This window comes from Aedes aegypti, chromosome 1 (assembly GCF_002204515.2).
Source record: "Aedes aegypti strain LVP_AGWG chromosome 1, AaegL5.0 Primary Assembly, whole genome shotgun sequence".
NCBI classification, from domain to species: domain Eukaryota; kingdom Metazoa; phylum Arthropoda; class Insecta; order Diptera; family Culicidae; genus Aedes; species Aedes aegypti.
The window spans coordinates 61,309,105-61,374,078 of record NC_035107.1 but is presented as its reverse complement, the minus strand read 5'-3'; the positions used below and the strand labels follow the sequence as shown (position 1 = coordinate 61,374,078).

General features: G+C 38.7%; 1 protein-coding gene across 1 annotated transcript; it reads right to left on the bottom strand.

The window, feature by feature from the left end:
* Nucleotides 1-6,300: 6,300 nt before the first annotated feature.
* Nucleotides 6,301-53,745, bottom strand: LOC5578652 (putative fatty acyl-CoA reductase CG5065). The gene is made up of 5 exons (XM_001663943.2): nucleotides 53,416-53,745; nucleotides 11,464-12,240; nucleotides 11,090-11,405; nucleotides 7,247-7,379; nucleotides 6,301-7,181 (listed from the first exon to the last, which is right to left on the bottom strand). Exons 2-5 carry the CDS (start codon nucleotides 12,079-12,081, stop codon nucleotides 6,599-6,601), a joined length of 1,650 nt encoding a protein of 549 aa, XP_001663993.2. The 5' UTR covers nucleotides 12,082-12,240; nucleotides 53,416-53,745; the 3' UTR covers nucleotides 6,301-6,598.
* Nucleotides 53,746-64,974: the final 11,229 nt, after the last annotated feature.

Here is a 64,974-nt window from a genome sequence, read left to right as displayed (position 1 = left end):
CTTACCAGAGAGGAATTGGAAACATCCCTTTAAATTTTATCATGCGGATGTCGAGTTCAATATCTGTGTGATGAAAGCTTCTAAAACATCAACGATGGCGTGAGAATCTTCACAGACCTTGTCTCCAGCATACACCCATATCAAATGATAGAATTGGTTCATACCTGGGTGTTATACCTTCATTAGCAAACCTTTAATTACATTCACCTTCAAATCCAAATATGTGCTTACCTTTATAATTACAATACTTTGGATTGAACTGTCATAAGTAAATAGACGAGCGGAGAGTACAAACGTGTTTTAACTCGTCCGAAATAGAAATTCCGCGTTCCACGTTCTTGCTGTTCACCGTCGGAGGCGCCGAGATTGCTGGTTCACTTTCGAAGTCGGAGGTAAATGCTGTTCAACACCGACGAGGTAAGGCTTACGATAAGAAAGTGGGAGGAAAATCTCCGTCAGCTGGCAAATCCACGGGAGAGAAGTACTGCTTTCGGTGCGGGGACAAATCGCACCTTGCTAAAGCATGCAAACACCAGAATACTGTGTGCTCCTACTGAAACATTAAGGGGCACCTCGAGCGGGTGTGTATGCGAAAGTCTTCAGCGAACAAAGGTCATTCTGGAAAATCTGAAGCAAAATCTAGCACGGTAAAAGCCATCGATCAGCGAAGTAGCTTTACGGATGATATTTATGTGGGTGAGGTTATGTACGGCGAGATTTGTGCGTTGAGTAGTTCGAGTGCGGCGAAGCTGTGGTTGACGCTGGTACTAAACGGTGTTGCAGTTCGGTTTGAGATCGACACTGGCAGTCCCGTAAGCATCATCAGCGCACAGTTTTTCCAACGATACTTCAAGGAATGCCACCTCCGGAAGTGTTCACTGAATCTCGTCAGCTACTGTGATACCAACATTCGTGTTTTGGGAGTTCTTGACGTGGTCGTCGACTGCTGTGGAGTACGAGCCAACTTGCCGTTGTACGTGGTGGATTCGTCGAAGCATCCGCTGCTCGGAAGAGAGTGGCTCAAAGTGCTGAACGTCAACTGGAACACAATTTTAAAGAAGCCGGCTGTGGTTAACGTTATCGATCGGACGATCGGTTCTTGCGATACTGCTGAGCACTTGGAGCAGATTTTTGCAAAATATGCGAAGGTTTTCGATGATTCTATGGGGAAAATATCAACTGTGCAAGCGAAGCTGAGCTTAAAGCCGAATACGCAGGCCGTATTCCTGAAAGCCAGAAAAGTTCCGTTCAACTTACGTGCCGCTGTGGACAAGGAACTGGATAAGCTGGAATCCGAAGGAGTACTAACGAAAGTGAGTCACAGTAGCTGGGCGACCCCGATTGTGCCAGTGAAAAAAGCTGATAACCGTGTACGAATTTGTGGGGAATATAAGCAGACAGTGAATCCTCACCTGAAAGTTGATCAGCATCCCTTACCAACGATAGACGAGTTGTTCGCATCACTTGCGGGCGGTCAGAAGTTCACCAAAATTGACCTCGTGCAGGCGTATCTCCAGATGGAAGTTGCTGAAGAGGATCGCGAGATGCTCACGCTAAACACGCATCGTGGGCTGTACCGGCCTACCCGTTTGATGTATGGTGTGTCATCTGCTCCGGCAATTTGGCAACGCCAAATCGAATCGATTTTGCAAGGTATTGAAGGTGTGAGTGTTTTCCTCGATGACATCAAAATAACGGGGCCTACAGACGCAATCCACTTGCACAGACTCGAAGAAGTTATGCGCAGGTTGAATTACTACGGCATACGTGTAAACCGGAAGAAATGCGAGTTCTTCACCGACCAGATTGAGTACTGCGGATATCAAATAGATTGTGAAGGAATACACAAGGTCCAACAGAAAGTTGATGCGATTGTCAGCATGCCACGTCCGAGAAACAAGGAGGAAGTTCGTTCGTTGGTTGGACTCGTCAACTACTACGGCCGTTTCTACGAAAACCTTAGTACTGTGTTGTATGCGTTGAATAACCTTCTGAAGAATGAGGTGCCATTCGTCTGGACCAAAGAATGCGAGAAGTCGTTTAGAACCGCGAAGGAGCGAATGCAGAAGGACAACTGTCTAGTACACTATTCCCCAGATCTGCCCCTTATTTTGGCCACCGATGCGTCTCCCTACGGTGTGGGTGCTGTGTTGAGCCACGTTTTCCCAGATGGAACTGAGCGTCCCATACAGTTTGCTTCACAGACATTGAACCGCACCCAGCAACGGTATATGCAGGTTGATAAGGAGGCTTACGCTGTTGTGTTCGGTGTGAGGAAGTTCTTCCAATTTCTCTATGGTCGGAAATTCGTGCTGATAACCGATAACCAGGCGATTTCGAAGATTTTCAGCGAGAATAAGGGCCTGCCAGTGATGTCTGCACTTCGTATGCAGCATTATGCTACATATCTACAATCCTTCGACTACGAAATACGTTTTCGTAAGTCGGCGGACCATGCTAATGCTGATGCCCTTTCTCGGTTTCCGATGCAAGCTACGGATCCGGAAAACGTGATTGAGGAGTGCGACGTCGTAGAAATCAACCAAATTGATACTTTGCTATTGACCGCTGCTGAACTTTCGGAAGCGACAGCTGCGGATAAGTCTGTGAGCATGTTGATTCAAGGGCTCAAACATGGACAGAACGTTGACGGGAAGCATAGATTTGGAATCGACCAATCTGAGTTCTCGTTTCAAAAAGGATGTCTACTTCGTGGTATTCGTGTCTACATTCCGGCAGTATTTCGCAAGCGGGTGCTAGCGGAGCTGCATTCCACACATTTTGGAACCTCCCGAACCAAATCACTCGCAAGGGGCTACTGTTGGTGGAACGGTATGGATAAGGAGATAGAAGAGTTGATCGCAAACTGTGCGGATTGCCAGTCGGTTCGGCCAATGCCAGCTAAAGTCCAACCACATCATTGGGAACCTGCTACAGAGCCATTTCAACGCGTCCATGCAGACTTTGCTGGACCGTATATGGAATGCTACTTCTTCATCCTAATCGATGCCTATACTAAATGGCCGGAAATCAAGGTTTGTCGTTCTATTACAGCAGAAAATACGGAAGCTATGTGTCGTGAGATATTCAGCACATTCGGTATTCCGTCAGTGTTCGTTAGTGACCAGGGAGTGCAGTTTACGGCAACATCGTTCCAGTCATTTCTAAAACAAAATGGCATCGTACACAAGATGGGAGCTCCGTACCATCCCTCCACAAATGGACAAGCGGAGCGTTATGTTCAAACATTCAAGCAAAAGCTGAAAGCCTTAAAATGTCTGCGGTCGCAGTTGAACCTTGAATTGTCGAGACTCCTTTTGACGTACAGGAAGACCATACATCCAGCGACAGGCCAGTCTCCATCCATCATGATGTTTGGTCGACAAATACGTTCACGTCTGGACCTGATGTTACCCAGAGGGAACGAGGAAGCACCTCCTACTACGACGGTTAGAGAGTTGGAAAACGGTGTCCGTGTTCGCGTAAAAGATTTCCTCACCAATAATAAATGGCAATTCGGAAAGGTAGTTTCTAAACTTGGAAGCCTTCGCTACGCGGTGAAGCTCGACGATGGAAGGATCTGGGAAAGACACATCGATCACATCGTGAAGGTCGGCGTAGGATTGTTGTCGTCAGGAAGCAATGATTCTCCAGCACGCGAGCCTCTTCGGGATGAACCTAATTGTTCAACATCAACGGTGCCGTCCACCATTTCTCCATCTTCGCAAGAACAGGAGACAGCAGTTGCTGATCCGGTGGCCATTGTCCCGCCACCCGATGATCCAGTGAGTAGAGTTCCAGAGATGTCACACAGCAGTGTATCACCAAAAAGTGAAACGAAGCCGCCTCTGCGGCGTTCTACAAGAACGATTAAAGCTCCCCAAAAACTTAATCTTTAATATTTTTTGCACTGTATCCATTTTTGCATTTTTCACAAAGGGGAGAGATGTTATACCTTCATTAGCAAACCTTTAATTACATTCACCTTGAAATCCAAATATGTGCTTACCTTTATAATTACAATACTTTGGATTGAACTGTCATACACGCTAAGATCAGTTTACCCATAAATAGGTAGTCGATTCACCCATTTATGAGTTTTTCATATTAAACCCATAATATGGGTAGAATTTACCAATAAAAAATGGTAAAGTTCACTCATATTATAAGTAAAATCGTTTTACCCAAATATGGGTATTGTCATTTACCCATATTTGGATGAAAAATAGAACATCCACAATCGACGATATCCAGTTGCAGTCTTTGAACAGCTTTTTTCCATGACTGTTTAGCTATTGAAATTAATAGTTTTAAGGTAAGTAGATATGTTTATTTACATTGTCAAAACATAAACATACAAACCAGGATTACTAATCTTGAACTATTCTTTGTTTCAGATTACATTTATGGCGATATATGCTGGATCGTCCAACTTTGGCTACTTTGGCATTCAACTCAACCATCACAGCCGATCATATGAATACTTGGCAGAACCTGCGTTCTCGAAGATTGTTTGTTTATGTGTATGCATAATATATGTAATTTCTCTATTCCGATACTAATGAATATTCAATTAAATCACTACAGTATATATTTGTGAAACTACTTTATTTAATTTTATCAAAATAATTAAAAATCAACAAAGAAAAGAAAAAAAAAGTACTCATATTTGAGTACTTTTCTGATATTTTTGCTCATAATCGTTAACTCATTTATGGGTTTTAAGAGTATACCTATTTATGGGTAAAGCCCTTGAGTGTGTGCACTTTTCGGTGATTATGGGTAAACATTACCCATATTTGGGTAGACTGATCTTAGCGTGTAAGTAAATAGACGAGCGGAGAGTACAAACGTGTTTTAACTCGTCCGGAATAGAAATTCCGCGTTCCACGTTCTTGCTGTTCACCGTCGTCTCGGCCTTAGGATTCCGCCCTGTTACAACACTGGGTCATTGGAGACTTAAACATATTTTCGAAAAAAACGGCTCATTTTGGAGAGCTATGATTGAACCTTCATATAAGTGTGATAATTGGCTCCGTTTTGCTTAAAACCTATGAGCTAGTATTGATATAAGCAGTGTTGGGAATGGTAATAGTAGTAGGCTTGAATTTCAAGAAAGTCACGTGGCTCTCTGACTACAGTAGTTCAAAAACGTTGAATCTCATCTAGTAGCCTATGTTGGGTTCATGAATTTTCTAAATCGTTAGTGTCATTGAAGGCTCTAAATGCGGGAAATGCAGCGGGAAGTAGAACATTTTTCTACAGTAATTTTGGGTTACCCTTAGCAACGGGTATTTTGCAATTTTCAAGGCTTTTTGCCTACAGCAGCGATGGGCGTGAGTTTCACTTGATTCGCTGACTGTGATTGGCTTTGCTTGGCTACTGTAGAGTGAATTTCAGATTTTTTCCCAACCCTGGATATAAGTTGTCTCTAACCGAAAGAACAAATTTCATCCTCATAACTCTGTTATAGGCCTCCGTATTTATTTTTTATTCAACTTAAATAAAAAATAAAGGCATATCAAACCAATAAGATGCAAATGCGCCCTCAAAACAATGACCCTAGCAAAATATTTTATTATGATCATGAAAAACACGTTCTCTAAGAACTCCTCCATCCTCTGATACCAAACAAACTAAAATTTTCAACAATAAAGTGTGATTTTTGAAGGTGGAAAGTTTATCACCAGAGTATACGACAATCAGACTCTGTTTCTAGCTTTGGGCGGACAAAACCTTTGAACTTCTTTGATTTATAACATTATTTAGGACAGTAAGAAAAATATGACAACAATTGTCCTGGATAGCGAAGTTATGTCAGAATATACTACAATAATCAGAATTTACCTTCACTACCAAAACAATGAAAACAACAGCAGCATGTCAAAATTTTGCTCGCGCTGCAAGAGAATCCGACGTTCTCGCACGGAACTTATAAGAAGGCGGGTTTCAAGCAGTTTCCGGGACAGGAATCTTAAACCGCATCAGAAAAAGGGGAGGTGACCGTAATGGTCTAAAAAGTGTAATTTTCATCAATCATGAGATCTACGTCTGGGAGTGCCTCGAAAAGCAGCTGCTACCATTCCTGAAGCAACATAATAGACCTTGGCTGTTCTAGTCATACTTGGCGAGCTGCCGCTATGGGAAAAAGGCAATCGAGTGGTACAATACAAACAACGTGGTTTTGGTACCTAAAGACCACAACCCTCTCAACAGCCCAGATTTGATAATTTACGATGATTTAGAGTGTTTGGCATGTGATATTCGAAGGGGAAAAAGAAGAGTAACAAACCGAATCAAGAATAAATACATAGAAAAATAATTGGTATGAGTTTTTAGGAAAACCTCTAATTTGCTAGGTGCGAATTCAGGAAAAGTGAGTCGCTTCTAACATTTTACATAAGACGTGTATTTGTTTTTTATCGACATATTGCCATTCAAATCATTACATTCAAATAGACACTGTGCGAAATAACCTTATCTTCTAATGATATGTCATGTTTCTCACTGTTAACTATGTAGCTATCAATATTAAAATTGTCCAACAACTAAACTAGTCGCTGTAGATTGTCTCTGGAAACTAGACGGGCCGTTCTGTTCAGGAAAATATCCTCTTCAAGACGAAGTGATACACCAGAAACAGCACTACCATCAGCAGAAACACCCTCGTCCAATACAACTGTCGAATTTTCCTCCGAGCCTTCGCCATGCTATCCAGGTCATCCTTGAGCACGAACTTCCGAATCCCCAGCATATACTGTTCCAGATACGAGTCCCAGCTCATGTTGGTCATGTCGAAGTCGAAGTCCTCCCCGTCCTTGGCTCTCTGCACTTTACGCATCAACCGTTTCAGGTTGTCGCTCTTGAAGTCCCACTGGTGCATGGCGAAGAACTCCCCGGTGTCGGCAGCCTTCTGGAACCGTTTCGCAATCTTCGCCATGATGGGCTTCGATCCTTGAAAACGCATCACAATGTCGAACAGATAGGCCGGCAGGAAGTGCAGAAACAGCTCGACGATCTTGTGGATAATCCGGTTGGTACGGTACTGGAAGCCCGGATACAGCATCACGTACTTGGTGGGGTTCTTGATGGCCCACTTTTGGGTGATCTCGCCGTATTTGTACCACTTGATCGGATTGATCGGACCGGAGGTGCAATTGTACACCCGGATTGGATTGGACCTAAAAATGTTCGAGAATGGTGATAGGTTCTGGGCAATGGTCTTTTACTGAAACGTAAGCCTTACATGGTCATGGCATTTTCCCAAGCTGCCGCAATCAAGGTATTGCAGACGATGTCCACCGGAATGACGTCCATCACGCAGTTCTCGTCGCACATGATGCTGCTGATCGTGCCCCGTCCGATTTCCATCATGATGCCTGAAATTCAAATTTTCATTACAGGGGTTCAAAACTTCCTAACCTTGTGTGTATGTGATTTTTTTTCACAAGTTGTTGCATTTACGCAAGCGAAATGTTTTTTTTTTTCGTATACATATTTGTAAAATAGCTTCAAGAGTAATTTTCTTGTAATAGTACGTTGTTTGGGCCTTGGGGTCATATCGACCCAAATTCAAATCGTGATAACTTTGCGAAATTTGATCGGATTTTCGATTGTTTAACTGTTTTCGAAAACAAATTGTAATGAATAAAATGTAAGAGAATCGAAATGGGAGAAGGTGTGATGGCCCAGACAGCCACAGCGGTAAACGTGCAACTATTCAGCAAGACTAAGCTGAGGCCTTAGGGTCGTCCGTGGGTTCGAATTCCACCGGTCGGGGATCTTTTCGGGGTGGAATTTTTTTCGACTAACAGATGCAAAAATGGTCAAATGACAAATAAAGCTCTCAGGGGAAGTGCTAATAGGAACACTATGCTAAGAAGCAGGTTTAATCTAAGTAGGAACGTATGGCTTGAAAGAAAAAGAAAAAAAGGGGTGTGTAGGGAGGGATTGCTAATGAAACACATCATTTTGAGACTTAGGACGTTTAAATATATCTCTATAACAGTACCGTATAAAACAATAAGTATTGAATTTATTTGGTGATAGCTACACACCAAAATTGGATTCCAGTAGGTATTGGAAGGAGCAACGATCGAGATGCTTTTACCAACAAGGCTGTGCTGTCATATGTGACGCACATCAGGCAACACGCAAAAGCATCACCTACAGGCCTTTTCGTGTGACAGGTCTGTAGCATAAACGAAATAAAACGAGTTTTTGGAATCAAACTTCCATTTTTTTATACCACGGTATTTTTTACAATGGATATGTCGAAAAATTGCGCTTACCACATACAACAAGAAGCTAGTTCTAACAGTAACCAATTGATCGACAGCCGGACAGATAAGCTTTCGGTTATTGCGCGACTCACCAAAGTCAGAATCACCACGCTGATGCTGTATATGACAAGCGAGGTTTTCTCGCTATAGTGTTCTACAGCATAAAATAATGTAACTACTGAAGAAATGTTTGTCTATAACAAGAGTCTTGTACATTGGATTCAGAAGATTTTGCTGCATGTTAAATTGTTTGTTTGTTTTTATTTTTTTTTTATTTTATTATCATCAACAATTCTGGGGGGGGGGGGGTCTGGATGGTTCTGGAGAGGGCCAGGCCCCCCTGCCCCCCCCTGTTCCTTCGCCAATGGTGGCAGGTACGATGATACTCAAGGAAATTTCCGTTACGAAAAGATCCTGGACTGACCGGGATTCGAACCCAGACACCTTCCTCGGCTAAGGAAGGCCCCGCGACACGTATTTTTTGACTGTCCAAGATTCGCGGAAATGCGGATCGAAATGCTTCGAAGCAGAGACTGAGATTGAAACCCCGACAATATCGTGCAGAAAATTTGTCAACACGTAAGTACGTGGCACGCGGTGAACAGAGTAATAAAGCATATCATGTCCTCGCTGCAACAAAAATGGCGATAAGACTATAGGGCGTTGAGCCGCAATCGGAGTTGGCTATATCCACCGTCGGGGACTAGGCCGAGTCACGGTTGACAAAACAAGGTAGGCTATTCCCACGTGTAAACAACGATTTTCCATCAAAACATGTGTCGTCATTCCTATTGTCAAACATGAGGCCTTGAGGATAGTAAAGGAGAGCAGGCCTTGCTTTCTTATGCACTCGTTCGAGTTTGCGATAGGAATAACGTCTTTTTACCGTGAGGCCGAGTAGTTCGCGCATCACATTGTATCGGTGATGGGTAGTCGGGGCACCTGTGAACCGAAAGCCTTCCTCCACCGGAATCGTAGGACTGACCTCGCCAAATTGGAAGTCATCCCTATCCCTGAACCGGAATCGTAAGACCGACCTCGGCATCCAACCGGTTTGTCCGAAGAGCATGACGAGCAGCGATGTGGCACAAGCACAAGAGCATCTATCATAAAAAGTCTCACATGGCCCAAGCATGTAGCCGACCCTTAAATGGAAGTGACGTGGCAGATACAAACCTGTAGATACTGTTAGATAAATTCGTCAGCTACAACTTTGCCGAAGACTGTTTTCAAATCGGACGCCTCGAAAAAAACGGTCAAAATTTGGCCAAACTAAAACTGGATGTGATTGAAAATGCAGGTTGCTTTCCTGTGCTCTCGCATATAAAATCCTTGAATATTTAAATATTGTCGATTGGACTCAAATTGCTATTGATTTTTTAAATTTTATGTTCTTTTTGATAACAAATGTGATGTGAAAATGGTTTTGACCCGGTTCGTGCTCTCCGAACCATTGTGCACAACCCAAACATGAGAAGAAGAAATCAAAGAAGCCAAGAAAACAAGCCAGTTATCAGTGAGCTGTCTCCTCTCTCAGCTCTGCAGGCATCACTGGATATATGCAGTAAAACATAGTAGCTATGATTTGTGTGTGCTAGATGCAGCTGTTCAGAAGATTAACGAGCACTGTTGAAGAATTTCCATTTATAAACTAATTACTGAGTCGTCCGATTTGAAAACGCTCAGCTAAGTTGTAGCTGACGAATTTATCTAACAGTATCAACAGAGCTCCGTCTTAAAAAAGCACATGGACAAAGACTATGACCGATTGAATGAATTGCTTGCTTTTCCCATAGTAATTCCCATACAATCTTTGAATTGATTGTGCTGGCTCAGTTTTCACCCAAATGAGCTCATATATTTGGGAAGGCTGTTTGAAGGCGCTCTACTGTGCGTTGGTTCGTTCAATTTTGGAGTATTGCTCAACTATATGGAGTCCATACTATCAAAATGGAGCTGAAAGGATAGAGTCTGTCCAAAGACGTTTCGTTCGATTCGCTCTTCGCCGGTTGCCGTGGCGCGACCCATTTCACCTCCCGAGCTATGAAAGCCGATGTCGCCTAATTGGCTTAGACACTCTCAGAACACGCAGAGATGTTGCCAAGGCCCTTCTGGTTGCTGACGTTTTGCAGGGCCGAGTCGATTGCTCGGAAATCCTACAGCAGGTTAATTTATACGTACGACCAAGAGCTTTGCGTATCACCTCAATGCTTCGGCCGCAAACTCAACGCACCAATTACGGAGTTAACTGCGCTATAACCGGTCTACAAAGGACGTTCAACAGAGTAGATGCAGAATTCGATTTTAACGTGTCACGTGACGTGCTTCGTGGTAGATTTTTTACTGTTTTCAGATAGTTTTTAAGTGTTGTGACTTTTAAATATTTTTTGTTTGTAGTCTGTGTATTATAACCAATTATTAATAACCATCATTGGGGCTCAATAGCCTGTTGATGAAGAAGAAATAAATAAATAAACTGATATTTGGGAAGGGTTGGGACACTCAGCACTTGTGCATGACCCCTGTGTAGTATCACATCTTTACTGAAGAAAACATAACTTTCTGAGTTAGAAGCGTCCAAAGTATCTAAATTTCGCAATAATTGGACCTTTTTCCACAATGTCCCTTCCTCGCGATCCCGATTTGAATTATCTTATATCTTTTAGTATAACTGAAATCAATTTTATTGTCAAAACTACAGCAAAATAGAACAACCATTTAAATTTAGTGAAGTTATAACGATTTGAAATTTGGCTCAGGCAACGTTAAGTTTTTGTCACAAACCGATGGTAAACAGTAACACTTACCGGTGATCCCATATACATTGTCCACCCAGCCCGGGTACGGTTCCTTCAGCGACCCAGTCACAATCGACGGCCGTACGATGCAGATCGGCAACTGGCTACTGTACTCCGACACCAGCTGTTCGGCAATCGATTTGGTCAGCGTGTATGTGTTTGGGTGAGTTCCTTGCAGCTTTTCGGACAGTGCATTGATCACATCCCCCGGAAGGATGTTAACGCACTGGATGAACGAGTCGGCATTCATCGTCGGTGGATAGACCACTTCGTCGACTTCGCGCCTGCTCGGGTTGCTGTAGGCGGTCGAGACGTGGACTACGCTCTGCAGAAAGTACAATCGCTTTGATCAATGTCCTTGACATGTTTCCACTCCTACCTACCTGCAAATGGAACATCTTAACGCACAGATCCAGTATCCGTTGCGTGCCGATGGCGTTCAGCACGGCAGCCTCCTTCAGTCCTTCGTTGAACCGCACCGTAGCGGCCACGTGGAACACGATGTTCACGTTCTCCACCAGCAGTTGTCGGTCCATTTCGGATAGCCCCAGCTGTGGCATGGTGATGTCCCCTCCAATGCAGATCATCTTCTCCAGCACGTACGGAGCCTTCGCCCGTAGACGATCGAAGGCCGGGTGCTTGACGAACTCTCGATATCGCTGTTCGCTGGTTAGACCTCGCTTCGGTCTGAGCAGGATGTAGATGTGCTTGATCCCATCGCAACTGCGTAGCAGTTTCTCGATCAGCACCTTCCCGAGAAATCCCGTCCCTCCGGTCACGAAGATGTTCTTACCCTCGTAGAACGGACGGATCTCGTACGACTCGCCGATTTCCTCCTCAACGGAGACCTTATCTTCCTCGTTGTTGTTCAGATCGGTTTTGACCATGGCCTTGCCTTTGAGCACGGTGCCATTCGTTGCATCATCACTCCCGACTGACGATTTTAGTGAATGGAAACGATTCGCAATGCTCTCCACCTGAGCTAATATGGGCAGATCCATGCTACGATGGAATCAGAAATCAGCAACGATTAGACTCGTCACGTTTGTTGGGTTGATCTGCGCAGAGCCTATGCAATGACAGTACAATTCTAGTCTGGTGCGTGTTTGGTTCGGTTCAGATGTTACGGTTCGTTAACATTTGGATGGTTGTAATCGAGGCTTGAAAGAAATAATTGATATTAGAAAATTAATGGAATATCTTTTCCCATTTATCTAAACGATAGTGGTATTTACAAATGTAGGCTCTTGTTTTTGCGATGTGAATCATATAAATTATTATATATATTTTGAGAACATTCCTTTGATAATGAATAAAAGTTTGTCAATTGGGTCCTAAAATTTTTAATGAAATCTTGTTTTTATTTAATAACACGAAAAAGCATGTTATTGTAACTACTTAAGCAATTTTTCCCGCTCAAATAATGGCTATAACATGTTTAAACTTTAATTTAAAAATTTGGTTCATAAATGAACCTTGACACTTTTGATCATGTTTGACGTTCGCTTAGTCGACAAAAACACCACAGGGGTTTTAGTTCGACCACTGGGGTTGCTCCTATCTGACATTTCGTAAGGGACACGGAAAACAAAATACACCCAAAATTTGAGTTTAAGCCAAAGGATGTGACCAAATCTAAAAAAATGTTTTTTGGGCTTAAACCAACGGAAAACATTATAAAATTGAGTAAACATGTGTTTTTGGCCTAAACTTAAGCGTTTGGCACTGAAATTGGGAAAGGGCTTTAAGACCCTATTAATAATAAAGTCCGCGACTACCAAGCAAAGCCATGCTAAAGGTGTCTGAGTTCATATGCCGGTCAGTCTAGGTTCTTTTCGTAATGGAAATTTCGTTGACTTTCCTGTGCATAAAGTAAGGGAAGATGATTCAAAATGCCAACTTAAGCTCTATCACAATTTACATCTATATATTGTGTATTTCTTTCACTACTGGACTGCGAAGTGCGGTCTCATAAGTGCGAAAGTGCGAATAAAAGTGCGGGATTGCAATGAATCCTGTTGGTGTCTTTAGAGCACTTATTCTTTGATTTACGAAGAATAAGTCCCCCGAAGACACCTACCTGATTTGACGCAATTGCGCACTTTTATTAGCGTTTCCGCACTTGTAAAAACTTCTGCGATAGTCCAGTGGTGAAAGAAATGCGCAATAAATATATTTTTCTAGATACTAGTATCGCCGAATCAAAAATGTTTCCAGAAAAATATTTTATTTGACGAAAAATATAGATTTTAATGAAACATTTAAAATCAGTACTAGTTCAACATGCTAAATAAATGAAACAGAATGTTGAGATGATATATGTTTAATGCAATCAGACGATTTCCTACTTCGGTGTAAGTGTTAATCCTATGGAATATAAGACAGAGAAATATAAAATTAATAACTAGTCCCCCCTACTGGAATCTGGGATGCCCCCCTGGAAGACACTCCAAACGGTCCTGAAACAAATTTTTGCCCTCTAAAACCCTCTCGCACACCATTAAACTAACAATAATAAAGATGGATGCATGTAAAAGGAATTAGATATCTGATATAGAATTGGAATTGTTCAACATGAGGAACATTCAGATTAAATAGGAAAATGAGAAACCTGCTAGTCCCCCCTACAAGGGTACCGCTTGGAAATCCCTTCCAACAGCCTTGGAACACAATTCTGTCTCCTCAAAATGCTTTCGGACACTGATAAACTTCCCCGGAGCTCCATAGAAGGATTTGGGCATGGCGTACCAATGCACAGTGAGAAAATCGGGCTCCAAGACGCGACTAAATGCAATATCTCAGCTGGGTAACAGTTCCAGGAAATGATTTTGGCCATTCTAGATCGGAAAAAGGCTGCTGAATCGATTGGTGGCCGGAGACTTCGCCCTGGCCACGTAGAGCCCTGGAATCATCCTGAGTTCCTTACAGCAAGTAGAATTAATGGAACTGAAATAAACTGTCATGATTACGTTTTGCTGCGAAGCCGCACACGAAAATATTCTTACATGGGGAGTTTAGTGAAATGAATGATTGACCGTTATGGCCATTTTATGGGGCTCCATCCCATTACCCCGAACGCCATTACCCCGAACGCCACTACCCCGAATGGGTCACTACCCCGAAAGCCATTACCCCGAATGGGTCATTACCCCGAACGCCACTATCCCGAATGAGCCATTACCCCGAATAGTATGAGATACAGTACAGTATCTTGTTTTGCGTGCAAAAATGCGTCTGTAATGAAGGCTGGTAATTAATGGCACGTAAAATTCGTCGGTAAAATGTCCATCATATATTTTCCCTTCAGCTATTCTTTCAAAATATCGTGATGGCAACCATATGCTTCTCATTCTTTCTGAGACAGTGCCTGTTTATCAGCTCAGTGGGCACCTTCGCAATTCAAGGGTTCATTCACAAATTTCATTTCGCCAAAAATTGCCATTTTCAACATCTACCCACCCCTTCGTACTTTTTTTTGTATGGAAATTCTACATATTGTGAATGGACTGTAACATTTTGAGGACAACCACCCACAAACTCTTTTGCTCTCTTCAGCGTTACGAAATTTGTGAATGGGCTTTAATAAAATAAGCCTTTTATTGACTGAAAAGAATTTGAATCCATAACCCTCAATATGGTGTTGCTTGCGTAATCACCGGTATTTGGACTTATTGGTGGTGTTTATATTTCAATTTTGTTTTTGAACAAATATTTTTCTTTCTTATGAATATAGGTTGTGTCATAGCATCACGTTGTTATAGTGATCATTCACGTCATAGCTGCAAACATTTCACCAGAAATTTGCCCTTCTTTTTTAAATAGGCTGTTCTTTCACGTTTTTGTTGGATAAGCTAGTCACTAATATTTCCATTTAGAACAGCTTTTTATAAAGGAATATATCTTGAAGGCATTCACTAAAGTGATTCCTGCTATAATTCTAATCGGAAATTTTCCCTATCTATTATCTTCTTGTATTAAAACAGACAGGTCTCTTATGGATTTACTCACCACTTTTCTGCCATCATCATTTCTTCATTATCTTGAATCATAAAAATATTTTTTTTGTTGGTTATCTCACAAAAATTCAAATTAATGATCCCACAAATCAACAAAAATTCTAACTGTAGCGTCAATCAGAGGCCGCCGATTTTTCTAACATGTACAAGTGTACAAGTGCGATAGCGGAACGGTCGTCTATTAGGTTGGTTTTAGGCGGGTTCCATAGAACAACACTTGCAGCGACTATCTCAGGGTTAACTTCCATTACCATCGTTTACAAAACAAAATCTTTAAGAAGATCTTCGCTTTGGTTTGGTATCCAGTCTCAAGGAATCAAAGGAAAACAGGGATTTTCTATTTTCCGACGTTTCGGCGCAATGTATTTTGCCTTCTTCTTAGGATAACTAAAAATAATGTTCACAAATAGGTATATGTCGTCGGTCTAATTTTGTGTTGTCTACTTACTAGTGTTCTGTTTTTTTGTCATTATTTGTTTAAATCCAACTTTAAATTGTCTAATTATTGTTTTACACATCACTATCCAGATAAAAATATACATATAAGAAGAAAAAAAGTTAAATGAAATGTCAATTACACTGCGGAACACGTTTTTGTCTCCAGCACCAAAATACCGCTATTCACTTAATTAAGGGTTGCTGAATCCATTGCCGTTCTCAGAAATATCATAGCACGTTCAGTTTTTGAGATATTGACTGTTGAAAATGCAAAAAATGACTATTTCAGCCAACTTGCATGCAAGTTTCCCAGCTTGTAAGGTAATATATTGGCTTAATTTGCCACTGAATTCAAACTATATGTGTATAACAATACTTATCATCAAAGTTTGTATTAGTTTCGATACGGAAAAGTTATTTTTTGATGGTTTAGAGAATTGTTGTATTTTGCCATATAGAAGAAACGAAGAATTTTGTATGGAGACTACAAGCATGTTGAAAAAATCGGTTTAATCGAAATTTAATCGCGCAATTTCAATCAAATTATGTCTGAAATGAAAGTTCAAGTTCTATTTTGCATGTTTGGTGGATTAGATTACAAAAAAGTATGATAAATTGTACTTTAAATTTCATGTAAACATTAATAAAAGCAGTGTTTTGTACAACTTTGGCGACCTGTAGCTAAAAATTGTGACGTGCTGGAACATTTCTGAGAACGGCATCAGATTCAGCAGCCCCAAATCTACTAGAGACACATAATTTGGTTCTTGAGACACGCAAACATGTCATTTTTGTTACGCTGTGTTATGATTTAAATATTGAAAAAATACCGTCGCTAAATTTATGTTTCACTACTTCGGCGTACTGTTTCGTGACTGTTATGTGGTTTGATCTTGGTTATGCTGGGAAGGGTGGTTTATGTTTGTATTCCTAGGTCTATAAGTATTTCTAGCCCTTACTGTATTTATTTTATGTATTAGTCCAGATAGTGTTGTGTTTAAGCCGTCTGTGTCTGTGCGTTTGCTTATTGTATTACTGTCGTTGCTGATGTGTATCATTTCCAATACCGGTAGAATATTTTTCTTGTATGTTTGATCAACTATTTTTGTCGTCTCATAGTTGAATCTGTGTTCGTGTTCGATGCAGTGGGCTAGGAGAGCAGTTTTTTTTCCTTCAGTGCTCTCACTGGTTCATCTGTATACGTAGAACCCGAAGCCAATAGACTCTCCAGCTGATTGAGATTGCTACGATGGCCCGATAATCTCTTTTTGAGTAGATTACCGGTCATGCCGATGTAGCATTTCTCACAGTCTCCACATTGTATCCGATAGATCACATTGTGGTGGTGATCCAGAGATATCGGATCCTTGATGCGTGTGTAAAGATCTTTAATCGTATTTACGCTTCGTGGACATATCGTTACAGATGGGTAGTTGCTATGTAGTAGCTGGATGATCTTGGGTGTAAGCGATGGAATGTACGGAAGAGATCTGTAAATTCTCTCCTGAGATGGTGGATCTGTCGTGTGGTCTTCAGTGGGGTCTCTGTTTGTTGATGTCCAGTGTGTATGGTTCAGGAAGCGGTTGATTAGATTTCGCGGATAGTCGTTGCTCTCTAGAATCTGAATAATGGTTTCTCTCTTTCTGCGTTCATCAAAGTTGGTGGACAGCCAATTCACCCTATCGATTACATTCCTGATAGTGTTGATTTTCTGTTTTAGTGGATGCAATGATAGGAAATTCAACAGGCGACCTGACGCTATGGGCTTCATGTACCATTCGGTGCGGATCGTGCCGTCTGTTTGACAGACGAGGGTCATGTCTAGGTATGGGAGTTTTCCACCTGTTTCCATTTCGTATGTGAACTGAATGTTTGGATGGTATGAGTTGAAGACATTGAGAATCTGTTGTATTTTATCAGCCGGTAATAGGAGCATTAGGTCATCCACGTATTTACGTATCACAGAGATGGTACAATCTATTTTGGTTGTCACTGTGTCAAGAAGGGTGTTCATGACTAGATCAGCGAGAGTGGGGGATAGGGGGTTTCCCATAGCAGTTCCTTCAATCTGTTCATAAAATTGGTTCCGGAAAACAAGAAGAAGATTTAAGAAGATTTTAATCTTAATGCCCGACACCTATAAAAATGAGTAAAGGAAGTGGCTACCGAGTTCCAATAAGAGACTTTACTACATCCTAATTTTGTGCATATTATAGCTATCCTTCTCATAATAAATTCACCCTTCTTTTAAAAATAGGCTGTTCTTCAGAGCACTGCAATGTGGCTGCGTGAATCTTCCCAAAATTAGAGGACAAAACTTAGTGTGTAAAAATTATTTGCTGAACTTCTAGCTGCTTTTTTATCTTCTAATATTTGAAAAATACTTTTTTGAGCCAAACTCGTGAAATACTTAAAAGGAATCGTACAATTATCTCCCCACTCTCTAACTAGAATATGTCTCAAAATGTTATCTATTCGGGGTAATGGCGTTCAGGGTAGTGACCCATTCGGGGTAATGGCTTTCGGGGTAATGGCGTTCGGGGTAGTGGCATTCGGGGTAGTGGCGTTCGGGGTAGTGTCATAGAATCATTTTATGGTTCCAGAGCAAACCCGGAACATCCGTAAAATTGGCAATATTATAAAAAAATATTCTGATAGTTCCTTTGTCTCTTGTTTGTTAGAAAGAAGTACTCTTACAATTCGTAATTAGTAATCTGAATGTTTGACCATTACGGCCATTTTATGGTTCCGAAACTAACCCGGAACATCTGTAGTATTTTCCATATTGGAAAAAAAAAGATTATTCATATGTTCCTTGTTGATTAAAATTAAGTATTCTAGCATATTGGATTTAGTGATATGAATGTTTGATCACTTTGACCATCTTATGGTTCCGTAATTAACCCGGAACATCCGTAAAATTTAAAAAAATGTTCTGATAGTTTCTATGATCCACGTTAGTTAAAATTAAGTAATCTTAAATGTCGAATCAAGTTATATGAGTGTTTGACCATTATGGTCATTTTATGATTCCTAAACTAACCCGGAACAACCGTAAATATTCCATATTGGAAAAAAAAATCTGATTGTTCAGGAAGAATGCTAAGAGAAATCTTTGAAAGAACTCCTGGAAGTATTCCTGGAATAATTTCTGAAGAAACTTCAGGAGAATCCCTGAAGGAACTCCTAGAAAAACAACTGGAGAAATCCATAAAGTAAAATCTCTGGAGGAACTTGAAGAAATTCTTTAAGGGATTCAAGGAAGAATTCCTGGAAGAACTCCTAAGGGCTAGAGATCCCTTATGAATCTCTCGTGAAACGCTTGGAGGAATCGCTGGAGAAGCTCCTGGAGGAATTTCTTAAGGGACTCCTGGAGTAATTCCTGAAGGAAAATAACTCTGAAGGAATTCCCGAAGGAACTCCTGGAGGAATATTTGGAGTAATATTCAAAAGAATACTTGGAGGAACTCCTGGAGGAATTTCCGAAGAACCTCCTGGAGGAATTCCTGAACGAACTCCAGGAGGAATTCCTGAAGGAACTCCTACAGAAATTCTTGAAAGAGTTTCTGGAAGTATTACTGAAGGAATTCCTGGACAAAATCATGGAGATACTCCTGGAGGAAAATCCAGAAGGAACTCTAGAAAAAAAAAACCTGGAGGAACTTCTGAGGGAATATTTTGAGGAACTGGATGAATTCCTGAAAGAACTCTTGGAATAATTCCTGAAGGATATATTTTTTTTTTGATTTAAACTCCTGGAGGAATTCCTTAAGGAACTCTTGGACGTATTACCGGAGGAACACCTGGAGAAATCCTGAAGGAGCTCCTGAAGTAATTCCTGAAGAAACTCCTGGAGGAATCCCATAAGGGTTCCCTAGTGGAACTCTTGTAGGAATTCCTGAAGGAACTTCTAGAACAATTCCTAAAGAAACTCCTGGAAAAATTCCTGAAAGATCCCCTGCAGAAATTCCTAAGAAATACCTGAAGAAACTCCAGTAGAAATTCCTGAAGCTACTATGGGAGGAATTCCTGAAAATAACCCTGAAGGAATTCCCGAAGGAACTCCTGCATGAATATTTGGAGTAAAATTTGAAGGAATATCTGGAGGAACTCCTGGAGGAATTTCCGAACAACCTCCAGCCGGAATTCTTGAAAGAACTCCTAGAAAAAATCCTGAAGAACTCCTGGAGGAATCCCTAGGAAACTTCCGGAGGAATTCTCGAAGAGTTTCCTACAGGAAGTCTTGGAGGAATTCCTGAAGGAACTCCCTGATGGAATACGTGTAGGATGTCCTGAACTAAATCATCGAAGATTTCCTGAAAGATTTCCTGGAGTAAATCCTGAAGGAACTCCTGGAAAAATTCTTGAAGGAAATCATGGATTCCTGGAGGAATTGTTGAAGGAAACCCTGGAGGATTTCCTGAAAGATCTCCTGGAGGAATTTCTGAAGGAACTTCTGGAAGTATAATTGGAGGAATTCTTGGACGAATACCTGGAGGAACTCCTGGACTAATCTCAGAAGAAACTCTTTCAGGAATTCTTGGAGGAACTCCTGAAGGTATAACTAAAGGAACTCCGTGATGAATTCCTGGAGATACTCCTGGAATGGTTTCTGAAGGTACTCTTGGAGTAATTCCTGAAGGAACTTCTTAAGGAATTCCTGTAGAAACTTCTGAAGGAACTCTTGAGGTATTACAGAAGGAACACCTGGAGAAATCCCTGAAGAATTCCTGGAGATATCCCTAAGATACTCCTGGAGCAATTCCTAAAGGGTTTCCTAGAGAAATTCTTGGAGTAATTCCTGAAGGAACTTCTGAAAGAATTTCTGGGGGAATTCCGGAAGAAAATCCTGGAGTAACTCCTGAAGGAATTCCTGAAGTAAATCCTTGAAGATTTTCTGAAAGATTTCCTGGAGTAATTCCTGAAGGATCTCTTGGAAGAATTTTCGAAGGAGTTCCTGAAGGAGTTTATGATGGAAACTCTGGAGGATTTCCTGAAAGATATGCTAGAGGATTTTCTGAAAACGCTCATGGAGGAAGTCTTGAAGATACTCCTGGAAGATTTTCTTGAAGGAACTCTTGGAGGAATCCTAAAAAAAAACTTTCGTCTGAATTCCTGATTTATATGAATTATCAGTTTTTTTTCAATGTGGAAAATTTTACAGATGTTCTGCGACCATCGAGGTATCCATAAAAAAAAACAACTTTTGCTATGGTTCGATATCAACATACGGAATATCGAGTGAGGGAGAGATGACTGTATATGAAATAGTACTTCTCTAATCCTGACGAGATAATTTTAATCGGAAGCACGCTGCATATAGTATTTTTCTCATCTACTGTGACCATGAATGTCAACACGGAGTATGATAAATCCTTAAATGATATACAACATATGAACTATCAGGTTTTTTTTAATATGGAAAATTTTACGGATGTTCCGGGTTAGTTCAGGAACCATAAACATTCAGATTACTAAATCCGACTTGTAAGAATACTTCTTTCTAATAAACAAGACACAAATGAACTATCGAAACATTTGTTTTTTTCTTCAATATTTAAAATTTTACGGATGTTCCGGGTTAGTTCCGGAACCATAAAATGGTCGTAATGGGCAAACATTCAGATTCTTAAATACGAATTGTAAGAATACTTATTTCTAACAAACAAGAGACAAAGGAACTATCAGAATATATTTGTTTTAATATTGCCAATTTTACGGATGTTCCGGGTTTGCTCCGGAACCATAAAATGGCCATAACGGTCAATCATTCGTTTCACTAAATCCCCCATGTAAGAATATTTTCGTGTGCGGCTTCGCAGCAAAACGTAATCATGACAGTTTATTTCAGTTCCATTAATTCTACTTGCTGTAAGGAACTCAGGATGATTCCAGGGCTCTATGTGGCCAGGGCAAAGTTTCTGGTCAATGGGACCGCCACCAATCGATTCAGCAGCCTTTTTCCGATCTAGAATGGCCAAAATCATTTCCTGGAACCGTTACCCAGCTGAGATATTGCATTTAGTCGCGTTTTGGAGCCCGATTTTCTCACTGTGCATTGGTACCTCGCATACCTGAAGGAATACAATAGACCCCTCTGTGCGGTCCTTAGCCTCTTGCCCTGCAACTACTATCTCTACCTCCTCGCGGTACTGGCCGGGGAACGAGTAATCTTAGGGAAGATCGGGTAGCCAACCCCAGTGGGAACTCTGGTCGTATGCTGACAGGGAAGGGGGGCTTTGCTTTTGCTTCTGGAAACCTGGAGCGTGTGCACTCCATGTTAGGAGCGGCTCAAAACAGCGCCTGTTTCCCATGTCAGGGGCGGCTGATCATCGTCCGAATGCCAGAGAAGGACTCTAAGCTCAACTGCGCACTATGGACTTCCGAACATTTAGGAGGAATGGTCATCCGGAAATCTAGGGGTTGGTGTCAGGCCCTGCAAGCCAGCCGTAAAAAAATCAAGCAACGAATAGTCAACGAGAGAATGCGAACCGGGACAATCGGCGAAGACCACAGCGACGTAAAGGGGCTAGCGATTGGAAGATCGGTACGTGGAACGGTAAATCTCTCAACTTCATCGGGAGCACACGCATACTCGCCGACGTGCTGAAGGACCGCGGATTCGGTATCGTAGCGTTGCAGGAAGTTTGATGGAAGGGATCAATGGTGCGAACGTTTAGAGGTAACCATACCATCTACCAGAGCTGCGGCAACACACGTGAGTTGGGAACAGCTTTTATAGTGATGGGTGATATGCAAAGGAGCGTGATCGGGTGGTGGTCGATCAATGAGGGAATGTGCAAGTTAAGGCTCAAAGGCCGGTTCTTCAACTTCAGCATAATAAACGTGCACAGCCCTCACTCCGAAAGCACTGATGATGATAAAGGCGCTTTTTACGCACAGCTCGAACGCGAGTACGACAGCTGCCCAAGCTATGACGCCAAAATCGTCATAGGAGATCTAAAATCTAAACAGGATGAGGAGTTCAGACCGACTATTGGAAAGTTCAGTGCCCACCGGCTGACGAACGAAAACGGCTTACGACTGATTGATTTTGCCGCCTTCAAGAATATGGCCATTCGTAGCACCTACTTCCAGCAAAGCCTTCCATACCGATACACCTGGAGATCACCACAGCAGACGGAATCACAAATCGACCACGTTCTGATTGATGGACGGCACTTCTCCGACATTATCGACGTCAGGACCTATCGTGGCTCTAACATCGACTCTGACCACTATCTGGTGATGGTCAAACTGCACCAAAAACTCTCCGTCGTTAACAACGTACGGTACCGACGGCCGCCCCGGTATGGCCTAGAGCGGCTTAAGCAACCGGATATCATAGCTGCATACGCGCAGCACCTCAAGGCTGCATTACCGGAAGAGGGTGAACTGGATGAAGCCCCTCTTGAAGACTACTGGAAACCCAAGTAACCATAAGCACTAATAATAAGCCCTTAATCAGCATCATAGATGCGTACATGCATTATAATAGCACCACAAATGCTTACACACCTTATAACAGCACTTCCGCTGCATAGAAACCCTATTACAGCATCATTAATGCTTCTAAGCCTAATGCATACAGGCATTAAATAAGCACTATATTGGCTTTATATTCGAATACAGGGCATGTTTAAATGCCATCCAGTGTTTTGACAGATATACCACGTGCTTAGTGTTTGCATATAGTGGTAAGAGGGAGTCAAAGATAAATCTTCTCACTACTACAATTGCAGGTTTTATGACGGGGAAAAGTGATGGTTTAAATTGGTCACTTTTCTTTCCAATACTATTCATCTTATGTGGCCGTAGGAGCAAAGGAGCAGAACAACAACTCAACAATACGGGTGTCGCAGGTTCGAGACGCAAAATGAGGAATTTCATCATCATAAAACGAGGATCAAAATGTGGCAATTGCAAGTCCTCAAAAGGATGAAACTACAAAAACGAATATGTCTGATACAGAGAAGTACTATCTGTATCATATTGTTACATTTTTTTGCATACCATTAGAGGTTTCCGTTTTCATTCATTCATTTATTTACCTCGTGTACCAGTTTCTTGGCCGCATACGCGAAAGCTCTCTGGCTGCGTACGCGAAAGCACAAAATATTCGCCCTAAAAACCTGGCGAAAACAACTGACATTTCTCACGTGGTCTTATATCAGCATTAGTGGTGCAGAGAAGCACGGTTATATCTTGGCACTATAATGGTACGCTATTTCGCCTTTTCTGGCATTATAATAGCATTATATGCGTATATAAAACTGACATGCATCAAATGATTACCCTATATGCGAATATAATGCTGTTACCGTGCCGCATTATCGTGCTTACTGGTTACATGGGAAGCAGTGAAAGCAGCCATCAACAATGCAGCTGAGAGCAACGTCGGGTACGTGGGACGGAACGATTAGTTCGACGAGGAATGTAGGCAGACTCTGGAGGAGAAGAATGCAGCGCGGGCGGTCATGCTGGAGCAAGGGACCCAGCAGAACATGGAACGTTATAGACGGAAACGGCAACAACAGACCCGTCTCTTTCGGGAGGAAAAACGTCGCCTGGAGGAGACGGAGTGCGAGGAGATGGAACAGCTGTGCCGGTCTCAAGGAACACGTAAGTTCTATCAGAAGCTCAACGCATCACGCAACGGCTTCGTGCCGCGAGCCGAGGTGTGCAGGGATAAGGATGAGAGCATTTTGACGGACGAGCGTGAGGTGAACGAAAGGTGGAAGCAGCACTTCGATGAACACCTGAATGGCGATAAGAGCACAGGCAATGAAGGACGGGACAACGGAGCAACTGCCTTCGTCAGTACTGCGGAAGATGGAAACCAAGCAGCCCCCACTTTGAGGGAGGTTAAGGATGCCATTCACCAGCTCAAGAACAATAAAGCTGCTGGTAAGGATGGTATCGGAGCTGAACTAATAAAGATGAGCCCGCAAAGGCTGGCCATTTGTCTGCACCGGCTGATAGGCACAATCTGGGAAACAGAACAGCTACCGGAGGAGTGGAAGGAAGGGGTGATATGTCTCATCTACAAGAAAGGTGATAAGTTAGATTGTGAGAACTTCTAAATGCCGCCTACAAAGTATTATCCCAGATCATCTTCCGTCTTCTGTCATCTGTAGTGAACGAGTTCGTGGGAAGTTATCAGGCCGGCTTCGTTGACGACCGATCGACAACGGACCAGATCTTTACTGTACGGCATATCCTCCAAAAATGTCGTGAATACCAGGTCCCAACGCATCACCTTTTCATCGATTTCAAGGCGGCATACGACAGTATCGACCGCGTAGAGCTATGGAAAATCATGGACGAGAACAGCTTTCCTGGGAAGCTCACGAGACTGATAAGAGCGAAGATGGAAGGTGTGCAAAATTGTGTGAAGGTTTCAGGCGAACATTTCAGTTCGTTTGGATCCCGCCGGGGACTACGACAAGGTGATGGACTTTCGTGCCTGTTGTTCAATATTGCGATAGAAGGTGTTATGCGGAGAGCCGGGCTTAACAGCCGGGGTACGATATTTACGAGATCCAGTCAATTTGTTTGCTTCGCGGATGATATGGACATTGTCGGCCGAACATTTGAAAAGCTGGCAGACCTGTACACCCGCCTGAAACGCGAGGCAGCAAAGGCTGGATTGGTGGTGAATGCGTCCAAGACAAAGTACCGCTAGCTGGTGGGGCCGAGCGCAACAGCGCTCGCCTAGTTAGCAGTATTACGATAGACGGGGATACGTTCGAGGTGTTCGACAAGTTCGTCTACCTTGGATCCTTGCTGACGGCTGACAATAACGTTAGCCGTGAAATACGGATCAGCAGTGGAAATCGGGCCTACTGTGGCCTCCACAAGAAGCTGCGGTCAAAAAAGACTTACACCCGCACCAAATGTACCACGTACGCTCATAAGGCCGGTAGTTCTCTACGGGCATGAAACGTGGACGATGCTCGAGGAAGACTTGCAAGCACTTGGAGCCTTAGAACGTCGGGTGCTTAGGACGATATTTGGTGGTGTGCAGGAAAACGGTGTGTGGCGGAAAAGGATGAACCACGAGCTCGCTGCACTCTACGGCGAACCTAGCATCCTGAAGGTAGCGAAAGCTGGAAGAATGCGTTGGGCAGGGGATGTTGTAAGATTGCCGAACAACAACCCTGCAAAAATGGTGTTCGCTTCGGATCCGGCAGTTATAAGAAGGCGAGGAGCACAGCGGGCACGGTGGGTGGATCAAGTGCGTATCTATTTGGCGAACGTGGGGCAGAACCGAGGATGGCCACGAACCGAGTATTGTGGCGTGAAATTGGTGATTCAGTGTTATCTGTTTAGATGTTTCGTGGAATGTACTTCTCTAGATCTATTCTAAAATTGTCATAAGAGAAATTCCAGGTTGAACTGTTTGTGTTATATTGAAGAACTATCAATTGCGAAATTGCTAGATTGTCTTATTTTTCTAAAAGGTTAGTTTGGCATGAAGTTTTCCGCAATTTTTGAAGGTGTAATCAAAATCGTTGAAAGAGTCAATTTTAAACATTCCGTTGGTAATAAACAAACATGCAAATTTTAAGTAATCGAAATGGTATTTTAACCTAAATGTAAGTTGCTTAACATTATTTTGAAATAATAGCATCGGCGTACCTTTAGCAGACAATACCCAATAGACGCAGTAGTGATATTTACGGTCGCGTTGCTATAAATGGTTGCAAAATATTTTATGACACGAAGCTCCCTTGCACCTTTTGTAATCTATTGTACCTATAGTAGCACTACTAAGAGAAATTATTGTTTATCAAATAAAATAAAGGAGGAATTAATATCTTGTATACATCAATCGGAAGCTTTACATCCATTCTTTGAAGAAAACGAAAATATAGAAGATTTGCGAAAATACAATTTTGATTGGTGTTTTCCCTACGCCGTGAAGCTAGTGGTACTAGAGGAACAGAAATTAGAAATAGTGCTACCATAGTGTGTTCTTATAGTAGCTCATGCAATATCAAATACAAAACTATGATTTTTCGTGATTTTCATATTTTTCCACTACACCAAGATAATAAGCTCTCAGCTTAAGAATCTCTGTTTTTCCATAATAAATCCGTTGTATCTCGAAAAACTTGCTTATTTTGAAGGAAATCGCCTACCTCCCGACGTATGATGCAACTGGGTACTACCACTAAGCAGTTATCGCACCATATCCGTCAAACTTGTATCAAAAATAGACAGCTGTTTTGCGATGTTCTATTAGGGTGACCATCTCCTAGATAGTCAAAATCAGGACATTTTGCAATTTTCACAATTTTCCTTTGCAAATTCCGTTTTTTCTCAAATTTTTAACATGACTCATATTTCGAACAACAGCGATTTGTTGTTTATTTTAATATTGATGGCAACTGGCACGGTTCTACAAAAAATCACTAATACTGGATTTGCAGTGACGTTTTAAACTGATTGTGAACAACGATCAACTTCCCTGGGTTTGGGATTATATTTTCCAGGGAGCGATGCATTTTGATAGTTGAACGCTGTTGTTAGTAGTTTTGATTAGATATTGGGTAAATTTCAAAGCAATGGCAACCTTTTTATTACAAAATTTAGATATTATCTTCTGACCTAAAGATTCTGGTTAAACTATTGTAGTATGCAGTTGGGCTGCACTAGGCTATCACTCATCAAAATTACTTTCACTTCGGGAAAATATAATTTCAAGCTGGCGAGAAGATTACGAACTGAGGGTGGGTTAGGAGCACAATCAGACCCTTGAATGTGCAATGTGGGGTAGTAATTGGGAATGCCATTGACGGTTTGTAATCTTCTACGAGGTTTTCAAAAACCAACAGGGCGCGTGCACCGGGTTGCGGATAGGAGCAAAGGGAGATCAATAGCATCTACCTAAAATAATAGAGCAAAAAGCCGTTCCATGATTAGGTTATGTTTAGCGATCTTCTATGGTGTTCTAGTACTATAAAGTTCTTCACTCACTGGGAATCCTGGCCTTGATAATATCAATAGTGATAAAAACATAAAATAATACCTAATACTTAACAAGTACAATGTAGCTTCACTGTAGTAATAAATGAAATAAAAGCAATTTTCTATACTTGACAAGGTTTTGAAGACAATCAATGAATGAAAGAACTGCCTATTAGAAAAGCCACATCAGCTAAGTCTATACATATACAAATGTTGGTCATAGGGGGTTGATGAACATTCGATATGTATGTCTATGACTGATTCTTATCTAACAGGGGCACTAGTAGACCACGTGGACAATTTCGAAACAATTTTTTATACATCGATCTTACGATCCGAAAGGCTCAGCTATGCTGTAAAATTATTCTTTTGAAGCTACTCATCAGTACTGTTACAATGTTGAATTCATTAACAAAATTACATAATCAACTCATTACTAATCACTGTCCCTATATACTCTCTTTCTCACATTCTTATCTGTTGCATGATTATGATCATTACTAATATTATGCATGAGCATGCACAATAAGGATTATTTCAGGACAGAATAGCTTCGAAAAGGGTACTTAAAACTAGGATAATCCTGGTCAGGGAAGTATTAACATCAAGAGTAAGTTACAATTCTTCATTATTAACTGCTGAATCACACAAACAAATAAACTAAGAATATCAAATATCTTTATATAAATCAGTACTTTCAATTATATTTCAGTACATGATAAAAACAGATTAAGTTTGTAAAGTCGTCACCATGGATTGAATTGCGTTATTTATAGCATTACTATTATCAATAACTTCTAAAGCGTTGTAAGAGCAGTCCTTGGCATCACTCTCACATTGTTCTTATTATGTTGTTTATAAAATTTATAAAAAAAACGATCAGCCCATTCTTCCTTACTTGTTCAATTGCCAGTCTATTTCAAGTTTTAAGAAGCAAATCAAATTTCAAAACTCAAATTAAGTTGCTATCAGCACATTTACATTTTGCAGCATGAATCGCTTTATTGTGTCAAGTCTTATCCAATTCCCTATACCCTACCCCAACCCTCCCTTTCCTATCCGATGGTGTTCAAGTGATCCGCATAGACTATTACGGCCATTACCTATCCCTGTCCCCGGCTTTGGACTGACTTGCGCTCTCATTGCCCCACCAAACGCTGCAAAATGAAAATGAAATGAAAATGATTTTGAACAGCGATCAACTATTCAAAGTTTTTGAACTTTCAGGAAGTGCATTATATTCGTAAGGTCCATAGAAAGAAATTCTCATTTGTCCTAGAGAAGTACAGGCTCGTGAGCGCAGTAAGTTATTTGCGTAACGAGTATTGTGGTCATGATTAGAAACAGTAAAGCTAAGATTCTGATGCATATTTGATACTTTTAACATATCATACATAAACAAGCATGTGTGTTACTTACATAAGCCACGCAAAAGGAGAAAATAGTTCTGGTAAATGAAAAATGATGTTGAGGTATCAATTTTGCAAAACTTGAATTTTTTTGAAGATTTGATTTGCTTGCATGACACTAAACAATAAGGAGGTACAACAGATATGAGTGAATTCAACTTTAATAAAAAACATAACAGTGTGTCCTTGCATTCTTCTAAGTATCTAACAGGTATTTTTTCAAGGTTTTTGTTTGAAGACTGTCGCTTAAAATTACATCAAGCATCTCGTCAAGAATTTGCCAACAGGAATCCTTCAAGAATCTACCGAGGGTTTCTTAATATCAATCAATGATTTTTTAAATAAATTTGCTTACCCAAGTAACCACGGATCATTATATCATTGCTTATATAATGCAACTGCATTGCTGTAAGCGTACCATCAAAATAGTTTAAAAGTGGAAATGGGTCCTTATACAATACAAATAATGCAAGAACGGCCATTAAGCAATCAAGCAACTTATAAAGAAATATTAGTGCATTGATACATTTGTAATGGAGTAATCATGCTTTATTGCCTGACAGTTCTTGAAATTTGTCGAATAAGAGCAATGATGCATCAATGTTGTTGATATGCAGTAGAATACGTGCAATGTTATAATGCTTGTGTTTACTTGGGTAGTGCCTGATCAAGATCTCGCTAGGAAATTACTAAGAATGTCAAAAAAAAAAAACAGCAACTCCACTGAGAAATCAACCAAATGGTCGCAGTGATAATATGTCCAACACAGGAAAAACGCAACTGAAATAAAAAATTGTGCTTTTTGATAACATCTTCAAAGATGGCAGCAATCGTACAAGCTTTTTCATTTGGTAATTCTTTAAGTTTCAAAAATATGGCAAAATACTGAGAGAATTAGATTTTAATCAAATTCTGTGAAAGTACACTAAAGATGATAGATTGTGTTTTAGTACGAGCTCCAATGATTCTATTAACGTCAAAGAATCCGTCATTGCATCATCGAAACTTCAAAAGTTTTTCTGTTCAGAAACAAAAATTATTCGATGAAAATGTGAAGAAAGAATAGACTACAGTGAACACATGTTCGTGTAAATTTTCTTGATTTTAAACGAAAAAAAAAACTGTTTTTAAAATTTCAAACTCAATGAAGGATCTTGCCCCCTTTACTACACCAGAATTGTCAAACATCAACTGAACATGAAAGTGTTGTGAATGTATGAAATGCATTCCAAACTTCCTATGTAGCTGAAATCAATTTCTAAACCACTAAACTGAACGTGGATTTTGGGATGGATACCATTTGAACATGTTGCTCGCTGTTTTTTGGTACCTATTAGGATAGCTTGCCCTTATTTGAAATATCTGACATTCGAAGGTTTTCGCAATCCAGGGAAAAGCAGGACAAAACTTGAAATATGAAAAATAAATCAGGACGCCTTAAAAGAATCTCAAAATCAGGACATGTCCTGCTAAATCAGGACGGATGGTAACCCTATGTTCTATGCACTTTTTTGCATTGCGATATTTTTGAAATCAAGCGTGTGCTAGAATAAGGGCGTAAGTTACATGATCGATTGCTCTTCATCGATTCTCTCTTCTGCGAATAAAGGTGACAAGACGCAAGTTTGTCAGCATTCTTTCAGCTCAGAATGCAAGATTGCATCGCTGCCAAACGGTCTGAAGTTTAAAAATGCGAACAAACCCGCATCTCTTCACTTTTGTTCACAGAAGAGAGGACCGATGAAGAGAAATCGATTATGCGGCTTACGCCCTTATTCTATCACACGATCGAAACATGATTTTGTCACATTGAACATCAACAAACAAACTGTTGACGTCTGTCTGTCATTACAGTTAGCGATTTTCATTTGCTAAGAAAAACGTTCACTAATGGGGTGTTTACATATACTGCACTGTTTTGATTTTGTATGAGATTTTGACGTTTTTTTTTAGAGAGAGACAGATTTTTGCACTTATCGAATATCTACTGTACGTCATGTAGGCAAATCTCAATAGGGCCCTACATAGGAATCATTATTTTTGTTCACTACACTTTGAAATTAGGCAAGTTAATATCAAATTCTAATATGTACAATAGACTGATGCAAATTTTGAAATTTTTGCTCCCCTATGCTTAAACGATGTCAATTATGATGAAAATGATCCTCCCAAAATTTGAAGTGATTCGGAAGAAATTTGGATGTGCACACGCTGTTTGAAGTTTATATGGAAATTACTATGGAAAAGGCAAACCTTTTGTGTTCAGTCCTCTAACTGCTCGTCATAATAATCTATGGAAAGGGAACACACTCATCTTATGTGAAATTTTACCAGCTACAACTTTGCCGAAGACCACATTTTGATGGGACGTAAGGATAATTTGTTATTCTTGATTGCAAAGTCTAAACCATGCTGAGATGATCATTCAATTACTTTCAGAGCAACACTGCTTTTTGCTGTAGAACATAGTAGCCTGGATTACTTTGATCTATTCTTCCCGCCAGGAGCACCACTGTTGCCTGCCAAGTAGTTGGTTGAGCACGCAAAATGCAAACCCACTTTATGATTATGAATAGCAATTTATCCTGACGTCCAATCGAAATGTGGTCTCCGGCAAAGTTGTAGCTGAAAGAATTTCATATCAGTAGAGTTTGTTCACTTTTCCATAAAATATTTTGACGGCGAGATAGGGGGCTGAACACAAAAGGTTGGTGTTTCCCATAGTAATCTCCATATAAACTTCAAATGGCGTGTGCTCAGTCAAATTTCTTCCGAATTTTTTCAAATTTTGGTAGAATGCAATTTACCATAATTGAAATCGTTTAAGCATAGGGGAGCCAAAATTTCAAAATTTGCATCACTCTAATGTACAAAATCAATGCAGTGTTCCATATCAGCTATTTTACGAGATGTTCGAATGACGTTGTCTGACGGCATTGTTATTATAAAAAAAAAATAGCTTGACATATGAATGACGCTGATCACATTTTTGTTAGTGATGACGTTCACGTTAATTTCTGGGCATGTTTTTACTCGGTTTCCATGGTTGATGTTACCTGCAGATAAAATAAATTCTTCCCCACATGAAGATTTTAACTTTACATGGTAAAATTAAAAGCATGTTGCATAGACATCAGCGCCATTGTAGAATGAGCTCCTTCCAAATGTAACGATTAAAAAACCTGCAAGACTTTTATGACAGTGGAAAAGTAAGGGAAATTTTTGTGCAGAGGCTTATAGGGCCCTGCACTGTTTAGATTTTGTATTGGAATTTGACGTTTACTGGCCTTGTTGTTTAAAAATTCTATGTAAGTAGGAAACAAAGAGGAAAAGTTTTGGCGTAGAGCCCTATGTCGATGTCTTGTTTTGCATGGCGTGCTTTTCCCGAGCACTGGTACGCAAATCCTTATTATTTCAAATGGTTCACTAATCCGCAATGGTCCAGTTTTCTTGTTTGTTTCTTTCTGGCTCAGCCGTACATCAAGCTGTACGGAGCCAAAATATGAATGAAGTTATTCTTCTAAAACTTCAAATCTCTTCCTCGATCCTTTTTACACCAGAATATTCATCACTTAACTCTGGTGTCACGTACTTTCAACTGAGTCGTGAAAAACTAGAAAACACCAGCAAAACTATCACATAATAACATATCTTCGACCAGTCTATCCAACCTGCAAGAATTATTGTACGCAGCAATCGAGATTATGTAAACACAAGAGACGGTCTATATCACCAAAGCATGTTGGACTCTGCAAGACGGCGTTGTAGTGCATCGCACCGCACAACGCAGCCACTGCAGTAACTAATAAAAATTGCAATTGCAATTTCTTGCAAACTGGCGGTTGCACTCATTATGCAACGGTTCATTTCACTGCTCCCAGTCTGAGTCTAATCAAATATATCCTGTGCTGCGATGGAAGGTGATTAGGATTGTTACAGTTTATAGATCACGCTTATGCAATTGTCCTAACTGCCAAAAACCACGGAAATCCTATTTTGTGGTTTCTTTTGCGGGATGCACAGTGGTCCAAATGTCACGGTCACTCCAATCGCCCTTTCCCGGGCTAAATTTCAAATTCACCTCTTGGTGCACATCGCACATTTACTGAAGGGTCCACTGACCTTAGTACGAAACTGCTAAAAACGCAACACTTTTTCCCCCGATGAAGTTAAGTACTTGGGATGCTCGAACTAACTTTCCTAAGCAAACCGTCCTAATCGCGCGCAAAAACAGAACTGACTGGTCAGATGGGAAAGCATTTTTCTGCTAAACTCCTCCGATGAGGCGCTCCTTACTTGGTTCACCGACGTTTCCATCGATTGGCACGACGATGCATGCAAGTGCGGTTCACATAGGAGTAACAGTACCAATTCCATAGTCAAAATGTTCAAAGACGTTCAATAGACGCCTGATAGAGTATCCGTATTATGGAGGACCTAAGTACGGTATTGAGATTTCAATCGTACTTCAAGGTCCAAAATCTAAATATTATGGTATTTTGCAATGTGAAGTGTTAAAACTATCCTTTATCTGGAGTACAGTGAATTAAAAAAGTAAATTTTGGAATCAAATATACTTTTTTAACATAGATCTGAAGCTTTTCCTTTGTCCTATTATTGCAGTATGTCGTCCTATTATTGGGGTATGCCAAAAAACATAGATTTCATTACTTTCACTACCTAATTATAAGCTGCAAGAGCATCAATTTTATTGCTTTCAACGGTTCTATCCCGTTAGGTCGAATGTCGTTGACCGAATGGGTCATTAGGGCGAAAGGGGTAAGTAAGGGTCGTTTGACCGAAAATGGCCGATAGTTCAAATGAACCGTAAGGTCGATATGGTATCTAACAGGGATAGGTCGGGATAATTTGCATTACTTAGAATCCGCCTTAGAGGCCTTTCTTAGCCGAGTGGTTAGAGTCCGCGACTACAAAGCAAAGCCATGTTGAAGGTATCCGGGTTCGATTCCCGGTCGGTTCAGGTTCTTATCGTAATGGAAATTTCCTTGACTTTCCTGGGCATTGAGTATCATCGTACTTGCCACACGATATACGAATGGGAAAATGGCAAGTTTCGCAAAGAAAGCTCTCAGTTCATAACTGTGGAAGTACCCATTGAACACTAAACTGAAAAGCAGGCTATGTCCTGAGGACGTAATGCCAAGAAAAAGGAGAATGAGGCGTTCCTTCTGGAATTTCATTATATTTCTTTAGATATTCCACCTGGAATTCCTCTAGGGATGCTATCAAAAATTTCTGTATTTCCATCAGGAATTTCCCTGAGCCTTTGAACAGGAGATCTTTTGGGATTTCATCAGGAGTTCCTCTAGGGATTCAATTAGGAATTCATACAGGGATAACAACATAAGTTCTAGTTCGCATTTCATCAGGAGTTCCCAAGGGATTCCATCAGTAGTTCCTTCAAAGTTTTCACCTGGTATTCCTACAGGGATTCTTTGGGAAGTTTTCCTAGGGATTTCATCAAGAGTTCCTTCTGGAATTCCTCTAGAGATTATATCAGGAGTTCCTCAAAGAGTTAGATCAGGATTTCTTTTTGGGATTTCATAAGAAATACCACTGGGCATTTTATCAGGGTTCCTTCCAGGGATTTCATCAGGAGTTACTATAAGAATCTCGTCAGGAGTTCCTTCAGATATTCCATCAAAAGTTCCTCCGTGGATTACATCAGAAAATTTACTAGGTAGGAGTTCCTACAAGGATTCCATCAGGAGTTCTTCTAAGGATTTCCTAAGTTATTATTCATTATTATTTATTTATTTTAACTAAAATTTCCTTCGGAGATTCCACCTAGAATTTCTACAGGAATTCTATCAAGAGTTTCTCTAATGATTCCATCAGGAATTCCTCCAAGGAAGTTCTTCTAAGCATTCCAAAGAGAAGTTCACCTAAGGATTTCATCAGATCTCTCATCTAATCTCTAGTTCTTCATGAGATTTCACTGAGAAAAATGTTTGGGAAACCAGAAATTAATTGTTAGAATGTCATCAGTAATTTGGGAATCCACCAGTATATCATCCAGTGACTCTATCGGGAGTGCCTTCTGGTTCTACCATAAAATATATAAAAGGTTTTACATCCAGGGAATTCACTTATACTTACTTAGAGGATCAAACAAAACATTTCTCTGAATGCTTTCAGGTTGAATCCCTAAAGTGCACATGGAAGATTTTTTTTTAAAAACTTCTGAAAAAATCCTTGGAGAAATTTCTTGACAAATCCTTGAGTGCCAAAGAAATCACTGGAGAAATTCCCAGAGAATTCCCAGAAGCAGTTTGTTAATCTATTTCTGGAAGAACTTTGAAGTAATCTCTGTAAGAGTTCCTAGAGGATTCTCTAAGGTTATTCCTGCTGGATTACTTAGAAAAAATTCTTCAAGAAATACTTGTAGGTATTGATGAATAAATTCCTTTAAGAATCCTCGGAAAAATTTATGAAAGATTATTGAAGTAACACCTTCAGGGATCCGAGGACGAATGCCTAGTAAGATCCCCTTCATAGATACGAGAAAGAATCTTCTAAGTAAACCCTGGTGGAATTTAAAAAAAATATATTGAAGATACCCTAGACGAATACCGGAGGATAGAATGGGGGACTTCTCCAAGAATTGCAAGCTTTAGAGATCCCCAAAGGAATTCCTGCTTATATCCGATGTAGGAAGTTTTGATGAATTCCTTTGCAGTATTTCTCGTGAAGGCTTCCTGGTGGAATCTCTGGAGGAACTCCTTGATGAATCCTTGGATAAATTCTGGGTAGAATCTTTGTAAGAGTTCCTGGAGTAACCTCTGTGTGTACTTCTGTAGGAATTTTTGAAGGAGCTTCTAAAAGAAATCTATGAAGGATTTTATGGAGGAATCTTTGGAGGGATTACTAGGGAAATCACTTGAAAATCACTGGGAGATTTTTGATAGGCACAAATCCTTGTGGAAATAACTCCTAGGGGAATTCCTGAAGAAATCTTTGAAGAAATTGTCATATCAATCTCTGGAGGAATTCTTGAAGGCAGGTTTGGGGTAAACCCTGAAGAATTACTGAAGAACTAACTTAAGGATTTTTTGGGATTGATCTTTCAAGGAATCAGTGGGGGAATTCCCCAATAATTTGTAGAGGAACCCTTGAAGGAATCTCTGGAAGAATTCCACCTGAAGATATGCCTGAAGAATTTTCCCCAGAGGAATTCCTGGTAGAATCCCAAGAAGATTTTTAGTGGAGTCCTTAGTATAGCCCATGGACTCCTGAAAAAAATTCAATGTATAATAATAAGAGGAAACTATTAACAAATTCTTAATAGAATGTTTGAAAAAATAAATCCCATAGCCATTACCATATCAACGGCTTCTCATAATATTACCTGACAGAGATCCCTCTCATTTTGTTATTTTTTCCTGCATATTATAGCCTAATCAATTTCTTCCGATACATAAATTTTGAATGTTCGGCTCTTTCATACTACGATTATTGCTCAAAAAATCGTACGAATATTCTCTCCCACAGCCACATAATCCGAAAAAGTAACAATTACATATTCACTAGACTTGCCGAGATCATGCAAAACATGCGAAGAAATATCGTGTTACTGCAACGAACTCTGACAGTCGGTCAAACGGTTACTTTAACATAAATCGGTTTGATTAACTCGGGGGCGGAGTCAATTTTGGCCAAACCGTCTGAGCGTTTGCGGGCTGCATTATGGAATCATACCACTTAGCAATAGCGATACGCATTCCCAATGAGACAGTAGTATATGTCTGGAACTAGCGATGGGCGATTTCGAATCGATGTTTCGAACATCGATTTTTTCGTTCTGATTAATCGATTTTTTGAATCGATGTTAGGATCACTCAGAATCGAGTGAATCGGTTTTCTTCATTCGATTTTTGTTTCGATTCACAAGTATGAAATTGATAAGAATTTTTTTGAAGTTTTAAAGCGTTGAATGTATGATTTTTAGTTTCAATCGTTATTTAATTGAAGGAATTATATATACAAATACAGTTGCATTTGGTCTAATTTTGAGAGCTTGTTTTTTTTTGTAAATTTTTATGTGAGCCTGAGAATTGAATCGATTCAAAAACATCGATTAAAATGATTCGATTAATTCGATGAATCGATTCACCATATTGAATTCGAATCGATTCAGTAACATCGATGTTCTGGTCAAATTTGCCCAACGCTATCTGGAACATTTCACATTTTACTCACACATACTTCGTACGCAAAGGGGAACGTCGTTAGCTCTTATCGAATAAACAATATGGCGATGTCAACCAAACGCAGCAACGCGTTGAAGAAAAAGCAAAATGCCAGCGCTTTGAACATATATTCACAAATAATATTATATGCTTCCATGCGGCAATCATTTTCTCTATCGCGGTATCACTATTGCAACATTAATTTAACACTATTTATTTTATTATTCCGATAAACTTAACTTCAAAGGAATATTACCCCTTAATACACTAGCGGTTTTATACCAGTGCAATCAGTCCCGTCGAATTTGTTTTCTTTTGTAGGAATGTTGCGTTTAGCTACTTGTTCAACAAACTTTAAATGGTTCGTTACTTTAAGTGCCGACATTATTTTCTTCTACTTGGAAGTTTTTCATAACAATTGGAAATATTATATTTAAAGGCATGTTTATACCTCACAAATAATCTTTTAACAAAGCGAATTCTAAGACCCAACGATCCTCTCCAGTATCCTTCGTAGAGATACACGGTCTCCATATAGCAAAGGTTACACGCTAAAATTCCTTCCCCCAATCCCACCTGACTGCAAGGACGTGGTCGGCGCAGTTGTTGACTCTGTACGGTGTAGAGGCACTGAATTATGCATACTGAAGAAGATGATGGCTAATCTCAGCCTAGTTTTTATGAAAATATCGATTTAGAGTTAGAGAGGTAAAGTGGTAATTGAAACAAATAGCATCGAGTTAGGTAACATCGAGTGAGAGAGGAATCGACTTGCATAGTGATTGAAGAGACTGGACAGTTAGGAGAGAAATCGAGTAAGGAAAAGTTTACTGTATTTTAAAATAAATAATTCTTAACGACTCATAAACGCTAAGAGTTGGCGCCAGCGGCAAAAATTACAGACAACATCCTTTCGAACATTTAGTTTCTCTTACCGGCCGCCGAGCGGCGACACTGACGTTTGTATTCCACTCACTGATCGCGCTACGCTGGATTCTCAAATTTCTCAAACTTTTAACACAAGCTCATGGAAGAATGGTAGTCGGAGAACTGTCAAAACGTATGGAAAATAATGAAAAACGTAAATTACTTGCAATTGGGAAACTGGATCAAAAAAGTAGTGATTAGAAATCAAGTGTACAGTGAATACATAACTTTTTGTGATTAGTTTATCTTCCGTGATGCTTTCTTTGCTTCAGAATTTCGTTTTTACTACCATTGAAAAAGAGCCATCTATTGCCTTTTCAGTTTTGAATATCGCCCTATTGTTCCATGTGAATAAGAAATCCATCAAACATGGGAGTGACATGCTTTTATGGGTAATATCTTTTAAATTTTGATCCGTCATGCTCTCTTCCAATCGAGCCAAAAAAAAAAATGAATATAGTTAAACATCCATGAGTCGATACCTAAAGGGACCATCGACTCATGGAAATATCGAGTAATAGAACAGAAATGCTTTGGAAAGCTGTTCGAGGGGACCATCGTAGTAACCATGAAATTTTGGTTTTAGTATGTTTGCATGAGTCGATATCGAGTTATGGAACATCGACTCATGGAGATTTAACTATAATATTCAAACCTCACTGTAAGCTACAGTATGGCCCATAAAAAAATGCGAAAATCGTCATATCATGTTTTATGGTAGTTTTTACATGGGAACCCGACCAGAACCACATAACAAGATAATAACACATTCCTATCAGCAGCAGTTAAAAATAACAGAAGTTGATATAATGTTGTTACCAAATTGGCTTTGTTCTCAACTTGTTATATTTTTTGTAACACGTTTATAACAAGATTTGTTATATTTTTGACATCGCATTTATAAGTTTGTTTCAAATACCATCCGATGTTATAAACAGTAACATAGTTTGTAATAATTTTGTTATTTTGTACCATCCTTGCAACACATTCTGTGATAATTTTGTTATAATTATAATAGCGTTTGTTATATTTTAGTTTTATTCAGTGCAAATGTTGTTAGAATTTTTGTTATTTTAACTACTAACGGTACATGGTTTATTAGAACTGGTGATATAAAAAAAACATATCAGGGGAACACAATTTGTTATAATCTTGTTTCTTCCGTCTGGCCGGGAAATGTGAACGCAACATAAATATTATTCATAATCGTAATTCGGGGTGTAGTTGATCAGTGGGGAGAAGTTGATCGTTCACATACCCACATGTATAAACTGTCAATAGAGCTAAAATTGGATTTCAATTAGCACAATTTCTGTGATGTCGCCTAACCTGACAGCTGCTCTTGATATACCTAAATTCGATTTGACATTCAAGATAATTATACTACGGAAAAATAGATTTTTAGGGAAATGTTTGATGATTATTGCCAAGGCTATATGAAGACACCGTTTAAATAAACTGTTTCATACATTCCAGATATGTTCTGTGAATCCAGTTTTGAATTTGCATTGTGGATAAAAAGTCATTTTACGAGAAAAAAAATGTATATTTTGTGAGCGAGTCGCTAATTTCAAAGAGAATTGCATACCTTTAGGCGTTTAACGTGGTGTATTCCGTAAATCTTAACATTCAAATCTAAAACTGACCGATAAATCAACAAGTCGTAAGATTTTTGAGACTTGATTCATATTCAGTGACCCCAAATTTAGTGAATAGCATATTTCTTTATTTTAGGAAACCTATCACAATAATTGATCAACTTCACCCCGGAATCAAAACCTCTAATTTTTGATTTCTAAATATTGTTTCGTTATTACGAGAACATTTCGTCAAAATTTCGTTTGTATAATTCGATAAACATCCAACCAGTACAGGTTTTAAAAATATTTGGATGATAATACACGCATCCTACTAGGAGTTACAGAGCAGAATCGCTCAAAATTGATCAACTTCCCCCCAATTTACGGTACTTGTATTGTTTAATCTATGAAGACTCAGTTTTTCGCTTTAGACATGTTTTTTATCTGTTACTTTCACCTTTCCAGAGAGGAATTGGAAACATCCCTTTAAATTTTATCATGCAGACGTCGAGTTCAATATCTGTGTGATGAAAGCTTCTAAAACGTCAATGATGGCCTGAGATTCTTCACAGGCCTTGTCTTCAGCATACGCCCATATCGAATGATAGAATTGGTTCATACCTGGGTCGTTGGAGATTTGAACATATTTTCGAAAAAAAGGCTTTTTTTGGAGAGCTTTGATTGAACCTTCATATAAGTGTGATAAGCGGCTCCGTTTTGCTCAAAATCTATGAGCTAGTATTAATATAAGTTGTCTCTAACCGAAGGAACGAATTTCATCCTTAAAAATCTATTATAGGCCTCCGTATTTATGTTTTATTCAACTTAAACAAAAAATAAAGGCATATAAAACCTATAAGACGCAAAACTATGACCCTAGCAAAATATTTTATTGTGATTATGAAAAACACGTTCCCTAAGAACTCCTCCATCGTCTGATACCAAACAAACTAAAATTTTCAACTATAAAGTGTGATTTTTGAAGGTGGAAAGTTTATCACCAGAGTATACGACAATCAGACGCTGTTTCTAGCTTTTGGCGGACAAAACCTTTGAACTTCTTTGCTTTATTACATTATTTAGGACAATAAGAAAAATATGACAACAATTGTCCTGGATAGCGAAGTTATGTCAGAATATACCACAATAATCAGAAATTGCATTCACTAGCAAAAACAATGAAAATAACGCTTGTGGATGCTGAATTCACGTTCAAATAATTTTCGCATTTTTTTATGGGCCATACTGTCTCTCAAAAATTCTTTCCTATGACATAAAGTTGAATTGTGCGTTGCGTAGTAATTGAGTACCGTTTTGATTCATATTACGGACACTTAAGGCCTCAGTGAAGTATAACTCACGAAAAAGCATGTAAAATAAATCACTCCGTATGATTCCTCCGCGTTATCGAACCTTCAAGCCCCTTAACCTTCAAATGGTGAGTGAAGATTTCGATTCCGAAACATGAATAATTTTAAATACCGTAATCCGGGGTAACATTGATCAGCGGGGTAACATTGATCGGAATGACTCATCTCGTTAAAAGTTCAAATAAAGATTTATTGATGAAACATTTTCGAATAATGAATAGTGCCTTTCTTTCTTATACTCATAAGCTAATGAAAATTAAGGTTTTTGCCAAAATTGCGTTTACTCCATGCGTAAATTTGTCAACTTTTTGAATCAATGATTTCTAGCACTTTCACTGACACTACCAAAAATTCATGTCTCACATGAGTTCTGCAGACGATGTGATCAAGAAAAATGCGGTTGTTACTAAATATGACATCGACGAAAACGATTCCGTTGTCAAATCTTTTATAAGTTTATTCAATTAGGCAACATTAACTAACAACTTGCAAAACCATTCACAGCTGAAGAATATTGATGAAATACGATGCAAACAAGATGAAAAGATATCTAAGATGTTTCACAAGTATGATAAATCCACTTAAAAGAACGATTATACCAAAAAATTGAAGAGCTATGAGAAAAAATATGTAAACACAACATTCATCGGCGAGTTTACATAAATTTTCTATTTTTTTCCCTCGAATTGTCTTCAAAGTCTCATCCCCATTGCCATGAAGCCTATTCAGTTTCCCCAAAGTTGTACTGAAACAGTGATTATTTTAATTCTTCGCAAATAGTTAAATTTCGGAGCGACATTCCACGATCAATACATTTCAGGCAGATGTTGACGTCATAATCACGATATTTCAGTTTTTCAACTCATTTGTACTTCCAGGAGATGTTTCTATAATATGAAAACACTAATAAATAATTAATTTAAAAAAAAATCATTTGATAAAATTTTACGATGTTGCTGCTCACGGAACACAGTTGCTGGATTGAGAAGTTGTCAAAATGCGTTGCATTGTTATTCAATGTACGGAATCCTCAAGTAGACTAGTTTGATGTTTCAGAGATGCTGTATTTAGAAAGAATAAACACATCTTAATGAAAAAGAGAACTACCGGATCCGTAAAATGTCAAAAAAGTGGACTTGCAATTTCATTTACTGTCGTTCTTGCTTGACCCAATCTCACCCCCATTTTTGATGTTTTAGACACCGTACCGAAAAAAATAAAATTTTTGTTGAAAAATCAAATAGATTCCGGAAAATACGTGTGAAGTGTAATGAAAAGACTTCATACCTTCTACTAATATAATGGTAGAGGTTAAAGTACATGCGTGATACTTTGCACAGGAGAAATTTAATGTTGTAAATTTTATCTAATTTCAATATACAAGTTTATTGATATAGTAAACAAAAACTACTATTTCTAAAAATGTATATTGTGATGAATTATGTGCAATAATATGTTCCCTAACATATAAATTATTAATTTTAGTAATATCACCGTTATTGGCTGAAATATTTCATAAATCATATTTTTCCGTTTTGACCCAATCTCACCCCCCAGGCCCATTGTCACCCCCATCGACGGTATATCTTACTGGGAGCTGTTATGTTTTTGCTTTTTCAATCTTATTCCAATTTCTTAGGGGGTGGCTATTTGGCAATTAATAGCCATCCAATCGGAGTTCAGAGTGGAAAAGACATACCAGCTTCCATTGCCGGTCACGACCATCTTCTCCATTAGAGGAATAGGAATGGATATTATTGATATGACATCTATTAAACCAGAGGCTAGCGACTCACCGACACCCTCATAGATGTCCAAAGGGGCAAAGGTAGTGGTCTAGGATTCAATATAAGCGAATGTACGACCGGATTATGATCGTTGTGAGTGATTTTGCTAAGAAAGGTAATTTTCACTCCATACTTCGGTGGTCCAGGGATGGAACACCTCTCCAAGACATGGAGTTGAATTTTCAGACAAAAACATATAAATTCTAAAACGATATACTTTAAGATCCGGGATTCTCTGATTTGTGATTTTATATTGCAGTTTCAAACCGTATCACCCAGGTAGTGGAATGCTGAAGAATGTTCATACTTTTTAATATCAATAACGGCGAAAAATCACGTCAGAACTAATAAAAATTCACACTGTTTTGCGTTATACGTATCATCTTAGGTATAAGGTAAGAAATACTCTCTTACGAGATAAAAGAATGTTTAAGCTATTATTCTTTCGCGTTTTGTCTTGTGTGTAATATATTACAGTTAACTTAACAGTTAAGAGAAAGTTGTTTCATTGTTATCTCTATGGTAATTTGAAACGCAGTCTCCTTAACATGATGGTCCCTTCAATATCGAGTTGACTATATATTACAAACGAACTATTATGTGTGAACAGTGTGAATTTCGAACAACTGTTTCAATTAAATAATCTACCGTTTTAATTCATATTACGGACACATAAGGGCTCAGGGAAGAATAACACAGCATAGAGCATAAAAATTAAATCATTCTGTACGATTCCCCAGCGTTATGAGCGTCGTAAACCCTTAACTTTCGAATGGTGGGTAAAGAATACGCTTCCGTAACTTGAATAATTTTAAATAAATCGAAATGTATGGCCTTCCGATGATTCTTATTCCGGACGCTTCCTCACTTTTGCCTCATATTCCGGACACATTGATTCGAATTCCGGACATCTCATGAAAATTATTGATAGAAAAGTCAAATCATCAATTGAAATCGTTAAATCGTTAAGAGACGTCTAAGGCAGTTTTGCATTATAAATTTGCATAGATATTTATGAAAATAGCTGATGAAAGCGAGCCTCGAAAAGGTGAACTTTTAAACGACAAATATTGAAACATTTCGTGTGAAATGTTTCCCATACAAAGTAGAGTGTCCGGAATTAGAAGCTGTCCGTAATATGAATCGAAACGGTATTCAATTGTAATTACGTTTTGATTCACATTACGGACACTTAAGGCCTCAGTGAAGTGTAACTCATCAAAAAGCATAAATATAATTCATTCTGTATGTTTTCTCCGCATTATCGAACCTTTGAAACCCTTAACTTTTGAACGGTGGATGACGAATTTGATTCCGTCACATGAATAATTTTTAATAAATAGAAATGTGTTGATTTTTTTATGATTCTTATTCCGGACGCTGCCTTACTTCTGCCTCATATTCCGGACACTTTGTTTTGAATTCCGGATAGCTCACGAAAATCATAAATAGAAAAGAAAAATCATCAAGCCACTAAAGGACACATAAGGAAACTGGTCATTATAAATTTTCATACATATCTCTTAAAAATATTTTTTTTTAAATGAGCCTCGAAAATGAGAACTTTTGAACAGCAAAAATTATTTCGTGTTAAATGTTTCCCATACAAAGCAGAGTGTCCGGAATTTGAAGCTGTCCGTAATATGAATCAAAACGGTATATGAACGCATCGTAAAGGGGCCTTCCTTAACCTTGGAAAAACGATCGCGGCTACAAAGCTCAGTCATGCTGATGGTGTCTTGGATCGATTCTTGGTCGGTTTACGATCTTTCCGTACTGTAAATTTTGTTGATTTCCCTGGACATATATCTTTTCATGATATAGGAATGCAAAAATGGCAACTTTGGCAAAGATAGCTCTCAGTTATGGAAACAGTTAGTTAAACTATAGAAATGCTCTTAGGACACTAAGCTCATAAGAGAGCTCTATTCCAGTGGGTACGTTATGCTAAAAGGAAGATAAATAACGCAACGTAAAAAACAATACCATAAAATATCTCAGAATTATAAAAATTTCACTTATGACCATCAATTTCGTTCAGTTACTCCTATTTGCGGCCCTAGGATTGTTCGGTTTTCCACCGCGACGGCGTCGCGTTTTCCTCGCCTGCTGCGCACAATTTTCGATCGAGTGATTTGGTTTCATGTCCAAGCGACGAACCTTGCCGAAAACGTTCGATACACCCACACTTCACCTACTAAATTCAATTGTGGTAGAAAATTGAGTTCACACTGAGAACACCCCTAGCGGCAAAATTTTTCCCACTGAGGTGAGGCTACCCTGTTGGTGTAGCCATCTGAAAAATCGAAGGAAAATACCTGTTTTCATTGCACTTTTTCTCTATCGGTATAAAATGCACACCATCCGCTCAGTCGTCATGAAGCGCCAGCACCCCTTCCCAGGCAACTGGTCGCTGGCTGTATTGCGGGTTGGTAAGTGAAGTACCTATACGTGATATCAAGCCAGCAGAGTGGTCGCATGTTTTCGACGCACGCCGGGCTTTGCAAAAATAAACATTATTATTTATTTACCAACCATTGTCGTTATTCGCACGGTTGTCCTATGTTACGTTTGGTCGATTTTGGATTTTTGCCGTCGAACAGTTTATTTTTTTATCACAATGTTGGAAAACATTTGCAAAAAGTAAACTTTGTTCGAAAATTAAAGAAATATACCAATTCAGTTTGTCTCATTGTAGAAGTTCCATGCATAACTATAGGTGTAAATACAAATCAGACCTGGAGGCAGGGCTTGTAGCGACTGAGTAGGAACTTTGAAGATCTCATGTTTGAAAACAAAATATCAAACAGAAACCAAAAAGGGACTGAACAGGAACAAAGAAACATTACTGAAATCAGAAGGTAAGAGCTTCCATTACAAAACTTTTGGAGATTTTTTTTCAAGTATCCCTTGAAAAATCGCTGTAAAACATTTGGGATGTATTCCTGGCAGAAGTGGTAGAGGAATCTGTTAAATATTCCAAAAAACCTATGAAGAAATTCCTAGTAGAATTTTTGAATCTGTTCTTCAAGATTTTAGAAATTCCTGAAGAACCTGTGACATAGTCGCGAAAGAGTCTCTGGGGGTTTTTCTGAAGCCTCTTGAATTTTGTACCAGGCCAATTTAATCATGTCTTCAGAAAATGCCCTCCTACCAGCCCCGTAGGATCATTCAGAACATGAGCATGAGCATAGATGACCGTACAATTCGTAGTTGCTACTCCGTGATTGACCAGAGAAATTGAAGTTGCACAGAGATTTGATGAATGGGGCTTGGGATTAGCTTACCATTCTTCAATGTGCACAAATCAAGAGCTCAAAAATTGAAAGTCAATAACGGCGCCAGCCACGTCGTTACGGTCACCGGGAGAAGGGAAGGAATGTTAGTTAGACAACCATTGTTACAAGAGACCGAAGAATCTTCTGCATCTCCACAGTTGTCATGGGAAGGATATTGGGTTAGTGGGATAAGGTAAAGATCTGAGAGTCACCTTTGATTGGTGATGCGATCTATGATATATTCACGCCTAAACGGATTTGCGATATAATTCGATAATCGTATTGTACGCCGAACAAGTGTTCATCGCTCGCCCTCGCCGGAGAAAGCGATACGATCAAAAGATAAAACGCTACTGACGCGATCCGCGACACTATACTACCGTGCTACGCGAGCGACGCGCAACGATTGATCCTGCTCACATCACCCGCCCCCGCAGGAGCAAGTGACACGATCAAAGGATCACACACTACTCAGCCCCGTAGGATCATTCAGAACACTATAGAAATTAAAATCCAAGCCTCCAAGATAAACTTAAACATCTCTCGCGTTGAATATAATAATGTGGTATCTGCAGTGATCGATTTCTCTTCTTTGGGTTTCTCTTGAATTATTAAACGGATTTTAACCGATTTTTGGTAGACTTTACAATGCAGTTCGAAGAAAGACGATGAAAATTTTGTACCAAAACACAAATAACAAGAATATACAATGAATGCGTGTACCCGAGAAGGAAAGAATAACTCGCCAATAACTTAATGTTTAAAACAATTAAAAATACTTCATTTTGGTATTCGACAGCTATTGAGGACTGCTGGAGGTATAGAACCAGTATTGAAAAATTTCACTTTTATATGAAAATCCATCAAGTATTATTAAGGTATTACAATACCTGATCTAGTTATCAGCTTGGTATTTGTAGAATATGCAGAAGGTATTATTTGAGGTATTTTACCTCTTATGCAGGGCTCATCCATACCTCATTCAGGTTGTAAGTATTGGAAATTATCTGGTATGGAATACCTCAATTTGGTATTCAGTAGTTATTTTCTTCTGCTCAGGTACACGAGGAGGAACAAATAACTCCCCAATAACTTATGCATACCGTATTTTGGTATCATACCAAAATTAGGTATTGTTCAGTTGTCAATACCTCAATTTGGTATTGAAAAAAATCTTTAAAACGATTAAAAATACTTCATTGAGGTATTGAGCAGCTATTGAGGTCTGCTGGAGGTACTGAACTAGTATTGAAAAATTTCACTTTTATATGAAAATCCATCAAGTATTGTTTAGGTATTACAATACCTGATTTAGTTTTCAGCTTGGTATTAGTAGAATATGCAGAAGGTATTATTTGAGGTATTTTACCTCTTATGCAGGGCTCATCCATACCTCATTCAGGTTGTAAGTATTGGAAATTATCTGGTATGGAATACCTCAATTTGGTATTCAGTAGTTATTTTCTTCTGCTCGGGTAACTGACACCGAAAAAGACTACAAAAGATAGTAGTCGACATACGCGGATCTGTTAAATTAAAAGGTACGATACTCAAATCTACTGTTTTTTTAAGATTCTCATGATTGAGAATCTGCTCAGAAAGTTCGAATACATAAAAGAGAAGAATAAGAATAGTTAACTGGAATTTTATCCTGAGAAAATTGAGAATACAGTATGGCCCACAAAAAATGCGAAAATCGTCAAATCATGTTTTATGGTAATTTTTCCATAGAAAATGTGAATGAAACATTAATATTATTTATTACTTGTATTGTTTAATCTATTTAGGCTCAGTTTTTCGCTTTGGACATGATTTTTATCTGTTACTTTCACCTTACCAGAGAGGAATTAGAAGCATACCTTCAAATTTTATCATGCGGACGTCGAGTTCAATATCTGTGTGATGAAAGCTTCTAAAACACCAACGATGGCGTGAGATTCTTCACATGCCTTGTCTGTAGCATACGCCCATATCAAATGATAGAATTGGTTCATACCTGGGTCGTTGGAGACTTAAACATATTTTCGTTAAAACGGCTCATATTGGAGAGCTTTGATTGAACCTTCATATAAGTGTGGTAAGCGGCTCCGTTTTGCTCAAAACCTATGAGCTAGTATTAATATAAGTTGTCTCTAACCGAAGCATCAAATTTCATCCTCAAAAATCTGTTATCTCCATATTTATTTTTTATTCAACTTTAACAAAAAATGAAGGCAGATCAAACCTATAAGACGCAAATGTCCTCAAAACTATGACCCTAGCTAAATATTTTATTGTAATCATGAAAAACACGTTCTCTAAGAACTCCTCCACCCTCTGATACCAAACAAACTAAAATTTTCAACAATAAAGAGTCCAATTGCAAATTATATGTAATGTTTTGCTTTTCGGTAGTTGTTAAACTTCCACTCGGCCGGTTAGCCGTAAACCATAATTCATAATTAAAAAAAAGTATTTATCGAGCAACGGACTCATGTTCCGTAACCGGTCGTTTGAGAACGTCGCGACCCATTGGAAGCCCACACAATAGAAACCTCAGCCAGTACAGTTGCTGGCTAGTGTTGTGTGCTATTTCATTACCTAAAAAATAATGCGCTCTCGGGCTAGGCATTGGATATAAATAGAAAGCGTTGTGTTTGGATGGGCATCTAATTCTTCCGAAAGAGGTGCACTTTGCGAAAAAGAACCACGTGATTATTGAGCTGAAATTGAATTCAGGTTAACTTCTGCGTTCATGAGTCCTCTCATGGCGTAGTGGTAACGCGCCCCAACTAGAGATCGGGGAGTCGTGAGTTCGATTCTCACTGAGAAGACGTGTAACTTTTTCGCAAATCTTCACATCAATTTGTACATCTAATCCAATTGCAAATTATATGTAATGTTTAGCTTTTCGGTAGTTGTTAATAAAGTGTGATTTTTGAAGGTGGAAAGTTTATCACCAAAGTATACGACAATCAGACGCTGTTTCTAGCTTTGGGTGGACAAAACCTTTAACTTCATTGCTTTATTACATTATTTAGGTCAGTAAGAAAAATATGAAAAAAATGTCCTGGATAGCGAAGTTATGTCAGAATATACAACAATAATCAGAAATTACATTCACTATCAAAAACAATGAAAATAACGCTTGTGGATGGTATATTCACGTTCAAACAATTTTTGCATTTTTATGGGCCATACTGTATTTTTCATTTATCGCTCTATGTAACAATCATGATCTACAACACATCATGAGCTACAGCTACAGCTCTGATTTGATCAGAGGATAACATGATAAAACCTATCTGAACAAGTTAAAATCCTGTTGGCACTGTTGTTATAGGAAGTTCGGGGATTGTTTATCATTTCAGTGAAATAAAACACCTAGGGGAAAATGGCCCAATACGCACTGATGGGGTAAAATGGCTCGACTCATTGAATCCATCCCAGAACGCTTCAATTAGTATTCTCTGCCAAACGGTGTTAAATTTTGTTTACCCAAGAGTTGCCGCTACAACCCTTGGACATAAACTCACAGAGTTTTCCTTAATTTCCAGGTGAAATTCAAATTTTTTTTACGCTTTTGCCAAAATATTGAAGTTTTCCGATGATTTTATTAACGAATAAGCGTTTCCATACCACAGAGCAAACACATGGAGAATCTTGGTTGCTGACTCCTAGTGCTCCATACTAAATGACAATCTACTCCATCAATACGGTAACGACTGTTTATTTCGTTCATAACCGCTAACAGTTGGCGCCAGCGGCAAAAAGTACAGGCAACAACCTTTCGAACATTCAGTTTCTTTCACTGGTCGCCGACGCCGAGCGACGACACTGTTGTTTGTATTTCACGCACTGATCGCGCTACGCTGGATTCTCAAATTTCTCAAACTTTCAACACAAGCGCATGGAAGAATGGTAGTCGGAGAACTGTCTAGGAAACTGGATCAAAAAAGTAGTGATTAGAAATCAAGTGTAGAGTGAATAGGGGGACTGGGGGTAGTTTGCCCAAGTGAAGGAGAACAGCAATTTTAAATGGGAAAAACATTATTTTATGCTTTTTTTCTAATTATGGTCGGATAGACAAACATGTTTTCTATCTAATAGTAGAAACAGCTATCAATTTTAACTATTCTGGAGTTTATAAATCAATTTTTAAAAAATGCTTGCTTAACTGCATATGTATTGTTTTGCGGGGTAAAACGCCCCGCTTGAGTTTAGCGTTAGCCATGCTGTAAACGAATGCACACAATTATGCTTGTATTTGTGTTGCATACATCCGGGCGTTTGTTCAGATGTTATCATATATATAAAATCCCAGCGTTGTCTGTCTGTCAGTAACGCTTTGAAATGTTTCATCGAAAAGTTTCGTTGAACACTACAACAGTAATTTAAGAGCACTACAACGGTCAATTTTTAAAATATCGAAACATTACAATTGCAAATTGTAGAGCACTACAACAGCTTTTTGGCAGAATATTCTGGAGTTCTCTGAAGCTTTGTTCATTCATTGGAATATTCTCGAACACTTCATCATTGTCGTCTGTATAGGAATTTGGTTGGTGCCTATAACGTGAACAAATCAACTTCAAGCAAATTGTAATTTGGTCGAACTTGAATCGGATTGGAGTTGAAAATGTGAAGCGGGTTTCTCCAGTTCCAACTCAGATTCAAAAACGAGTTAGACAAATTTAAAAGCAAGATAAAGATGAATGAGATGAATGTTCGCTAAATATACGATTTTATTAATTTACAGCGAAATCTCCATGATGTTTAATGACTCGATATCGGCTCTTAGATGTATACTTAAGGCTAAGTAGCCCGTCATTCATTTTGGCAACAATGATGACTTTTCAGCTTGCATTTCAAAGTGATAAAACTCAGTCTTGATAGTTCATATTGACTTGAAAATGTATCACTGTACGCGCTAACATGCATAAAATATGCTGATACTTTTTCAGCTGTGTCAGTGCTAAACCAACTGATTTTCTTTGATTCGAAATCGTGATATGAATTAGCAACAATCATCAACGACGCGTACAAATTTCAATGACGACCTACTTCGCCTTAAAACAAATTGTAGATTTCCAAAACATTCCTGTTCCTTGACTCGATATTTTCCTGAGTCGATGGTCTTTTCACAACAACTGTGATTTTGAAAAATATCAATGAATCATACTACTTTGTAGCAGCTATTCGGAAGAATATGCTAGAAGATTCTGTAACTTTGGAAATATTTCACAGCAGAAGAAACACTACAACAGCATATAAGGATATAATTATTTCAGATTAGAACACTACAACAGTATTGAACCCACGTTCTCGATGGAGTATGGCCAGAACATAAATGTAGGCGATTTTGCGGTCATCAGTATCATGCGATTTGAAAGATTATACGTAGCATTTTGCTCTAAAATTTCGTCGGAACGTGGCTAGCCACGTCGGGTAAGCTAGTTGTTCAATAATAGTATAGGGTCGGTGTTCCCTTAGTGGACAGTCCCCTATAGTCGCACTAGTGGCTTTTTACGGCCGTTTTTCTATAAATCTTTTTCAAATATTTTTTGACATGAAGGTCAGAAGCTATTAATCTAAGTACCATTTATACACTGCTTGATTTTTTTCAAAAAAGATCGAAATAATTAGTTTTGCTTAAATTTGAGCTCCCTTACGCCTATAGTTAACCTATTGTTCCTATAGCGGCACTACTGAGAGTAACTATTTTTTATTATACAAAATCATTGATGAAATAAGAACTTTTTTTTCGATCGAAAGCTTTTGATCCACACTGTGTAGGAAAAATATAAAAGTTTTGTAAAAATACGATTTTGATAAGTATTTTTCCAACGCCGTGATGCTAGTGCTACTATAGGAACAGAAATTAGAAATAGTGCTACTATAGGCACATGTATTCCTATAGTGGCACACGCGATAATAAATACAAACATTTGAGTTTTCGTAGTTTTCATATTTTTCCCACAAAACCAAGATAAAAAGCTTTCAGATGATGTAAAAATAATGACGCTAGCGTTATTTTTCGATTTTCTATGATTTTTTGTTCTTAGGTATGCGGCTATTGGTACATCGACCCTACATGCTGATGCTTAAAATAGTCTTGAGGATTCCATTTAGCAACGCTTAGCATAATTTATCTTCAAAAGCAAAACCTTCCAAAATGCCTTATTTCTAGGCATAACAGTTCCATTTTAAATTGCGTAGCAAACATTACGTTTTTTTTCACTAGTACCGTAAAACGGGGTAACTTTGATAGTTTTTTTCGAAGAAAACTTGAATATTTATGCATGCTGATTCAAAGAATTATAATTTATATTTTTAAAACAAGTACTGGTATCTTAATTAACGATTGCAGTAGATAGAATGCCAAAAGATTTATTCTGAATGGATATGTCATTTTTCAAATAACCAAAATTCGGTTTTCTGCTTTGGGGTAACTTTGATAATGGAGTACAAATCGAACAAAATTGAATGAATTACGGAACATTTATAGGGCGTTGCATACCTCTAGGCGTTTAACGCTATATGGAAATCTCGCAAAAATTCTGACTTAGATTACAAAAATGGTCCCAGATTGTAAAAATAGTTTTCGCTAAGAGATTTGAAACCGAATCCATGTTCTGCTACAACTAGGCTATCAAGGATAAGTGACGAACTCATTATGACTTCATGAAATAGTGATCGTAGAACAGATTGTTTGGGAGCGTTTTAAAAATGCTAAAATTTTATAAATTTTTATTATTTGCATATAAATCCTTAAATGTACTTGATTCCAAGGAATATAGCTTTGACATGAAGTGGCATACTAATATTCTTTAGTTTTGTATTCGTTTTGCTTAACTGTTCAACAGAAACTTTGTTATTTCGTTTAGTATGTCGTGGGTCTCGCACTATCAAAGTTACCCGCATTATCAAAGTTACCCCGTTTTACGGTACCACTTCTTGATTTTAATGAACACCATATACTTTAGACTATTGCGACGAATTTAATAACGTTTATCACAAACTTAGCCAATGCAAGTCACAAATATGTTAAACCCTTCAATCGTATTTCTCTCGATTGTACTTTTTGGACCATGGGACGATTATACGTAGAACGGTACACCATTCGGGAGCTAACCGAGCAACCCAGAGTCGTTTACTCACGCGTAGCTGAACTATCTTCTTGCTGCATATGCGAAACAACGGCGCTAAATTGCAATCCAAGTAGCCGGCGCATGCTTTCTTTCATAGTGAGGAACCCGGTTGCTTAGACTAAATATATTACCCGTTCACTAACCACTAGGCTGCTTTGGTGACGTACACTTTAAAAACCATATATATTAAGTGCACAATGATATAGTAAATGTCTACCTTTGGACCGGTCTCCCTTGTGCGAAAGAAAGTTGTATGCACCAATTGGCGACTGGACCACACCGATGATGACGGGAGCACTGTATAACAGTTTTGAACCACTCTTATTTGCACCGAGAAGATACACGCGACACTAGCAGTACACATTGGAATTGCGTTTTCAATCCAACTGTAGCAATTGCACTAATTTTTTTTCGCGTCGTTGCATTTTCTGCAATCGCAGTGGATGCTTCATGTTATCATCTTGAGATGAGTGTGCATCTATCGATGCTGATGCGACGTGTGTCCCTCAACAAACTAGTTTCGGACGAATCAAGATAATTTCCGATGACAGTAACATTCCGCGTAGTGCATAGTGCAAACAAAAAAATGTGCTATTTAATTCGATGTAAGTGGAGTGAGTGGTATGGTAATTCGTCTATTTTTAAACAGTCCGTGTATTGTTGTGTATCAACCAGATTTTGTAGATAATTGAATGATCTACCAGAGTTAAGTTTTTTTCTATGTTTTGGATGCTTTTGAAGTACCGTAATCCGGGGTAACATTGATAAGTTTCTTTTTGACATTTTTTTAAAAATCATGTGGGGCATAAATCTTCGGTTGTGTTATCCATAATCATGAAAATTATTGTTTCTAAAAGTTCAGGGAATTATTTGTTCTTTAGTATAGAAAAGAAAAGCATCATTTATCAAAAATTGTTGATTCGAAATTTTTACGAGGAGGGTCATTCCGATCAATATTACCTCGCTTTTTGGTAATACGTAAGCTTCACCGCCCATAGTAGAATTTCTTGAATGAAAATTAAAAATTAATGTTATGCCGTCAGTGTTTGGATTTCGATCAGAATAAGCCGATCAAACCATATTCGGAGAGTGTTACAGTTCGCGAACCATAACAGTTCGTGGTACATCGCATTCGGAGAACCCTATAAATGTAAACATTCACTCTCTCGTTTGGTACGTGGCACGAGAGCGTTCAAGAGCAACAACTCTCACAGACTGCAACAGTATCGAGCGATTCGGATGATTTCTTCCTCACTGGGACAGAGCCTGCATCTCAGCTTAGTGTTCTTATGAGCACTTCCACAGTTATTAATTGAGAGCTTTCTTTACAAAAGTTGCCATTTCGCATTCGCATATCGTGTGACAGGTACGATTATACTCTATGCCCAGGGAAGTCAAGAAAATTTACATTACGAAAAGATCCTGGACCGACCAGGAATCTAACCCAGACACCTTCAGCATGGTTTTGCTTTTTTGTAGCTTATGTTTTGCATAAAATTGGTGATTTATGTTTTGCATAAAATTGGTAATAACTTTCATATTTACTGATAATGCAGCCTTTAACAACCTAATTAGAATCTATTGGACCATTGAACACCCCTTTGGTTACAAACATAGCACAGAAAGTAAAAAATATTCGCCTCTGTTTCTTGATCAGAATGAGAGTTGTTCAGCGAATGTTACAAATGTTGACACACAGTGATCGGCGCCAAACAGTGGGTGGTGTGTGTCTGTCTTGTTTTCGTTCATGGTTCGTTATCTTCCACGATCGATAAATTTCATGCGTATTGTATGAATGCAGGCGTTCAATTAATCAATTAATATACATTCATCGGCTGTAGCAAGACGTGGCCAGGACAGCTCTCGTTGGAGGATACGATCTTGTATATTAGCTCAGTATTTAGAATTGTGTGTCGAGTTCGACTCAATCACATCAGTTTCAAACGATAAACCGATCAAATGGATTAAAAAATAGTTTTCTGTCACATGTTTTAAAATACATCGAATTCTCGATTGCGTTTTTGAAAGGTGTTTGGGGACGTCAGGAGTTAATCATCAATATCAACTTACTTTTCCCGATCAGCTTAGGTAGCCGGTAGGAAGCTTGAGGCTCAATAAGGGTGGAATTACACTGTGCAGCCATTTAGTTTCTATTTTGCTAATGCTCATCACATTGTCCAAAGCAGCTCTGATATTAGTTCAAGATGCTCTCTATCCTGATGGAATGTTTGAGTAGTACAAATCTTGGAATACTTAGTGTAAGCAATCCCCCAACCTTCATGGTATCTGCTAGAGAAGAAGTTTTAGACATAAAGATCTGTTCGAATAGAATTATTAGTCACGAATTGACAAATTGACATGTAAAAGATTCCATTTCCGAATTACTAATTAAAATGGCCTAATTCAACATTTATATAATATTTTTTGCATTAAACTCGATATAATTCGAAAATAACTACTTCTAGAGAAAATATTTATATAATCATCACGGCTTAGAATCATTTCAAGATGCTTACTGTATCATCAGAACGTATTTATTTTGACAAAAAATCAAAATTTGGAAAATCGACAATTCTTGGAAAAACTTTTTTATTAAAAATTTCTCCATCATGAAACTGTGTCCCATACATCTGTTTACTATCAAGATTCTATGGTGAGAATTTAAAAAATATTAAAAAATGGGGTTTTTGTGTAATTTAAAACTTAAGTTTTATTTTTGAATTTTTTATGAAAATTAATAAAATATTTTTTCAGTGTATATTTTTTTCTCATAGTTCAAATGGTTTACTACAACTTCTTCGTAGAACATTTTTCTCTAAAATCAACAGTTTCGGAATTAGAATTTTTAATATAAGTCGCATGCAAAAATTTATAGGCCATTTTTAAAAGTTGCACTCGAGTCAAAATGATCAATTTTTCTATGGAAAACTTTTTTTCTACCATATCAAAATCATGTGCAAAATTTAATCCAAATCGAAGACTATCGAGCACGATTTTTATTTTTTTCGACTCATTCTGGATGGAATTCGTCAGATGCAGATTCATTTTTTGACCATCGCACAGTGGTCCCATTTGTTCAATGAAGTGGTCATGATACATTTTTCACAATATCTGAGAGCAATTATCGCTGAAACCAGGCCGCCATCGGCACCCATCTTAAGAATTCCAATTTTATGTCACTAATCGTAAGTTTTTGATAAAACTTAAGGGTGGTCCTTTCGATTGTAGCCTATAAATTCGACATGCTGAGTGCTATCAAGGTGAAAAATTCATTCAACTACTTAAAATCAAGATGGCGTCAAAATTCAAGATGGCCGCCTAGTTTTTTCACTCAAAACAATACTCTCATTCTTCACTCGACTCGAATAAAACAGCAACGATTGAAAAAATATGGTTTGCATTGATTGCACTCGCCGTATTCGTCAAAATCGTAGAACATGGTTTAGAAAATCGTTCATTTCATAGGGTAAATACTATTGCTCACCTTGTTTCTGTAGCCTATCTTACGCAATTTTTCCTCAGCTTTCTGATGGTGAGCTCAGAATTCAAAACTAGCGGTGCGCTAATGGTGCAAAAACGATTTTTCTAACAAAATTCAAGATGGCGGCCAATATTTTTTATCTTCAAATGAAAGCTATATCCTTTCTCTATACGATGCCACTAAGTTTGCTATGTGTTCCAAGTGAAATATGAGACATACCACGTGAAGAAATACCCAAGATTTGTGAAAAAATTGGCTTTTTATCAAACTGTTTAGCTAGCTGGCGTACGAGGGGTCCACCAATCTGAGAAAAACGAAAGGACCACCTTTAAGTTTGATCGAAAAGTAGCGATCAGTGATATAAAATTGGAATTCTAACGATGGGTGCCGATGGCGGCCTGGTTTCAGCGAGAATTGATCCTGATGAAGTTGCTGAATAAATTATGTTTTGGCTGTTGAAAATATTCTCTTCGTTATTGTCGTCAATGAAAGCGGTTAAGATTATTTGCAAAATAAGTGACTTTACAGTAATTCATCTTTCTGGGTGCGAGATTTACTTTTTTTTAAATATTTTGTTGAAAAAGACCATAAATCTTAATGTAGAAAGCAACATCTTCTTTAGTTTTCCGGCCTTACGTCCCATCTGGAACAGAGCCTGCTTCTCATCTTAAAGTTCTTATGAGCCCTTCCACAGTTATAAACTGAAAGCTTTCTTTGACAGTTAACCATTTCTGTATGTGTATATCGTGTAGTACCTTTTTGTCTCCAATTTTGAACATGACTCGTATTCTGAATACTAGACTTTTTATAGAGATTTTCAAGAAAACCACACACATTTCTTCACATGATAATCAATTCTTCTACGATTCAAGTCTTCTACATCTAAAAATAGTAAAAATATCAATTCTTACCCTTGAAATCGCCACTGTTTGGAATATGAGTCATGTTCGAAATTTGAGACAAAACGGTAGGTGTGAAGATACTCTATGCCCTGCGAAGTCGAGAAAATTTTCAACCCGAAGAGTTCCTCGACCGGTGGAATTTCAACCCATGACCCTTAACTTGGTCTTGCTGAACAGCTGAGCGTTTACCGTTTACGGCCATCTGGCCCCCAAAAAGCAACATACCTTTATACTTTTCTCATGCTGAGAAGCACACTAAAATGTAAACTCTTCTAGTTTTTGATCCGGGAAACTTGGGAATATGGTCCATAGGGTTCCGGAGTTGTTCCGGATTGTCTTGGGGTACTAAAATTGGGCAAATCATCTTTTGAACGGATATTTATCTAAAGACCCAGATAAATCAAGGGTCATCTGAAATGGAACACTGAAAAAGTATTCATCTGCTGTATGGTGATAGTAACAAATTTTCTCCAAGGGTGAACACGAAATTATTGCGACACATTCAACAGGGCATAACTTTTCTACAATTGAGTAAAAATCAACCAAATTTTGCACACTTTCTCATTGATGTGTATTGCTTACATGCTGTCAAACTCGAAGTCGTGTTTTTCGATTCAACGAAAATGGAGGTGGACCAACGCGAGTCGAGAGAACAAATTATTTCCAAACACCCGGAATTTCCTGACCTGTCGCACCGGCAGTTGGGAAAAATGTTGAACATTCACCATTCAACCGTCTCTAGAGTGTTGAAGCGGTTCCAGGAGCGGTTGACGTTGGACCACGGCAAAGGAGCTGGAAGAAAACCGGGACCAGAGAACAAAAAGACGGGGGCAAAAGTGAAGCGGATGATTAAAGCAAATCCCAACGTCTTAATTCGTGATTTGGCTAAAAAGATCGGCATATCGCAGAGCTATGTCCAGAATGCAAAGAAGAGAGCTGGACTACTTACATACAAGGTACAGAACTTCCCAAACCGCGATGAGCGGCAACAAACGGCGGCGAAAACTCGGGCACGGAATCTCTACGAGAAGATGCTGACAAAATATGGCTACTGTGTGATGGACGATGAAACGTATATAAAAGTCGATTTTAAGCAAATTCCAGGATTGGAGTTTTTCACCGGCAAGAGCAAGTTCGATGTGGACGACAAATTTAAGAAGAAGAAAATGTCGAAGTTCACCTCCAAATATCTCATTTGGCAGGCCATCTGCTCTTGTGGACTGAGGAGTGAGCCTTTCGTGACAAAGGACACAGTAAATGGCGAGATCTACAAATCCGAGTGCCTTGAGAAGCGCATTCTGCCGTTCTTGCAGCAGCATGACGAAGCTCCGCAATTTTGGCCAGATTTGGAATCATGCCACTATTCTAAAAGTGTCCTGGAGTGGTATGAGGCCAATTCAGTCCATTTTGTTCCAAAGGACATGAATCCGCCAAACTGTCCGAAGCTGCGCCCGGTGGAGCAGCACTGGGCAATAATGAAGCAGGAACTTCGGAAGAGCAAGAAACAGGCAAAGACGAGAAGGACATGTTAAGAAAATGAAAAAAAAAACTGATAAACTGGTACCGGATGACACTGTAAAGACTTTGATGGAGGGCATCAAGCGAAAATGCCTTCAATTTTACACTTAAGGCTCCATCGATTAACTTTTCTTTAGATTTATGAAGTAAATGAACTTGAACTTTGAAATAAGTAACTTCCCTAACATTTTGGTTTGATTCTAAACATTATAAGAAAATTGGCATGACATTTTCGGTGTCGCAATAATTTCGTGTTCGCCCTTTATTCTGAATTTGAAGACCCTGGCTAGTTATTTTTTTTTTGCGATTTTACCAAACAGTCCCGAGCCCCAATATCTGTCTGATAGTTATGTAATTTGGATTTTATTCTCCAGCTACCACTAGTGATATTTTCAGAGAGCTTATCTAATTCAAGAACATGATAAGCAAGTACGTTGATTTTTCGGCAAATAATTTTGGATGGCTGAAATCACCCTGATAGGGATGGAGTTGGTTTGAAATTTTTTGTTCGTTTAGTGGTGCTGCCGTATTTTTTAAGAAGAATGTCGGTCTTTAACCCTTAAAAGCCCTAGACGAACCTTGAATTATTAAATGACCACAATTTGGAGACTAGTAGATCAATTAATTTGAAAGAAATTTTGAAGTAAATGCGGTTAGTTGGTCTTACAATTCTTGGGTGAGACATCCCCCTGACCCTTCCCCCTTCTCTTGGCAACGGAAAAAGCGTGGACAGGAGGGGTCCAAAATTGGTTTCAAACGGATATCTCAACATCCAAATGAGCTAGAAGGTTGGTGTCTTCGGCAAAGTTTTTCAGTAGATCAAGGATTATCAGGCGATGAAACCTGAAGTCGAGTCTATTACGCGGCACTCAAGACGGTCTTACATTTGAGGTCGAAATACGCGTATCTTGCAAAAGATACAAACTCTAGTGGAATTAAATGCTATAGTACTAAATTCGATTTTTTCATCTACTTATAGGTATTCTACTAAACAGCTCGAAGATTTATTATCAAATTAAATCTAATTTTTTAAACATTTTTCAAAAATATAAAAAAGTTTCAAAGGTCATAAAGCACTTTCTCTATATGTGTGTTATGGTCCAAGGTTTAAGCGAAACTTAAAATTATATTGATTTCCGAGTTACGAAAAATTACACAAGATTCCAAAGTGTAGCCTGTGTAAAGGCGGGGTTGGGTTCTTCTTCTTGGCACTAACGTCCTCACTGAGAGAGAGCCTGCTTCTCAGCTTAGTGTTCTTATGAGCACTTCCACAGTTATTAACTGAGAGCTTTCTTTGCCTAAATTGCCATTTTCGCATCCGTATATCGTGTGGCAGGTACGATGATACTCTATGCCCAGGGAAGTCAAGGAAATTTCCATTACGAAAAGATTTTGGACCGACCGGGAATCTAACCCAGACACCTTCAGCATGGCTTTGCTTTGTAGCCGTGGACTCTAACCTCTCGGCTAAGGAAGGCCGGGGTATTAGAGGGTCAATAATGATCAATTTAGCCCCTAAGTGTCTAGTCCACTTTTTTATATTTGATGTTATTTTATCAATTGTTGAATATTAAGGGTATTCACTTGACAGCGTAAAACGCTGCGTAAATCATGGTTATTTGATTATTACGGTTGTTAAGAAAATTTTCCGGTTTGCGGTAGCCGCAGAGTTCGACCGCAGCTGTCAAAGTTCTACCGCAGGCTTCGAAATCATTCCATCATTGAAGCAAACAGTTCAATAATAGTATACTTGAAAGAGAAAACGCTATGAAAAATAGCAACAAACAACGATCATCAAGACGGTAACCAAGGTATCATTGAAGCCTACTGATGATTCACCAGTGCAAATCAGTGATGTGACAGCTGCGGTAGCTTTTCGTTGCACCGTAAAACGGAAAGTTTTCCCTAAAATTGCAATATATTAAATCTTTCACAAAATTGCTTAAACTGCACATGAAACATTTCCAACTGTCAAAAATCTACACAAAATCGATCAAAGAATGCGTTCGTCGTCGTAACAACTATTATCACAAGATAAATAAATATTCAAGTAAATGATTACACAAAAGTCCGCAACTGAAAACTATCTAAGCTTTGAAATGGATTATAGACTTAGGGCATTAATCATTTGGTGGAATAAAAGCTGTTCTAATTACGTTACCAAAAAGGGATTTTCAAAACTATGTATCATCAGTATAGTCCACTCACGAAGACGGCCTTACAGTTGAGGTCGAAATACGCGTGTCTGTCAAAGGATACAAACTCTATAGTGGAATAAAATGGTATAGTACTAAATTCAGTTTTTTCATCTACTTATACACCCAAAATAATTCGGATGGCGGATTTCCCTCCTAGCGTATTAGGTGCTAAATCCACCTATTGATGGTAAGATTCGCCTCCTAAGCGTAGACGGGCAAACCCGTCAATTGAAATCGAGCACATTGGACTTGAAAATTCGAGCAATCTGAGTAAACATTCAGATCCACACAATTGCACAACCAATCCGAAGCCGAATGATGGCATCGGAAACGCACACTTAGGCAAATGGTCACGCGGCAAATGGATGGTGGACATGTCAGAGAAATGGAATGAATATTGCAATATAAAACGCTTTATATATTGCTTTTGTCACTTCTCCCATCAAGCCGTTGATAGGTTCGTGGAGTTAGTACTGGTTCATGAATCGGGAGGTCCTTGGATCGATTCTGAATAAGCGCGAGTATATATTTTGTTTTTATTTTTTGGTTCTTCAGGCAAATTTATGAAATTCAACCCGATTTCTTGTGGCGAATTATCATAATAGATTCCGGTCCCTGTATTTAGATAATCATTTTGCTTGAGTGACTATCGAAATAAGGTACCGTGTGACAAATGGGTAAAGGAAATCGTATAGAGAGGGTTCTTAAAAAAAATAAAATGAATAAGATCTACTATATTTTTCAGATTGTTTCCTACTAAATCTATGCTATGTTTAAATTTAATGTTTGTGCCAAAGTTCAAGGTAAATATTGAAAATTTTGGAAACTAGTGGGACAAGTGAAAATATTGTCGTTTTAAATGACTGAACTGAAACTAAAAAAATAACAGTCAGTTGTGTCATACACAAAAAATCACACATAAATAATAAACATTTTGTTCTTTTTAAAACAATTTTCTTGAGTAAAGTTATTTATTTAGCAACAATGTTACTTTTATTAAAAGTAATAACATCATCGAAAATCAAACACCATTTTATTTTACCGATTTTCTACTACTCATTTTATATAAAGTTAAGTTATCTCTTTTCTAAGTAATGTATTTATTGCCTTTATCGAGCGGATTTAACCCGGTCAAAAGTGTCAACATTCTTGTACCTACTGAATAAGTCATTATTTGAACCTAGTATCCAAATTCATGCGTCATCCGTTGAAGCCATTCAGAACATTACGATGTACATGTTTTTTTTGACGTTGGATAACGTCTTACGGCAACATACTGGGGTACAATTTCGAAAAACGAAAAATCGCTCGCGTCACGAAAAGTGGTTAGATTTTGACTGTTAATAACTTACTAACGCCGGGATAGATTATTAAGATTCGTGCACCAATCGATTGGAAATCTTTCTACGAATCTACTCCAACAATGAAAACTATTGATTCTCATGACTAAACTATTGAAAAATTGGGAAGTATCGAGATATGTCTTATTTTTCATAGAAAAGCACGTTTTTTCTTGCTGTTATAAGGTTTTGACGTTTTGAAGTTTACATGTACCGTAAAACCAGGTCCGTCGCACTCGGGCTCAGATTGGATACCACTTCTAGTACTGCATTTGGTCCCTCGGTAGTGCAAAAGGTACCCAAGTTTGACACATCGCAGTACACTTTTCACGGCATTCTAGATTACCTTATGAGCCATAAAATTTTGGGCATTTGCAAGGGACATGAAGGTCTTTAATTTGTCTTTGGTAAAACAGGATATCTTTGATAATGCGGGTAACTTTGATAGTGCGTTACCCACCACATACTAAACGAAATATCATAATTTCGGTTAATCGGTTAAGCAAAACGAATGCAAAACTAAAGAATATTAGTATGACACTTCATGTAAGGGCTGTTTTCATTTGAATCGTGAGCATTTGAAAATTTTTATACGAATATTAAAAATTGACACGATTTTAGCATTTTCGAAACGATTACAATCAGTTCTACCAAATCAATCTTAGTGGATTATGCGTGGACCTAACGTTCAACCGGAATCTTTGTTTAGGGAGCAAGAGTTACCGCTCATACTTCTTCTTCCATCGACCGATTCTATCGGTGTTGAAGTGGTAACCGAACCACCAAAATAATTACACACAATGTCCATAATACGTCAGAATTGACATGCAACAAATAGTATGAAAATTGATTGGATTTTTATAAGTAGAAATCTTTCATAAGTTTGTGACGGACAAGACAGGAAATAGAAGAAGCTAACGTTATCCAACGTCAACTTGGCGGTCGTATCTCGGAAACAACCTCTTACTTTTTAATTTCTTTATTAGTATCATTCCAAACATTACATTCATTTCTTATATCTAGGTGATCTGTGTTAGACAACACTATCATCCTAATTTGGTAAAACAAATTTAAGATTTTATTAACATTTTGTTAACAACATACTACATCTCCCTGGCTCTTCACCCGAAAGGCTTTGGGGTTTCACATATTTCGACATGTTGAATCCAACAAAAATAGTCCGGTTGAAAACCCCGTGTAACACATCGTGACCTTCCCTTGTTAGCTACCCCATATACCCGATTGCCCCAAGGCTCCGCCACAAGAAATTTGCCTTAGACACCAAAATATGAAAAACAAAAAAATAGTAACAAGACTGGATTCGAAACCGCAACCTTCGGATCCTGAAACTTAAACCCACACTACTCGCCTATCACAGTTTCTCATGTATGGAGTTCTCTACATCACACAACATGGAACCATCTTGTCACGGAGGACAACCTGCAAGAGGAGCAAAATACAACACCCGTTGGACAGCCAAGTGCGAGAAGGGGTGAGATGATATGTTCTATAAATATATTTAAAGTACCAACGCGGTGCTGCGGGAATTTCTTACTTATACCAGAGTCAAAATCTATATGTTTGTATATCTTTATTATCGGCAATGACTTATACATTTGCAGTGGAAATAGAATTTCATGCCGTGCGTGTTGGATTGGGTAATATATTAGGGAGAAACAAATAAACACACTTGACTATAACAGTCGGGCGCTTTATAAGCAGAATTTTATCGTTGACGTTTGCTGATTGATTTACTTTTCATTTATTTACATTTCGGTCTCCTATTACTCGCATGGTTGGGGACGGTATGAGACTCCTCGAAGTAGGAGACCCAGGGTTTGTGGGATTCGATTCATTTGACGATCTAATATTGTAATCAAACATCTAAGTGTGCATACAGCAAACTGGATTACCGTAATTCTTTTAACAATTACTTATCAAAATAGAGGCCGTTGATAAACTATGTTATCATTTAGCGGGGAGGAGGTATCTAGCCAAAGACCACGGTCCACCCATTTGTGTTTCAAAGAAAATTCCACCATCAACTAAACCTGAAAGGTTTCATTAGCAGTCGGATGGTTCAAATTAAAAAAAAAAAGTTTTAAAATTCAATATTTCATATCTTCTTTACCAACAACGATTAGAAGACGATTAAGATTTCTATGGAAATTACTATGACAAAATTTGAAAAAAAAAATGTTCCCCACATGTTAGTACTGTAATGTTAATACAAAATTATCTCTAAGTGAAAACTAATTCCTCAAACAATAATAAGGAACACTGCAGTAGAAACAAATCTTTTTGAAGCTAATTTTGTTAGGAATTTTTGCAGAAGTT

Bases quoted from the DNA above. Each gene is read 5' to 3' on its own strand.
- LOC5578652 (XM_001663943.2), bottom strand. From the start codon at position 12,081: ATGGATCTGCCCATATTAGCTCAGGTGGAGAGCATTGCGAATCGTTTC. The intron at 11,406-11,463 runs GTAGGTAGGAGT...TACTTTCTGCAG, and splicing joins TTAAGATGTTCCATTTGCAG to AGCGTAGTCCACGTCTCGAC. The intron at 7,182-7,246 runs GTAAGGCTTACG...GAACATTTTTAG, and splicing joins TGGGAAAATGCCATGACCAT to GTCCAATCCAATCCGGGTGT.